The following is a 72089-nucleotide window of genomic DNA, read 5'->3' on the forward strand; positions in this document are numbered from 1 at the left end:
AATTAAGAGACAAATTTTACCATATGGGCCTGCACAAAGTGATTTAATTAAAACTCTCCTTGATAAAAATGCTCTAAATATATCTGTTAGTCACTGTAATCTGATCCTGTGCACGGTGAAACTTTTACCGGACAGCTAAATGTTCACCTATCACTCATTGACAAAAGTTTCATCATTCACATGAAACTAGCTTGTACATTTAATTCAATGCACTGATATTCACTGTCATGATATATTTGTCTTCATTATGGAAGACAAAATAAGTGAAAGAAAAATTGAGGCAAACATCATTTCTAAGTTAATAAGTCTTTCTTTTTCTTTTTTAAGGAAAATTGAGGAATTTGTTGTCTCACATATTACCTGATTTTAGACATTTTTACACATAGATGTCTTATAATGTCCACACTATATATACACTGGACATCTAGCTGTCAAAATGCCAAAATCTGCTGTTTGTGCCTGAGGATAGTCCATCTAGTCTCATTCATAATATCTCGGTTCATAGTATTTTAGGGGTTAAAGTGCATGTTTTCTGTAGATGGTGAAGAATCTTTTTCAAATAGAACCCATACTTGCCAATTAAGTCTCCCTGTTTTGGCGAAAGGCTCAATTCACATATAAACAAAGTTCTCTTTGAAGCTAAATTTTGTATGATTATAATGCATGATTCAATAATCTGGGTTGAAAATAGTGTTGTTTCAGGGGGCGAAGATTAAGAAAAAGAAATGTAGAGGAACTGGACTTGGCCAATTCTTTGCGACCAAGCTACATTATTTATGTAGCCTTTTTTTCCAGAGCATGATATACGATATAACTCGGAGATGCGCTCACTAGTTCATCAATGTCAAGCAAGATTATTGGCTGGATGGGTGTGTGCCTGCATGTAACACGGCAGCTAGTGTAGTGACCTGTGGTATCAAGTAAGGCCAGTAACTGATGGTTAGGGAAGGTGAGTTGGTTTACAGGGAGAATCCATGGGATTCCCCTGGCCAAGTGTCCGGATGAGACTTCTCAGATCGGGGAATAATGTAACAGCCAAGGAATAGTAGACAGAAATACTGCCTTACAGGCAAGTTTAAGTTGTTACAGTGATAATTCACCCAAGAGCATGCTCACTATAGTTCAGCCGAAGTCTCCTCTGGCCCTAGCCTGACACCACACTTAGACATTATAGATGTCTTGAACTCATGATCTGTCAAAATGTGTAAGTCTGGTGTCAGGGCCAGAAGAAACTCAGGCTGACTATAGTTCAAGAATGTTGAGCATAGTCAGTGGAAAATGGCTGGATAGGTTCTACCATGCATGTTACACAGCCGAGTTCGGAGGGTACTGGGTTCGATCTCGGTCTGGCTGTGCATATTTCCTCTCCTGTTACAAGTTTGTTATACACATGTTATTGTACGGATTTTATAAAAAGATGTTCGACCATGGTAAGCAGCTCATGATCCACTTCCACGATATACGAACTTTATCTAGAATGGACATAATAAATCAGCAACATGTATTATTGACTTTCCCACAAATACCGTTATGTTTTTGCATACAAATTGGGTAACGTTTCTAGATGGCATTTACTATACAAAGGGCACAGGATATAACAACTTAATAAGCACCCCGTTCAGACCGAGTTAAACTCTAAAAGGGCGAATAGAATGTAAGATGATGTGCTCATTATCCGAGTAAACTATTATCGATAGATATATGATCTGTTTCTTATTTTCAATAGATTAATTGACCGAATTACAAACACCTGTTTATAACTGGCAATGTGCTAATATAAAATCAAATAAGTGTTTTTGTATATTTGTGTAAATTAAGTCGAATTATAATTATAAAATACTCAATACGTGTGTACATACCTTAACTCCCGTCTTTACTCCCAACCATGTTCTCCTTATTCAACTCAATGTATTCTATACGTAAAACGAAAGTAAACTGTTCCTTCGGAAGCTCTTGGATTTTATATATCAACAATGACAGATACAAAATTCAGAATACACACTTTAAATGGAATGTAACAGCGTTGGTAATTTCAATACTGTTTTAAAATAACTGATAGTATATAACATGTATTTTGTAGATATTTCTACATTTTAAAGAAATTAAAATGATTATATATCGGCATTAAAATGCCTGCTATTGTTAAAAAACAGAACAGAAAATATAATAATGTCTACTGTCGTTGTAAGAGTTACGACCCTTTGGACGAATTTTTATTTCAAGTTATTTTCCTGAAACAAAATTGGGATTTGATTTGTTTTAATGCACAGATTTTCCAAAAAACAAAATCGTATGTGATGTATACCATATTACAGACATATGTACGCTTTTGCATCTGGGTATCAATAGTACGTGCGTACGTGTCTATACACTTCAGTGTATACGTGAGGCAGTATCTTATATATATATACAATTATCGATTTTTTTAGAGCAACCTGCTCCTTTACAATGAATATTACATACATACATGTATATACATATACCCACGTCAATTATACAAGTAAAACACCAGGTGCATTAATGCGCACGATAAACATAAAAATAACAAATAGAAACAATTAACAAAACGCATTGGAAGAAAACATAAGGCACAATCTACAAAAAAAAAAATCAAGAAAATAAAAATAATAATAAAACATATGTATTTTATTATTATTTATTCGTGTAAAACGCAATTTTCATGAAACCCTGAAATGTAAAAAGCCGCCATTTTGACTCCAATGCACAAAGTCTGTGACGTCATGTACTTGTCCTATCCGTGACGTCACAATTGAAACAATTGAATCTTACAACAAAACACAGGGCTGATAGGTCATATTACATAGGTTAATACGCAAAAAATATGACATAGGTATATTCACTGGATAACACAGTACATTATGTGATTAAAACGTTGATTGTATGTTTTCCCAGCAAATCCAGAGTTGATTGATGACCTGACGTGGCTACATGTATCTCGCCCTATGGGCTGACAAGCTGATCTTTTCCGTCTTAAAAGGAAGACACACCTGTGAAGGGTGGAGTAATCTCCCCCCTTACCCTGTTGACCATGTCATATTCACAACGCGATTTTGAAATTACAGGCTCATTGCATTGCTGGCGTTGATTATATATTAATATATATAGTGCATTAAATAAATTGTTGACGAACGTTATTGCAATGTCGACATGTCTGGGGAATCCCCCGTTTCATTGGAAATAGGCTTTTATCTTTGTGTGATATGAAGGTCGAGGTTTTGATTATGCTCATAAAATTAATGTGCCTAATTATTGTTTCGTTGTCACAACCTCTGTTTTCGCTTTAATGACATGAAATTACTAGCATATGAACCTGATTTACATGACGCTCAACCTTCCGGAACACCCGTTCCGGTATTCTCCTGGTAATTTTTGCATGTGTATCCATGTAACTATTTCCTTTGTTCATATTGTCTCTATAATAGTTTTATCGATTTTGAGTTCGAGTTATGGTTTTGTTAACTCTTCGGTATTCCCTTCTTGATGTTTTTTTGTAACTGGTAAATATGCTAAAATGTCCTTGGGTTACTGCTTTTGACTGTCTATTTATTGATATAAGCTATAAAAAGCTAATAGTTTTTGTCACATTGGAACTGTATATTAAAAGTTTTATCGAGAGAAAAAAAGCAAAATAAAATTACAGAAAACAAATATTTTATTGATGCAGATTTCTAATAAACAAATAACAAAAAAAAAAACCGCAATAGTAGCGTATAGGCCCATATTGACGTTAATTGTCATCTGAGTTAAAATGCAACTTTTATTTATAAATATGATGTGACAAAGAATAAAAGTACATTGTACATGTAGCCATCAACGTCGTTTTGAGTGTGGATTAGCGTTTACTAGTGATGTTGGAGAGTTATAGATCTAGTAAATATCAGTAAAATGATAAAATAATACTACAATAAAATAACATTTCCCTCTAAAGGGAGGATAGTTAAACTGAAATAATATGATTAGAATTCTTACCAAGTGTTGATTACTTCCCACTGAAAATTAACAAAACATACAATATTAACCGTCAATAAACATTATCACCTGACCGGAAGGGGGGTAAATGGATTTCCCAATTTTGATAAACCACCTTTAAAGGTAGGGTCAACGCCTTGGGAGATTTAACATTAACGTCGGCCCTCGCTTGGAATTTCAAAACAAGATAATTCATTGACTTACACCTGTGTGGGTGTTAAAGGTGCGGTGATACAATTCCTCCTAGAGCATTTATATGACACAATTACTATAACATTATATCATCATTATGTGTAACCTATTTCAACTGTTATTTTGATACCGAATATAACACTATTTTAAGAAAGTGTCGTTCTTTTTTTCTAATTCTTTAGCAGAAAAATATGTGAAATTTTATTCATAATGAGACGTACTTTACATAGTTCTAAAATGAGTCTATATCTTATACTTGCTGAGAAGTTGGCTACCAATAATATCTTTCAATATCAGGAATTCCCCAAAAAATGACAACCGGTAATTTTGCCATATAATACTTTTGATTGAAAAAAAGAAAAACATAACTTTCTTTCCACTTTTCCTTTAACTTGTTTTTCTTCTTGACCGTAGGTCCCTGGGTCTTGATATTTTGCAAGAAGGTTGTTCATGTTAATTGATTTAAGTTTTGCAAAAGTTGATGAGATGACCATGACCTTCGTTTAAGGTCACAAAAATCAATAAAATAAAAAAATTGTATTGGGATTTTAGAGTTAACGATATAAAATAATATTCCTTCATATTTTGTTTAATGAATGGGCAATAGGTAAAATAAAATAATAACTAGAACTGTAAGCCAAAGGCTAACTTATACCCCCGCTCCTATATAAACCAGAACTGTAAGTCTAACTAAGGCAAAGCATTGCAAATCAATCCATAGTCTCCAACTAGTAATTATTTAAGTGTATAGGTCACTGACAGACTTCCTGTACTACCCCTCCCCCCATTTTAAAACATTGCATACCAAATCTTGTTAGCCCAGATTAACCAGTTTTGCTGAAATCGTCCTAGTAGTTAAGGAAGAGTTGTCCAGACAAAGTTTTTTAAACATAATTCCATAACTAAAAATCTAAACCTTAAGTAATTCTCCAGAGGAAAGATTACTTTGTCAGAATAAATATTCATGAGTTATTACTGCTGCACATAACTTAAAGACATGCGTAGCATAATAAAGTGTTTTGGTATGATGCACAAAAACAGAAAATGTATCGGCATTTACCATAATATACATTGATAATCAAATCTTCCTGATTATGTAAAATTGGGCATTGATCATATTTGGCATGCTAATAAAGTATTTTACCGGTTTTGATATTACATAAAAATGATTATGCAGACAGAATATATATTTGGAAAGTTTTTAAAGAAATTTTAAATATAGACTACCAGTGTAACTATATAGGCAAGTTGACAATGTTGGTTATATTTTAAATTTTGTGAAAATTTGCATGTTTTTCTAATTAAAAGTATCACTACGCTTGCTTCATGCATACCAATATGACATATTAAGTATCAAAATAACAGTAATTATATACACTATACACCATCATAGCTCATTTTCAAAATAACATTCGCCTGTGACATTTATCTGTCATTTTCAACCTGGTGTTGTGCAAGGAGGTCCACTATGGTTATTAGTAGTAATTATGAATAATCATTTATGCAGTTATTGATCATTCTATATATGGCAAAAGAATAAAAGAAATCGAAGTGGGGGCCAAATGTTGACCCCATCCTTGGGCCTTTCCATCTAAAAAAAAGAATATGATTCTAGCATATCTGGGTATGAGGAAGAAGATTATTAAGTTGTGAAATTTTAACCAATCTGAATCTCATCACTTATGGCTCCGTCACTCAGGCCCCTGGCGAGTCAGACTTCCTCATCACTGGTTGATGATTACCCACAAATTAAAGCGCGCCCAGCAGTGTGATGTAGACAAATAGAAGTCAGTATTTTGAAGGTTTTTACCCACTTATCTCCCCGTCCCTCAACCCCATCTCGATTATAGATTCTGATCCGTACCTCAGGCTAATAAGTACCACCAAGAATCATCAAAATATCACCGAGGTTGTTGCAAAGAGAAGTCGAAAATGTGATTGTTAACGCACGACGACGGGCGAAAGGCGATCGCAATGTCACCCGAGTGACCTAACAATAAAACAAAACACAAAGGAAACCATATCTGCTGAACTTTAATGAAAACAAAGTATGAAAAAAACACCACAAAAAACCAACCAATGTTTTTATAAAAAAAAACGCGGCATTAATTTGGATTCGAACAATAGACTCCTTATCACTATATAGGTCGCTTTAACTATATAGGGTACATGATCAGCGATAGTTCCATGTATGGAAAACTAATGTAAAATTATAAAGTTTTTTGCAAGCAGTAAGATAGAAATCCTTAGCTGACTGGTAAAATGTAGAAGATCACAACAGAGACTAATAGAATCTATTACCCAGTGTGATGTAGATTAATATAATCTATTACTCCAGTGTGATGTAGACTTATATGATCTATTACTCCAGTGTGATGTAGACTTATATGATCTATTACTCCAGTGTAATGTGGACCAATATAATCTATTACTCCAGTGTGACGTAAACTTATATGATCTATTACTCCAGTGTGATGTAGACTAATATAATCTATTACACAAGGGTGATGTGGACCAATATAATCTATTACTCCAGTGTGAAGTGGACCAATATAATCTATTACTCCTGTGTGATGTAGACTTATATAATCTATTACTACTGTGTGATGTAGACTAGTATAATCTATTACTCCAGTGTGATGTAGACTAGTATAATCTATTATTCCAGTGTGACATAGACTTATATGATCTATTACTCCAGTGTGACGTAGACTTATATGATCTATTACTCCTGTGTGATGTGGACTAATAGAATCTATTACTCCAGTGTGACATAGACTTATATGATCTATTACTCCAGTGTGATGTAGACTAAGAGAATCTATTACTCCAGTGTGATGTAGACTAGTATAATCTATTACTCCAGTGTGACGTAGACTTATCTGATCTATTACTCCAGTGTGATGTAGACTAATATAATCTATTACTCCAGTGTGACGTAGACTTATCTGATCTATTACTCCAGTGTGATGTAGACTAATATAATCTATTACTCCTGTGTGATGTAGATTAATAGAATCTATTACTCCTGTGTGATGTAGACTAATATAATCTTCTACTCCTGTGTGATGTAGACTAATATCATCTATTACTCATGTGTGATGTGGACTTATATAATCTATTACTCCTGTGTGATGTAGACTAATATAATCTATTACTCCTGTGTGATGTGGACTAATAGAATCTATTACTCCAGTGTGACGTAGACTTATATGATCTATTACTCCAGTGTGATGTGGACTAGTATAATCTATTACACCAGTGTGACATAGACTTATATGATCTATTACTCCAGTGTGATGTAGACTAATATAATCTTCTACTCCTGTGTGATGTAGACTAATATAATCTTTTACTCCTGTGTGATGTAGATTAATAGAATCTATTACTCCTGTGTGATGTAGACTAATATAATCTTTTACTCCTGTGTGATGTAGACTAATATCATCTATTACTCATGTGTGATGTGGACTTATATAATCTATTACTCCTGTGTGATGTAGACTAACATAATCTTTTACTCCTGTGTGATGTAGATTAATAGAATCTATTACTCCTGTGTGATGTAGACTAATATAATCTATTACTCCAGTGTGATGTAGACTATTATAATCTATAACTCCTTTGTGATGTAGACTAATATAACCTATTACTCCAGTGTGATGTAGACTAATATAATCTATTACTCTTGTGTGATGTAGACTAATATAATCTATTACTCAAGTGTGATGTAGACTAATCTTTTACTTCAGTGTGATGTAGACTTATATAATATATTACTCCTGTGTTATGTAGACTAATATAACCTTTTACTCCTGTGTGATGTAGACTAATATAATCTATTACTCCAGTGTGATGTAGATTAATAGAATCTATTACTCCTGTGTGATGTAGACTAATAGAATCTTTTACTCCAGTGTGATGTGGACTAATAAAAGCTATTACTCATGTGTGATGTAGACTTGTATAATCTATAACTCAAGTGTAAAGTAGACTTATAGAATATATTACTCCAGTGTGATGTAGACTTATATAATCTATTTCTCCAGTGTGATGTGGACTAATATAATCTTTTACTCCAGTGTGATGTAGACTAATATAATCTATTACTCCTGTGTGATGTAGATTAATAGAATGTATTACTCCTGTGTGATGTAGACTAATAGAATCTATTACTCCAGTGTGATGTAGACTATTATAATCTATAACCCCTTTGTGATGTAGACTAATATAATCTATTACTCCTGTGTGATGTGGACTTATATGATCTATTACTCAAGTGTGATGTAGACTTATATAATCTATTACTCCAGTGTGACGTAGGCTTATATGATCTATTACTCCAGTGTGACGTAGACTAATATAATCAATTTCTCCTGTGTGATGTAGACTAGTCTATTACTCCTGTGTGATGTAGACTTATATAATCAATTACTCCTGTGTGATGTGGACCAATATAATCTATTACTCCTGTGTGATGTAGACCAATATAATCTATTACTCCTGTGTGATGTAGACTTATATAATCAATTACTCTTGTGTGATGTAGACTAATCTATTACTCCTTTGTGATGTAGACTAATAAAATCTATTACTCCTGTGTGATGTAGACCAATATAATCTATTACTCCTGTGTGATGTAGACTTATATAATCAATTACTCCTGTGTGATGTGGACTAATATAACCTATTACTCCAGTGTGATGTAGACTTATATAATCTATTACTCCAGTGTGATGTAGACTATTATAATCTATATCTCATTTGTGATGTAGACTAATATAACCTATTAATCCAGTGTGATGTAGACTAATATAATCTATTACTCCAGTGTGATGCAGACTTATATAATCTATAACTCCTGTGTGCTGTAGACTAATGGAATCTACTACTCAAGGGTGATGTGGACCAATATAATCTATTACTCCAGTGTGATGTGGACCAATATAATCTATTACTCCTGTGTGATGTAGACTTATATAATCTATTACTACTGTGTGATGTAGGCTAGTATAATATATTACTCCAGTGTGATGTAGACTAGTATAATCTATTACTCCAGTGTGACGTAGACTTATATGATCTATTACTCCAGTGTGATGTGGACTAATGTAATCTATCACTCCAGTGTGATGTAGAATAATATAATCTATTACTCATGTGTGATGTTGACTAATCTATTACTCCAGTGTGATGTAGACTTATATAATCTATTACTCATGTGTGATGTAGACTAATATAATCAATTACTCCTGTGTGATGTGGACTAATTAAATCTATAACTCCAGTGTGGTGTAGATTAATCTATTACTCATGTGTGATGTGGACTTATATAATCTATTACTCATGTGTGATGTAGACTAATATAACCTTTTACTCCTGTGTGATGTGGATTAATCTATTACTAATGTGTGATGTGGACTTATATAATCTATTACTCCTGTGTGATGTGGACTAATATAATCTATTACTTTAGTGTGATGTAGATTAATCTATTACTCATATGTGATGTGGACTAATATAATCTATTACTCATGTGTGATGTAGACTAATAAAATCTATTACTCCAGTGTGATGTAGATTAATCTATTACTCATGTGTGATGTGGACCAATATAATCTATTACTCCAGTGTGATGTAGATCAATCTATTACTTATGTGTGATGTAGACTAATATAATCTATAACTCATGTGTGATGTAGACTAATAAAATCTATTACTCCAGTGTGATGTAGGTTAATCTATTACTCATGTGTGATGTAGACTAATATAATCTATTACTCATATGTGATGTGGACTAATATAATCTATAACTCATGTGTGATGTAGACTAATACAATCTATTACTCCAGTGTGATGTAGATTAATCTATTACTTATGTGTGATGTGGACCAATATAATCTATTACTCCAGTGTGATGTAGACAGACAAATTCCAAGCCAAAGGTAACATTTTTGAGTCTTTTCCCCGATTGCTGAAATTTAAAAACATACAGTGTTCGAAACGTCAATAATGATACATCACAAAATATCACGTTTCTTATAGCTCTTGTGAATAAATATTTTGTTCTTCCGAGTTCGAATGAAATAATTAAATAAAAGAAATGTAAAAGGATAAATCCTATTTAGCAATGAGTTATCCTGTTAAATGTATATCAATCATTCGAATACAAAATCGAGCCTGATATACGTTGTCAAATTTTATATTTTGGGCAACTGTCAGTGTCCTCCTCCAGTCACCAACCTTTCCTGCAACAAAACAAAATGTATGAAGGATATAAATGACACAAATTATGATAATCAGAATTGATAATTACTGCCGAACACTCAAGGATAGAAGTATGCAAAACAGTTTTAGTTTCAAGCGAGCTGGAGAATATGTTACGGAACTGTATTTCATACGATCGTAAATGTTTCGAGTAGTGAGAAGGTTCATAATACACAAACTTTATTTAACATTTAATTTGAATTTATCAGAACTCTTATTTTTGAAAATCGTAAAATCAAGGTGTTTTACGCTCCTCCGCTTCTGTCTCAACAGTAGTTAAGGTCTTTTAGGATTTTCAACTTTGTGCAAACAAGCATGACGTATAAATCATAGATGGACGACACAGTTGTATGATTTGAGTGCAATTCATTTTTGGTATACTGTTTCTATTACCAACATTTCAAACTCCTCTGTTGTATAGTGAGTATGCGCATGTCGTAATTAGCTGCCCGTTTTCTGGTGTGTAGTAAATGTATCATACACAAATCCAATGAAACCAGACTTTATAAAGTGATATGACGTAAGTCTTTCACAACTGCGTTTTAAATTCTTAGAAACAAGCTGGTTAAATATCTCCATCAGAAGTGTTAGTGATTTTCTAGATGTGTGACGAAATTCATCAATATAAAACCCAATTGGACCCTAACGTTACACGTAAGACTTATGGCACGTCACTGCATATCAATATTATTCACAGGACTATGTCTTAGCGTAAAGTGCAATTTACCTTTTCGATAAATTGGTAATATGCCGTCACTGGTCCAATCCTTCCACGTATCTTTGGCCCCTCTGCCTGTAGCATGACTCGTCTTGAGGTTATCGAACGACACAGCCTCCACCACTTGTCTCAGAAAGGCATCATCGTGTTCTACTTTTAGGAATCTAGCTAAGTCAACGACATTGGAGTATAAATTCTGAAGCATAAATAAAAATAAGATGCATCGTGCAATACTTCGTGAAGCAGGAAAAGTGTAGAGAACTGTAAAAATAAAACATGACATGTACCCTCAGTAAAATGTTTGTTATTTCCTGGTTAGTGCATATCTGTTAAGCAATAATGTCTTTCTTATCTGTAGAGTTATTTAGTCATTAAGTGGATCAAGGTCATAAATTGGAACGCCATCCGCGCAAGCTATTAGCCAGATACTGTATGATCACCCTGGATCCTTTGGGTATTGAGAAGAAGTGGTTTAATTATTTTAACATGTATGATCCATGCGACCTTGAAAGCCAAATGTCATCACCCGTGTTTTTTTTGTTATTCAAAAGTTATTTGAAAATTTGAACACATTTGACATCTTTGACATAAAGGTCGTTTACGGTCATGCATTTGGAAAAAACACACCATTGGAAGCTCTTCATCTGATCATGCTATTTGCCAAATATCTTCACACGAACCTTTTGGTTATACAGTAGAAGTTGTTTGAATATTTATTATTGCGCATCAGTGACCTGGAAAGTGAGTCAAGGTCATTTAATTGAACAGACATTTAGTCCTTCATCCAAGTATTCTACTGAATATAAATACCTTTTGATAATTGAGAAGTTCTTAAAAGATTTCAACACCTTTGAATGCTACGACCTTGAAATTGGGTCTATAAACTTGGTAACCCTTCATACCAGCATCAGACTGGCAAACTATCATAATCCTTAGTCTTTTCCTTGTTCAGAAGATGTTGTTTGAAGATTTGCTTAAACAGTTGACCCACGTGAGCTTGACAGTGTGTCAAGATCATTCATTTACGCAGACATTGTAACCCTTCATCCCAGCTTGATATTGAACAATACCATCACCCTGGGACCTTAGGGCAATATAGGCTAAATTCTAGTCTCTACAGTGTTAACAGATTTCAATGTGACAGCTGGCGGCCAGAGAGAATAACAGGATATTTGGTTTTATATGGTTTTGATGTAATTAACGTCTTTTTAACAGCTTACGTACCCCTATGTGTGTAATGTACATGTATGCGTGCATGGGTGTATGGATGGCCAGTATTCATGAAACCGTTCTCATACTCCAGCCTGGATTCTGTGCTCAAACCAACTTCCTTGTTATTCACTAAAATCCTATGACACGGTCAAAAAAAGTCAAGTATAAACATTTAAAGTGGTATTAAGCTTGTCGTATGCCTAAAATTCTTCCAAATCATTGACAAAATGTTTTTAATAGATATTTCAGAAAAAAACACATATATGAGTTTGAGCATGAACACGGTTTCATGAATACGGGCCCTGGATGCAGGGTATGTGGTATAATCGACTCTAGTGCTGCCTCACTTGAATACCAAGCCGAATTCAATCCGTTCCCATTTTATTGACAACGGAAAATTCAGTTGTTGCGATAATTTGTTTTTGTTTATGTATTGTGTTACAACCCATCGACAATGTGTGTCATTTAGGGCCAACGACAATGTAAAGATAGACATTCACACGAACTAATATTTTAAACAAAAAACAGTTAGTCTAAAATAGTTAAAAATATACTTAATAGCGAACGAATTGGTTGTAAAAAACCTGAAATCTTGTTATTAAGAACGATCGAGTGCAAAAAATCATGTATCAATTGCACAGAGACTATCAAAACATCTGTCCATAGACGGTACATTAATTGTACATCGTAGAATCTGTCGCGGATTTGTTTGACATTAGCGCACAAGTGTGCAAATAACGTTGGTCTAGGGATGTTGGTAAAACTGCTCCATTGCGATAGCATGCATGTGATGCTTCGTTTGTTGGTTTGTTTGTATTGGATAAAATGTCATCACAGCATCTAGGGCCATATGGATACATGTACCTAGAAGGGACACTGCAAAAGGAAAAGGATAGTGAAAACAGAAAAGATACATATCACCAGAATTGCAATTGGGGGCTACAGATACATTTTGGTTTCTTCTTCGCCTCCTTAGTAAAATACTATGAAGAAAACATCATATTTCTTCTTGGGGCCTAACTTTGTTCGTCTATTACTACACGATACAGCTGGTCTATTTTTATCCGAACCTGGCCCTTTCGGCTTCGACTTGCTACCTCAATGATATACAATACTGAATGCATCTTGCACAGTGTTCCATCTGGTTCCATTATAATGACAACCAGGTAGTTGTGTTTATACTAAATCCCAAACGTTTCAGCAGTGAATGGCAACTACCAGTTTTAAAGAATTTCCTATATATGCCATTATGCACCTGTCATGTGCCTAATTGGCGAAAGAGGAAAAATCCTGGTGTGAAAGGTACTGATGGATTGCTCTTCGTCTGCCCCTCCCCCTCAACTAGTCTAATATGGTTGTATATAATCAACTAATCCCCAAATTTCATGTAACCGATTTCAACGATTGAACGATGTAGATTACAGGTAACGTCGTAAGAATTGTACCTGCTGCCCCCATTGCATGATCGTAAGAGGCGACTAACTTTTGGATCTTATCTTTTCTCTTCTTTCTAAACAACGTTTTCCTTCCTAATGTCTCCCTTGACAATACCTCACTTTTGGCCTTTAGTTGAGCGTTCGCCCATGTGAGGAAGGCTTTGGGTTCTGTCCCCTGGCGGAGACATACCGCAGTCTTTAAAAATGGTAGTGTCTACTCCTGCTTAACGCTCAGCAATTAAGGAATGGGACGACTGGTTCGCCCGTTGACAGTTTAATGTGACCGGGTGGGTGTCCTGCTGGGTGTTTTCGGCAGTATGTTTCAGTGAGGTAGCACTATAAAATCGGCATCAGTTCCGCGCTATCACAGGGAGACAGACACGAACATATCGCAGCCTCCCACAACACACACGCATGCATCTTGCACACAGGGGAGGTCGTCCTTAAATGACCGTAGCTGTTGGTAGGACATTAAACAAATACTAAACCAAACTAAACCAAACGTAGATTTACCTGAACCAGGTCTTCATATTGCAGTGTAAGGATGTCCAGGTCCCGGTTCGTCCTCTTAGCATTAGCCCATTCTTTCACGTATGTGAACCAAGTACCTCCACAGTGACGAACTATTTATCAAACAGAAATATTTACAGATGGGTTCATGCTGGTAAACATCATAGTTGTCTTGCTGTGAAATGGATTAGTTTTTTTAAACGTTCTCTTAACAGATTTGGTAATGAAATGGGGGAAATAAAATTCTAAAAATAATAGATGGAGTAAAATGGTGTTTCAAACGTCTCTACGGTCGATTATTTTCAAACTTAATATGTGTTACCGAGTAATGTTGTAACGTTTTTATACGCTTGCAAATCTCATTTTGATTGACTGTAAGCTGTTACAGGGCCATGAGATTTCTTTTCGTTGATACAGCATCCTTCTTCACAATAACTAAATTAGAACTTATCTGCGCATACGCCTGCGAATCATACACATATTAATAACAATTTTAAAGTTAAACTAATTGTAATTATAATAAGGGTGGTCTGGTGGTGCACTGGTTAGCGTAGTAGGGGTCACCTGCCCGACCACGTGGGCCTTTCCCGGGTGCTTCGGTTCTCTACCGCGTGCTAACATCCGGGCCAATAAGAGTGAATAATACAAGTTGAAATATTTAATTTTATTGATCGCATATGACAGATGAATGTTATTGACCAAATCTGTAAAACTATTTGTTCAAGCTAGCTGAAATTCTGCATTTTATAATTTAGGCATGTATCTTTGGAGATAGATATCTCAAGTGCTACTGATTTCAAAGTCAAAGTGTCCGTGCTATTATTTTTATAAAATTGCTTTCTTTCACTCTTAAATGAAAATAGTCCCGAAGACAACCGGGAACTTGCTTATTTTCGGAAAGTTGGCATAAAAACATCACTAAAAAGCTGTAATTATAACGGGGTCGTCAAAGTCTTAAATTAACCCCGCAGTCGTTAATAACTTTTTTTGAAGTAACTTTACTTTTCGTAATACCTACGCCATGCACGCATACACTACACACATAGAGGCACGTCCTTAAATGATCTTAGCTGTTGATAGAAAATGAAACAAAATAGAACCAAGCCATTCCAAATTGAAGGGACTAGAGCACTATGAACGTTTTGGCAAGAAGTAAACTTTATATCAAACACTTTTAATATATTTGTTATTAGATCACCTAATCAACAGTGAATGTGTTGATGTAGGAGACATTCTATAAACCTCAGCGAAGTGAGTTGGAAAATGACTATAAACATGTTACAATATACAAGCTATGCTTTTCACAGATGGAAGTGCTCAAATGTCTTCACGTGGGAGGTAACATAATGCTTTTTTTGTTAAATGTGGATATCAAATTCCGACTGTCTTTATGAAAGACGATATTCATCTATCGATCACAATCCACGTTTTAATACAAATCCGTATAGTTATTAATACCCGTTTTCTTTTTTATTTACGGAAACAAAAACACAACGTTACTATCACAGGGAGCAATTTCATAACCAGGTAAAACTTACAGTCATCCGATAGGAAGAAATTAACAAATCCATCAAATGTTCCTTTATACAGCTTGTTGTTGAGCCGCCTCAGGGATTAAAGGATAAGTCATGTGGCTGTGGTATGTTCTGGGAGAGTCCTTCAGATCCATATCGGCCAAATCTTCATATTCAAGCGTGTCTGGTGATCCGCGGTATTCAATGCTGTTAGACCGTAGCATCTTGATGATATTAAACACCCAATGAGTACCTATATTAGGGTCAAAGAGAAAAACCCAAATAAAATTCAACGTTTCATAAAGATTAAGGATAATCAATTGTGTATGAATAGCATATACTTGCATAAACATATTATGTACCGCAAGATGCAGTCTTTTTTCTGCTTACTTGGCATATGTTTTTATTTAATATTATTATTTTATGTTTAACATGCACACCTTTAAACATAAGTATTCACTGGTTCATTTTTTTGTTGAAATATCTGGTATAATAGCAATTTCGATTGATGATTGTCTCAATCCGAATTTCCAGTAGTATTTGAAATGGTATGCCAAAAAATGGTATTGATTGCTTATTTTGTTCGAAAAGGTGTGTATAAGTTGGATAAATACTGACTTTAAAGATATTTACTATTTGATTGTAACTGGTTAACGAACGGGAGAAATACTTTTGTTATTCTTTCGTTTGATGATGCATGGTTTATTTGCTTCAAAACATTCACAAAATGTAGCACCGGTCATATATTATATTATGAAAATATGATTTCTTGAGTACATACCTGATTTTGGATACGTACAAAGGAGCACATCATCCGGACGACTTTTAAAGGAAATTATATTTTCCACTCGTTGTGAGGGCTTTCCGACCATACCCGGGTGAAATTTTCTCCCCTGGTACAGTTTAAACTGTATTACATTTCCTTTGTCGTCTGATAGACTTGATTCATCCATTGTGTATGTCCAGTAGCTGTCTCCGAATAATAACAAAAAATAGCAGATACAATTTTAGGATAACATTATATAATGAATACTGGAACAGTTTCGTCTAATCAAATATTTCCTTTCACCGGTAAAACCCATATTCACCCAGTGCAATTTCGCTGCCCTGCAGGTAGGGCGTAAGAATTGTACCTGCTGCCCCCAATTGCATGATCGTAAGAGGCTACTAAATTTGGGACCTTATCTCTTCTCTCCTTTCTAAATAACTTTCTTCTTCCTAATGTCTCCCTTGACAATGCCTCACTTTTGGCCATTTGTTGAGCGTTCGCCCATGTGAGGAAGGCTTTGGGTTCTGTCCCCTGGCCGAGGCATACCAAAGTCTTTAAAAATGGTAGTTTCTACTCCTGCTTAACGTTCAGCAAATTAGGAGGGGGACGACTGGTTCACCCGTTGTCAGTATAATGTGACCGGGTGGGGCGTCCTGCTGTGTGTCTTCGGCAGTATGTTTCAGTGAGGTAGCACTATAAAGTCGGCATCAGTTCCGCGCTATCACAAGGAGACAAACACGAACATATCGCAGCCTCCCAAAATACACACACATACACTACACGCATGCATCTTGCACACAGGGGAGGCCGTCCTTAAATGACCTTAGCTGTTAATAGGACGTTAAACAAAATCAAACAAACAAACAAACAGTGCAATTTCGCCTTTCCCATGTACATGCTTGGTAAATTCACCTCACTGCGTATGGCGAAAAAGGCGCAAGGTAAATTGCGATTTCCCTTAGTATGTATATACACAATATATAAAAGTATTAAGACAAAGTATAATACCGACACTTCTTCAAATTAGAAGAACGTAAAAATTCACCTATGTTGAGAACTAGATTAGATTTGTACTCTATAGTGGAAGAATCTCAAAAAAGGCATTTCTCGCCATTTGTTCTTTTTTCGAATTTTTCATTTTCTTATATCTATAACCTCGTAAGCTGCACAAGGTGTATATAATATTGTTTCATATAGAATGTACTAAATGTGCGCTCACCCGAAAACAATGTACATTACCGTCCAGTCGTCGATACTCGTATAAGTTTACATTTCTGGTATGACTCCTACTCTTTACAACACGATCCACTTGTTGAGACACGTATAAGTTACCTTACTTGTTAGATTAAAAGAACCGTACAACACAAGATTGCTTGAGCTGTCAGATTTAAAGAACTATACAACGCCACTGGTCGTTTGTACGCGTATAACTTACATAGCTGTCATACGCAACTCCACAACACCACCCAATAGTTGATACGTCAGTTGACTCTTTATTGATATTTGAAGAGTGATTCATTCTGCATTTACAACGGCGTCTAACAATTGACAGTTGAGCAAGTGATATATCATATATATTGAAATAATGTTTTAAAATAACGGATACCCTTTTTTTACACTTCATATTTCCATCACTTTCAAACGCACATTAAAAAAGTATTCCAAAGTTCCAGATTGAGTAAATTGAGTTCAATGTTAAATTCTTGGTTGATTAACGGCGGCCCATCAACGGTAAAATCAACAACAAAGTACAGTTAACAAAAGGAGTTAAAAAGTTAAGAACAACATACACATATATTTTATACAGTGATATTCTTTTATTGAGTTACAATATTCACAGTATTTCAACAAATTAGTTGTATGGAATATTTTATGAAGTTAAATAAAAGCTAGAAATACGAAGTTGATTCATAAAGCCAAAATAGCTTAAATTGATTGCACCGTATGGCCACTTGCTTTTTAACCACTTTTCAGTGTTGTACCTCAGGTAAATTTGTGTCCGATACTGCGATTTTGGTTTTCATCTTATTGAACGTCCTATAAACAGTTAACGTCATTTGTCCTGCATTTCGGGGATCGAGAAAAGTATGAAAAGGTGAAATAGTATAGTAGATATGCACTGGACAAACTTTTTGGACAGAAGGACAGACGGAGTGCAAACCTATAGTCCCTCTCGGGAACTGGTTGGAGACTTAATAGCTCGAATCGAATGCCGACGTTTTAGTGTTACCTCGCTGAATTACACTGTCGGTGGCACCAAGGAAAGTGTTCCACCAGACAGTGAAAGGTTACAATTTTGTTCCTAACCATTTTTCTCAGGTTGGTAATTAGGAATAGTAGAAAGAAAAGTAGAAATGTTATTTATAAATCAGCAGGTGTTAATGTGTGCTATTTCGACGACTGGTACAACACGTTGCAACAGTGTGGTTGTAACAAACAATATCTACCCAATTCAGTTGTTGCTTATTATGTGATTCAACAAATATATGTTCGTTTGCCAGAAAAAATCGATCTTGGATTTCGAGTAAAAGTTTCGAGCATGATATTGCAGTGAAGTCGCGCTCATTTAGGTCGGCATTAGATTCGCGCTACCACAAGGGGCCAACTCACCAACAATCACACTCAAACACACAATCATACATGGTGGCCGAGCTGAGTGGTTTGGATGTCTGACCGCCTATGATTACTGACCCTCCACCACCGGGTTGTTGGTTTGAAGCCTACATAGGGCAGTTGCCAGTTTCTGGCTGCAGGTCGGTGGCTTTTTCCGGCCTGCACTCCTCGTCCACCAAAACCTGGTAACGTCCTTAAATTACTAGCTTTTAATAGGACGATAAACCAAATATTTTTGAAGTATTGATAGTTTTTGTATAGCTATTCGAAGTAATGAATTCAGATATATACATGTACACAAAGCTATTTTTTGTGCTTTTTTCAAACAGGTTTCAGTTTTATCTGTAACTTTATAATACTTAGTATTTCCCACTGCAACCCGTTTGAAAATATACATTTTTAGTGATACTAGGATGCTATAATCTGTCAATACAAATCATTTTAATGGTTGTTGTATAGAGAATCCTATATAACTATGGGTTAACAGCTTGAGTGTTATTACTTTGTTGTGACATCCAGATGTTACCAACTGTCAAATTACGGTTGTCTCAGTATTTTTGTATCATAAAAAAGCAAGGTTTTATCTGTGGTCGTTAGAGTTTGTTTTGCATACCAATTTATCAGAAAGTCCTTTTTCTGCATAGGTGAAAGTGTACGTCTGCGAAAAAAGAAATCCGATGAAGACACGTAATATTGTTTTCAATAATACACGTACCTGCAATTGCTTAAAAATGTACATTTACAGTCGAACCCACTTAATTTTAACTCGGATATACTGAAATACCGGTTAATTTGAAATAAAAAAGAATCCCCGTCCACATGCCTTCTTTGTCAAATCGGTTGATTTGAAATACAGCTTTAATTGAAAGGTAAATTCTGGCTCTCGGCAATGCTAAGTTATTGTTTTCACATCGCATATATTAAAAGCCGCCAAAGCCAGCCGTCACGCTATAGTGCGTCCGATGTTTCACCAGGTAAAAATGGATTTCTAATACAATACCAATAAATTGTGAGTTTTAATCAGTCAGCGGTGTTTGTTATTGAACATGTATCTTTTGGTTGTGTACAAGTGTGTTTAGAAAACGACAGTTGTATGAAATGGCTTCCACCAACAAAAAGCGGAAACAACTCACAATAGACGAAAAATATAACTTTGACAGACGATGACATTATCAGCAATATTAGAGCCGATAATAACGCCTCGACATTGACGATGATTCACAACAGTTGTTTGTAAAACCATCAATAAACGATGCACGGGAGGGCGTACAAACTACTCTCACCTACCTCCAGAGTACCTCGGATGTTCCAGATTTAATATTTGAGTAGCTATTAACATTGTAATGCAAAAACTGGAATCATCCCATGTTGTCGGAAAGTCTAATTTGATTTAGGACGGAAGAAGTCAATAACACGCGTTTGTTTTCGTTGCTTCATTTGAAATTGCGACATAAGCGTGTCGAGCTCGCGCACGCATGTGCATAATGAGTCTCCATGTACACACGACAAAAGAATTAGGTGTTTTCTCTGTGTGTTACTCATAAGATAGAGTCAGCAGACGACAGACGTGCAATCCAATTAAGTTGCGTTAAAATTCGGGCCAATCAGTTTGCAAGAAAGACTTAGATAGGTTCAGAGTACACATTTTTCTTCATGCGACCGATTTTTTTTCGTATTTCTTGCGAATTGTTGTATTTGATGGTCACCAGTGTAAACAACATGGCGATGAGCACGTTTGACATAAACGTTGAGGCTGCATTAGATGATGAAGGAGGGGCTAAAACCCCAAATGACGGCAATGATTTTGGCAGATCCGACCTTGATTTGGTTTAGTTTGGTTTAGTTTAACGTCCTACATTTAAAGTTCGGTTTTATTTTGTTTAACGTCCTATTAACATCTAAGGTCATTTTAGAACCCTAATTTCCGTCTATTTCTACCCCACATAACCATTCACACTTTCCCCCCTATACTACTTCATACCATTCTTCCATTTATCTTGATACCTTATTTCCAATCTTTTCTCTAGGCCCCAAACCCAAATTGAATTCCCGCCATCTCTCACACCCAATCTAATGAACTTCCAGGTTTTATATCAACAAACCCGAAGCTTCCGCTCCATCTCCTCCTGCCTATAAGATTTCTAGTAAAGGTAAGACACATACACTGTGATACACAACACACAATGAAGTTCACATCATTTATTTTGGCCATAGCCCTGCTAGCCTTCTGGACAACAAACAAAATAGACATCGACCATTCATTAGGCCTATCTACACTCGCCGTCACACCGACACACACACAACCACATTACCTGGCACTATACCCATCTCTCTGACAAGACTAAAACATAAGACAACCAAACCCAGCTGCACATACCTTTTCATCCTCCTACTTTCCATATCATCAGATACAGAATTAAACCCCGATGAAAGAGCCCCTAGATACCCCTGCGGTACCTGTGGCAAAGCAATTACATGGAAATCCATTGCCATATGCTGCGATACGTGTGACACCTGGTTACATGTCGACTGTCAGGGAATGAATCAATCATCCCTCAAATACTACGACCATAGCGGGGTATCTTGGACTGTCTAAACTGCGAGCTTCCAAACGTTTCCACAACCCTATTTGACAACACAAGCATTGACACATCAAACATATTTTCACGACTTTACAACTCTAGCATACACTCAAGCTTATATGAGGACCGAACCAGCCCATGCCCACCCACAGCATCCTCCTCGCCTATAAAACAAAACAACAAGACTGCCACTAGCTACAACAAATTTACAAAACCAATACACATAGCCACCATTAACTTCAAATCCATTTCCAACAAAAAACCTGACCTCGACCAAATAATACACTCGCTCAAACCAGACATCATAATAGGAACAGAAACATGGCTCAACAACACAATCTCCTCGTATGAATACTTCCCAGTCACCAAATACACTGTCTACCGAAAAGACCGCAACCCAAATAAACATGGCCAAAGCCACGGACGTGTCCTCCTTGCAATTACAAACAGATACCACACAGAACAGATTAAAGAATAAGAAACAGACAAAGAATCAATTTGGGTAAACATCTCCATGACAAATTCACACAACCTCAGCATAGGAGCATATTAAAGACCGCCATCAGACAAAGGACACAACTAGAAACCTCTATGAACAGACTAGGTCAAAACTACAACACAATAACATACGTAAGTGCAGATTTCAACTTACCACACATAGCTTTGCAAAACAACACAACCATACCAGGCAAACACGAACAAAAACTTCACCAGCACCTTCTGGACATTATAGACAACAACTCCCTCACAAAAATAACGACAAAGCCCACCAGAGGAAACCATATACTCGACCCGATACTTCCAAACAGACCATCAATCATTAACCACACCACATATAGGTAAATCTGACCATGACATAGCCTACACTGAAATTGACGTTCGACTGAAAAGAATAAGAAGAGAACCTAGAAACATATACCTCTACAACAAAGCTGGCTGGAACAACATAAGAAATTACTTCTAAACACAAAACTTAACGAACAACCTAACCAAACCGCAGACAATCTTTGGAACATGTTCTAAACAACACTTGCTAATTCAGTCACAAAAAATATCCCTCAAAAATGCATCACATACAAATCCAAACTCCCTTGGATAACACATTCTCTCCTTCGACTCGTGAGAAAATGTAAACAGTTACACACGAAAAGCAAAACAAAACATGAACATATATAGAAATACAAATCAGCAAAATCAGAACTACAAAAACAAACACGCAACGCATATCTTAACTACATGGAAAAAGTGATAGAAAACCTACCAATAGACGAACCCAGCACACCCTCGCCTAGTAAAATAATGCAATTGCAAAAAACTATTATCCTGCATAAAAACCACAAGAAAAGAAAACACTGACATAACCGCATTACGTAAAGATGGACAACTAAAAACTGACACTACATGCAAGGCAAACATCCTAAACGAACAATTTGAACCTGCCTTCACCACAGAACAGGACTGCCCCATACCAGACAAAAGACCTTCTACACACTCTCTCATGCCAGAAATACACATCACAGAACAAGACATCTATAAACTACTCAACAACATCAACCCACATAAAGCAACAGGACCTGACAATATAAACGGCAGAATACTTAAAGAATTAAGTGACATCCATCCCAGGCCCCATTCTCACAAAAATCTTCACCCGCTCACTCACTACAGGAACACTACCATCAGATTGGAAACACGCAAACGTACACCCAATATAGTAAAAAGGAGACAAGTACAAACCAGCAATTAAGGACCAATTTCGCTAACCTGCATCACAATTAAACTTATGGAACACATCATAACAAGCGCCACAAAGACACATCTGGAGAACAACAACATATTATGACCTTCAGCATGGCTTTAGATCCTCCAGATCCTGTGAAACACAGCTCACCTCATTCATACATGATCTACACTAGCTAGATATAAACAACAACATCAACAAACAGACAGACATCATCATTATGGACTTTGCCAAAGCTTTCGACAAAGTCCCACACAAACGACTAAAATACAAACTCAAATATTACGGGGTAACAGGGAACACACACGCATGGATTACAGACTTTCTCTCATTCCGTACCCAAACAGAAGTACTCGAGGGCAAACAATCAGACAAAATACAAGTAACCTCTGGGTCCCTCAAGGAACCTGTTTGGGCCCCATCCTCTTCCTCATCTACATCAATGACTTCCACGAATACATGAAATACAGTACACATAGACTGTTTGCAGACGACAGCATCATATACAAGACGATAAATCTAAGAAAGTGGTCTTTTGGTATGACTTTATCAAGATCAACAATGAACACAGTCTGAAAATACTTAAATGACAAATACTCAGATATTTACCAAATGACGTGTTATTCCGATGATAAACATAATTAACATTGGAAACGAGACAAAAGAATAATTGACACAGTACATTATTGAACAATAAGTAAATGTAGTCACTTTAGTAACATAATAACTTAGTATCAATGATCACTTACATATAATATGCTTTAAATAGGCTAGTGTTAGTGTTTCCTCAAACGTCGACTTTGCATCAAAGGGGAGTAACTCTTAAATGCCTCGACTATAAAGGGAAGTAACTATGTAATTACCATTGTCAATAAACAATAATCATGTATCCCCCTTCGAGTCTTTTGTGATATAGAGAAATGATAAGATCCCTAATGTAGTCGCCTCTTACGATCATGCAATGGGGGCAGCAGGTACACCTCTTACGCCCTACATGCAGGGACAGCTTGCGGGGGCGTTGGTGAGAAAGATAATGGGCAGGGGGCTAAAACATAGAAGGGCCAACAGGTTCAGGGGCTATTGCGGAGCTGTAAGAACAGGAATGTGGTTATTAGGCAAGGGGGCTAATAGTTACAGGGGTCAACAAGTACAGGGGATTTCAGGTAGGGGCTACAACTAAAAGGGGGCATTAAGTAGGGGATTATTAGGTAGGGGGCTAATGGATGGGGGCAACAATGGCTTATAGCTAAGAGGAAAAACAACTAGGGAGTTAGGGGGCTCATTGGTATGAGTCAGTGTTAACATGTAGGGGGTAATTATTAAAAGGCCTATGGTAAGGGGGCTAGAAGTAGAAGGACCAATATTAAAGGGGTTTCAGTTAGGGGTTAAAAGTAGGAGTAAGCATATAGAGGCTAACAAGTACATTTGTAGGAAGCCCATCGTTAAAATCAAATGTTTAGGTGTAGGGGATGAAAGGTTGAAAGGCCTATGGGTAGGTAGATAAGGAGTATTTGTTTGTTTATGGTTTAATGACCTTGCAACAGGGAGACACAGCCACAACGAGATAGTATAGGGTGCAGGGTGCCCTATATAAGTCACCGTTTACGATACATATGAAGTGGGATACTGCAGGTACACCTGTATAATTTAAAATATTCTTGTTTTCGTTAACTTACCCTTAACATGTACAGAGGGTGGGGGACATGCAGGGGGTATATTGGTATAGATTGTTAATGCTGGGGGGCGGAGGGGTTAAAATTTTAACAGTAAGAACAATACTGAGTAATTAAAGGGACTAAAAGGAGGAAGGATAATGGGTACAAGGGTTCATATATAAGGTGGCGGCTATTGGGAATGTTGCTTTTAGGTAGAGGAATTCATGTTTAGGAGGCAATTTGATACAAATAAACAGATAAGGCCTACATGTAAAGAGCTAATAGGCTAGCTGATGGGAATGGGGCTGACTGGTAGGAGGAAAACTAAAGTGAATTGCTTAATGTGTAGAAGCGAGGAGGGTGAATGGGTCGTATTGTCCGTTTACTTTCTGATGAACCTAAAACCCTTGCGCTTGCCATGAAGAAAGTTTCAATCTTGTCAGATGATTGAGTGCACTCTCTTCTTTAGGAGAAATTGTAATTAATTTTATCATACATAAGATATTTAACGGACTTGACTGGGTAGATCAACAGCAACCAGGGCACAACAATAGTCACGTGGCATCAAAATCTAAATATAGCATGGTAATCATTTCAAAGTAATATGCATACAAGACAAAATGTTCGAAGGTTAATTATACCTATCCACTGTATTTGCCAATTTGACATACCTGTAACAACATGTGAGAGTATGTCATTCCTGTAAAATGACTTGTTTGTTAAAAGAACATCCTGCATATACCATCCACGAGGTCGAGCAGACATTTTGAAGTGCCCCTTATGGCCATGCAAATCATACTCTCAACAATGAAAACAGTTTATTATATTCATACGTAACGTCTGCTGGCTTTGTCCTGTTACACAGGCATACATAAATTGAAAAGATGTGTTTAAGTTGATGTATGATCAGGTAAGATTATCATATGAGTAATAAATATAATGTTTTTTTGTAGGGACTAGAGCTATAGTCTGTTTCCTATTTACACTCCCTTGTACATTTTGTAAGAGTTATCTTTCTTTGTGCCTGAACAGTTCATAACAGCAGTGCAACCAGAATAGAGAGGTCCTGGGATGAAGCCATCAGGAGGATTACAGAACATCCTCCTGGTCAGTTGTTTGCTGATGATGCATAGGACGTTGCAGCAACAACAGAGGCAGCAGCATCCTCTGCATCATCACAAGGACAAAAAAGGTAAATAAATCTAGCTGCTAGAATATAATGCATCTGTTGTACATTTATACACATACATGATTGTATATATTGTATATAACTCGTAAGTGCAATCTTTTGTGTACAAACTTTGATTAGTATATTACATGGATCATTTTTCTTAAGCATTGTCTTGACTGACTTGTTCCTTATTTGCAATTTTACTTATTGTATATAACTTTGATGCGAAATTGGGCATGCAGTATATATATTTGTCAATCAGTATTCTGACCTTATATATGAAATTTGGCCAATATAACGATACATATGAAATAAAATATTTCTCCTGAAATTCTACCTTGATTGGTTAAGTGATATGTGAAATGTTAGAATGCCACGGACAAAAACATTAAATCATTATCATGCATTTGCATATATTTACATGTAGGTATTTACCTTTATATTCTATAGGTTACCTGTACATTTAAAGATTATTATTAAAATGTAACTGCATCTTTTTGATCACTTTCAACATTTGAGGATTAAACTTTAAATGGTGTGTATCTTAAATTGTGTTATTCTATTTTATGTAAGTAATTTTACCTAAGAATTTGGCATTAGCATAAGTGTGTGTTAAATTCAGTTTTACATTCCATTCATCGCAGATGCCGAACAAAAGAGGTGCAGGCCACAGACAGGCAGAAGAGGAAGAAAACTGCTGAAGATGTATATACAATTCAGCATGCCTACTTTGAGAGGGAGATGGTTAAGACCGATCTACAGATCATCCTTTTAAAGAAAATTCTTCAAAATTTTGAAGGTCAGCAAGACACTGTCAGCCTTCTAGCTGCTTCGTCTCATTAGCTGAATATTGCTTACATGCTAATGATACAAAACAGACAGAATGCTGTCAATCTTGTCTGATCATTGTAGTTATCCCTTGCTCAGCATTAGTTAAAATTATCAACATTAATAGTTCTATATGTAAATAATTGATGTACGTCTTATAGTGAAATATTGCAAAAGGTCAATGTAGACTTACTGATATTTTTCAATGTAATATTGATGTCTTGTAGATCTGATATTTGGCTGATAGGTTCCTAGGATGAAGACTGACAAAGTATGTGAAAAGAAATGACCTTGACCCATATTCTAGGTCATAGGGTTAAATTTGTAAAAACCTTTAAACAACTTCTTCTGCATGCCCAAGAGGCCTAGGATAATGATATTTGGCCAATAGCATGCTAAGATAAAGGGCTACCAAGTTTATTCAAACAAATGACCTTCGCCCATGTTCAAGGTCACAAGGGACAAATATGTTTAAATCTTTAAATTACTTGTTCTGAATATTCAAAAGGTCCAGGGTAATGATATTTGGCCAGAAGCATGCTGGGTCGGAAGGCTATAAACTCTGTTCAACTTAATGTCAAGGTCACATGCGTCATATGTTTAAATAATTAAACAAGTTCTAATGTATCGAACACAGATATTTTGTAACTGTAGCTGTATATTAGTCCACTTTTAAGATTACAAGTGTGAGAATAATACCAGGTGAGCGATTCAGGCCCATTGGACCTCTTGTAATATTAAAAGTATGTATAATATCATGATTTATCTGATGAGCGAGGGGTATCTATGACAAAATTTTCTTTTAGCCATTTCCCTTTCAAAGTAGGTAGAAATATGCCTCAATTTTGTCTCCTATCATTAGTTTTCAAATAAAATTTCAAATAATTCAAAATTTTACATATCTTTATGGTATATCTATTTACTACATATCCGTATCTGACATTATACAAATTTTAACCATATGACCATTTTCATATCCTACTCGACCCATATCAGCCCACGAACTACTTGCCCATTGGGCTGATATTGGAGTCTCTGGCTGGTACACAGTAGGATATGAAAATGATCATATGATAACCTCTAAATAATCTTCTATACCTTTCCACCTGTAGTTTGTCAGGGGCATATCTTCTATACTATTTCATCTTCTAATAACTAGATTTCAGAAAATTCAGAAAACTAAGAGATCAGCAAAGGTTTGTTGTACTACCAATGGATACCTTATTGAGGCTAATATTTATAACTATTTAATTGACTTAATTCATGTATATAAATTTGTTGAAAATTGTATTGTAAAAGATTATTTGAATGTAAATTATGTTTTTACTTATTAGCCCACCATCATTAAAGTATGGGCAGTTCAAATCTCATTTTGTTTATGGTATGGCTGTACATCCTGAAATTTTTTCAATCAGTTTAAAGTTTTTGGCCAAGTTTTCTCCAGACAGTAAAAAAATGTTTATTATAAGGTTGAAGTATTCTTATGGAGTGAACGCAAACCATGTTTTTATATTTAAGGGGCAATTTTTTCACAATTTAGGGGCCAAAACTGGTTAATTGGACTTGGTTAAAGTTTTTGGGCAAGTTTTAGGTTAAAGTTGGATCACCACCATCAATAGGCTGTTGACTATTTTACAATGTCTGATCATATCTTTTCTTTAGAAATGTACAACATGATGAGGTACAGCAAAACCTCCTTATATTGCCCCATTTTGATCAAAGAAATGTTGGCATTATAAAGGGATATGGCAATAAATTGAGGGACACATTAAGGAATTCTTTGGAAATACAGAGTACCTTGAAACATGTTTTGGGTGAGCAAGGTTGCAAATGAATTAATTGATACTTGGCTGCTATCTTATAACACTATCTAATACATATAGGCAAGTTATGCTGTTCTCCAACAGTTTTGTTTGAAAAGTGATCTGCTTTCACAAACTAAAATGTAATACTGTGAATATAAAACAAAAACAACATAACATCTGATACAAGTGCATTTATTAATGAAATTTTAATTCAAATTTGCGGGCAACTTTTATATTTCATCTTCATGGAGCAGGGGCACTCCACGCGCTCCCCAACTAAATTTCAACTACGAGGAGTAGGGGCACTCCAAACTCCTAGCGCCCCTTAACTAAATTTCAACTACATAGAGCAGGGGCACTCCACGCGCCCCTCAACTAAATTTCAACTTCATGGAGTAGGGGCACTCAACGCGCCCCCAAACTAAATTTCAACTAGATGGAGTAGGGGCACTCCTAGCGCTACCCCCCCCCCCCCCCCCAACGAAATTTCAACTACATGGAGTAGGGATACTCCACATGCATAACAAGAATTTTAAAAAAAGTCCTAAATATGTGGTCCCTAACAGTACGGCCATCCTGGGGTCCTTCATAAACATCGTCAGCAGCTTGTATAGGGTTGTTATCCTCTTCAATTACAGGCTCCTGTAATGTGATTGCAATGTTGTGGAGGACCGCACAGGCAACGATTACTTTTGCAACCCTCTCATGTTTTATGCGATTCTGTATCAAAAGGAAATCATTCTTATGGTAATTCTGAATAAGCAGTGATGATATCGAGCAAACATGTACTGAGGTGAAAGGCTACCAAGTTTGTTATACTGTATATGATCTTCACCAATTTTCAAGGTCACAGGGATCAAATGTATAAAAAATCTTTTTAATATTACATCACAATGCAAAGATGGTGATTCCTTAATTAATGTCGCCCATTTTAATATATTTGCCCTTGGTCCACTTTGATGGATACTGGTGTGAAATTGAGCAATTCATGCCCATTGAGACAATACCCAACACTACTGCACATCATGTGGACATTTCTCAAGTTTATGGTATTCATTTTCATTTAATCAAGATAATGTCCTTATTAGTAGTGTCATAGGTTTATCAATATAAAACTGCTCATAACAAGAAAAAAAAGTAATCATAGAAGATTAGCTCACCTCTAAGTGAAGGACATGGAGGCGTCTTTTCCATCTCCCAAACGTCCTCTCAATGGTGCTCCTTGTTCTTGCGTGAGCCACGTTGTAACGCTGTTGTTGAGCATTCTGAGTTAAGGTACGGGGTTAGGAGGAAAGGTCGGCAGGGATAGCCTGAATCTCCTAAAAGGACCCAATTCTCCCAATTTTGGTGCTGCTCAAGTTGCAGGCAAACCTGAAGAAATAAAATATAAATTCAGAATCTTTATTTAAAATAAAATTGCAAACTTTATCGGTCGAATAAATACTTTGGTATACCACTAGTGGTATATGACTTTGTGGAGTTTTGATTGGCTGAACTTTGACCAGAATTATGTCACTTCTACATGTTTATTTACGAAAAACTGGATGTCAAATTTAAAACATGTTCAACTAGGGTACTTCACATTTGTTATGTGACTGTTCATAAATGAATTATTTAAATCTGCTGAGATTCTCTGGTGTTATTCATAATCTAATTTCTATCAGTATTCCTCTTCCCTGATGTCACTCAGTGTCTAGCTTAAAGTAACCATTAAAGTCATCATTTTCTTGATATTTTCTTTCCGATTTGAGTAAAATAAGTGAACATTATTAATTTTCAAGGTCACAATGGTAAAACATGTGCAAATACTTAAACAACCTCTCCTAAATAAGGAAGAGGTCTAGGTCCAAGATGTTTGACAATAAGCATGGCTGAAATGAAGGGTTTAAATATAATTTAAATGAATGACCTTGACATAGATCGAATGTGATTTGAACTGTAACTTCCAAAATCCATCTTCATATTTTGACAATGATGGCATTGTATCAGTACTTTCAGTACTTTGATTTATATCAAAATAAAAACAAAGCATACTTTAATTGAAGTACTGTAGATTATCCTCTGTTCTCCATAGAGGATAGTCAAATTGTTGATCAATAATTTGTAGTTAGTTCACCTGCAGCATCCGTCCGGCATCGACTGTTGACTTTAAACAACTTCTTGTCAGTAACCAAAAGGCCTATATCTATATGATGATGATATTTTGCCATTTACATGATGGGAAGAAGGGCTACCAAGTTTGTTAAATCTAAAGTCCTTATTTAACTTTCAAGGTCACAAGTGTCACATGTTTAAATCGTTTAATAGATTCTTTGGAATCAAACACTGATATTTTGCCTATAGTTATATTTTAGTCCACTTTTAAGATTACAAGTGTGAGATTTATGCAAGGTGATCCCACTGAAAATTCCCAGTGGGATTACACTACACTGTATACAGATAATAGGATCCGTCCTTGCCCCAGGGACTGGAGGGGTGGGGCCAAAAAAGGGTAAAATGGCTGATATTTAAAAACCCTCTGTACTCAGATGGTACAAAAATTGGCTAAATAACAATAGAAATTATATTTCGATATGACAAAATAATTTATTGGAATATTTTTGTAAGTTCTAATCCTGTGGTTACATGACGAGTATTGTATTTCACTTGGTTTACAAGTTGATTTCCACATCACATCTCAATAATGAAATTAAGCTACCAGTACCTATAATATAACTCGGGTGACTGCTTAAAGGCACTTGGGCCTATTGTCTTTGGGGAAGCTGCTCATTTTTAATATGCTGTAAATAATGTTATTGATATTACTGTTAAATAAAGATGTAAAATGTTTTCTCTGTTTGTGTTGATTGTTATTAAATTATATCCTTTGGCTGAGGTCGATACCTGGATTTATCAACCCGATAAAAGATATATTGAGTTTATATTAAAGGGAAATAAATATATTTTCAACTATTTTTCTTTTATATCAATTTGTATTACATAAGAAACTCCCATACCTGAGAGTTTCTGAAAACATGGGCATCATGCGAACAGCCAGGCCATGCAGCATTGATGTTGAGGAAATTGCCTATTAAAGAAGAAATATTGAAGAGGATTAAAATGCTACGAATGCTATTTGGTAGTAACTGTATTCATTGCATGAACTATTTATCAGTGAAGTCATGGACAGAATTTAATCATTGCTATGATGAAAGGAAAGTATATTTGTTTCACTGGATCCACATCACTTTTGCATCACACAAAACATTAAAATTTCATCAAATATATAGTGCCAGAATAAAACAATGTTCATAAAAGGATGCTTGTAGGACTTTACATGTGAATTATGTAGTCACAGATTTTAAAACACCCCCATTATAAAAAATGTGCAGGAATAGGTTAATTAAAAATGTTTTTTTTTTAATTATTTCATTATACATCAGAGTGTTCCTGTAATTGAATGTGATTTGATAAATGCAGCTTTATATTAGCATCATTGCATGGAGGACTGCATGGATATTCTGAATCAGATGTCACAGGTAACTCATTTTGATTTTAACGCTCTGTACCTGTTACAACTATTTGATCTCTTTCAACGCGTTTAAGCTGTTTTGAATCAATAATATCAGTTGTTAATGTGTGTGACACTTTCTGAATAAATTAATCATTCAAGATATAACAGTTCAACAGTTTTAATATTGAAACCTATGATTTATGTGTCCCATTTAAAAATTAACAGAAGTTATTCCACAGTGAATAGGTTTTTGGTAAAATGTCATTTGTTTCTTGAAATGTGAAATCATGATTTTCTTAAACCCAAATGCTATATATATATATTGCTTTAGGGCCTAGCTGAAAAATAAAATATCCCATTTGTATTTTATTTTTGTAATTGAATAATTTTTAATATGAACTAATTAAGCTGTACAATTTCCAATACTAATGCAACTATAGACTACTTAATTTTGTTATTTTCATAAACAAAAACTATGTTTGGACAACAGTACTGTGTCTGTGAGATGAGTTATGGACTTTTTGAAACAGACTTTAGATTATATAGGTCATTTTTTTATCAATGTTCTAAGCGACATAAACAAAGTTTAGGAACGCTGAGTCCAACATGATAACTTCCCATTAGCATCACATACAGCTTGCACATTTATGCTGTGATATCTCTTCCTGTTGACATATGATGGCTCATCTTCGTGTGGTGCCTGCACTTTGATGTGGGTGCCATCCACTGCCCCAATGACCGAGGGAAAGGCGGATATGGTGAAGAATTTTGTTTTCCCTCGCTGTCTCTCTTCCAGGGAAGGCCACTTCAGTGCCTGGTCTTGGAATTGGCACAGGGCTGCACAAACATCCCTAACACATCTAGATACTGTGCTTTTGTCCAATCCTTTCAATGTAGTAAGTTGTTTACAGTAAAAAATGTGAGACTTTCATAGATTTTATTACATGAGATTTGTTTCTGGCCTTAGCAAAGAAAGTATAGTGAATAATGTTACACTTAAAGTGACTTGCCACTTCCTTTTAAAACAAAGGAGTGTAACCTCAAGTTCATTGAGTCAGTCAAAGGTGCTTGATTATTGTAAATTGGTTATTGCAATTTGTTTACAGTAAATTGGTTGTTGCAGTTTGTTTACAAAGACAATTTTTGACAGCACTGTTGGCAAGAAGTTTTGTAACACTTGAATACATACAGTTTCATTCTTATTACTTTTTCAACATTCAGTATAGAGTAATAACAGATGAGACCACTGCTGTATTGATGAAAAATAAAAGCCATTTAAAAATAAGAGAAATTAAAGTGTACAAATATATATATACAATATTAGTACTTTAAGTACTTTTAAGTTTTAGATCCAAGTTTTAATGTTTATATAATTAAATACCTGTAGTGTCTCCAACAACTTGCAGGAAGCTGCCACTCGCAAGAAATCTCAGGCTGCAGGCTACCTGCTGCTCAACGGATAGAGCATGATTTCTCTTTGAATTTCTCGTCAAAACTTGTCTTAAGAGACCGGACACAAATAAAATGGACTTCCGTCCAAAGCGATACCGCTGCCTCAACTCTTGATCTGTAAAGGTCCCATCCAGGATCTTCTGGTGCCTATAAATTCTTTCTTTTCTATGAGGAGGCACAATTACCAAGGCTAAAGGCCACATTTGACGAGTCGTTAATAATCATGGGTAAGAGAATGATTAAAGTAAGCGACTATTTAACGAGTCGTTAAATCTTAACTGCCCCAATGACCGAGGGAAAGGCAGATATGGTGAAGAATTTTGTTTTCCCTCGTAGTTTTTCTTCCAGGGAAGGCCACTTCAGTGCCTGGTCTTTGAATTGGCACAAGGCTGCACACAAACATCCCTAACACATCTAGATACTGTGCTTTTGTCCGGGGGGGGGGGGGGGGGGGGGGGGGGGGGAGAGAGAGAGAGAGACTTGTAAAGAGGAGGAAGGAATGAATGTAGCAGAAGTGGACTGGCCGGTCAATCGTCAGTGACCAGGTAACTCAATTACTAGAACTTCTGTCTCAGTTCGGAGGGTCCCAGGTTCGAATCCGGTGTGGTCGTGCAGTTGTCTTCTCATATAACAGATCTGTCACCAGTATATTTGTGTCAAATCACAAATACAAAATGTTGTATATACACATACTTGCCAACTTTTTGAAATTTCCAGGGGCGAGGGGGTGAAAGTCTGGAGTCTCCCTCCAAAAAGGGGAAAGTTTGCAAGTATGTATACATCCTTTAATTGTACTATTGGGAATCCGTTTTCCCCACATACAAACATGGACATAGTGTACTAGCCACATCTAGAATAGACTACTATCTGTACGTTTACCCAAGTAAACGTGTTTTGTTAACAACGCAATACTTGATATACATAATACAGCTCGTATGTTACGAATTCAGTCAGATGTCAGTTAGTTTACTGCTAAAGAGTTACCAAATAGCATCATAAGGTGTCCGACAATAATTCCCAACCGTGTATTCTAACCACTGAATTATTTCAAGAGATTCTTCTCATTCCAGCAAAGCGAAAGTAATGCGCTACCATGTTGTATATTATTTGGCTTGCGATCTGAACCGGTCACGTCATGCACGGAGTATGATAAATATATCCAATATAAGCTATAAAAAGCTAGTAGTTTTTGTCACATTTGAACTGTCAATTGAACAGTTTTATCGAGAGAAAAAAGCAAAATAAAAATATAGAAAACAAATATTATATTGATGCAGATTTTACATAAACAAATAACAAACAAGAACGGTGGAAAAGCAACAGTAGCATAAAGGCCCATATTGGCGTTAACTGTCATCTGAGCTTAAGTACAACCTTTACTTATAACTGTGATGTGACAAAGAATAAAAGGACGTTGTACATATAACCATCAACGTCTTTTTGATTGTGGATTTACGTTTAGTAATGATTTTGGAGAGTTATAGATCTAGTAAATATCAGTAAAATGATGAAATACATTACATTAAAGTAACATTTCCCTCTAAAGGGATTACAGTTAAATTGAATTAATATGATTAGAATTCTAACTAAGTTTGGGTTACTTCCCACGGAAAATCAACAAAACATACAATGTTAACCGTTAATAAACATTATCACCTCACCGGAAGGGAGTTAAATGAAATTCACAATCTTGATAAAACACCTTTAAATTTGGGCCTGTCCATCTATAAAGAGGATATAATTCTAGCATACCTGGGTATGAAAAAGATTGTTAGATTGTGAAATTTTAACCATTCTGAATATTACCACTTATGAAACTTATGGCTCTGTCACTCGGCCCCTTTTGCACTCTATGGCCACTTATCTTCACGTCCCTCAACCCTATCTCGATTATAGATTCTGATCCGTACCTCAGATTATGATTACCATCAAGAATCATTAAAATATCACTGAGGTTCTAAAGAGAATTCGGTGTGTTTATTCACGCACGACGAACGATGGACGACGACGGGCGAAAGGCGATCGCAATGTCACCCGAGTGACCTAACAATAAAACAAAACACAAGGAAACCATATTTTACCGAACTTTAATGAAAAAAAATATATGAAAAAAACCCAAAAAATCCACCACCGCCACAATGTGCAAGATGGCCTCCCCAATGTACAAGATGCATGCGTGTAGTGTATGCGTGAGTATTTTGAGAGGTTGCGATATGTTCGTGTCTGTCTCCTTGTGATATCGCGGAACTGATGCCTAATTTATAGTGCAATCTCACTGAAATTAACTACCGAAGACGCCCGGCAGGACACCCCACCCGGTCACATTATACTGAGAACGGGCGAACCAGTCGTCCAACTCCTAAATTGCTGAGCGTTAAGCATGAGTAGAAACTACCATGTTTACCGACTCAGGTATGTATCGGCCAGGGGACAGAACCCAAGCCTTCCTCACAGGGGCGAATGCTCAACTAAAGGCCAAAATTGAGGCATTGTCAGGGGGAGACATCAGGAAAAATAGAGTTGTATGGAAAGGAGAGAAAAGATAAGATCCACAATTTAGTTGCCTCATACAATCATTCAATGGGGGCAGCAGGAACAATTCTTACGCCCTACATGTAGCGACTTGATGTAGACTTATATAATATATTACTCCTGTTTGATGTAGACTAATCTATTACTCCAGTGAGATGTAGACTTATATAATCTATTAGTCTACATCACACTCGAGTACTAGATTATATCAGTCTACATCACACTGGAGTAAGAGATTAGTCTACATCAATCAGGAGTAATATATTATATAAGTCTACATCACACTGGAGCAATAGATTATATTAGGCTACATCACACATGAGCAATAGATCATATTAGTCTACATCACACTCGAGTACTAGATTATATCAGTCTACATCACACTGGAGTAATCTATTCTATTAGTCTATATCACACATGAGCAATAGATGATATTAGTCTACATCACACATGAGCAATAGATTATATTACTCCAGTGTGATGTAGACTAATATAATCTATTGCTCATGTGTGATGTAGACTAATATAATCTATTGCTCATGTGTGATATAGACTAATAGAATATATTACTCCAGTGTGATGTAGACTTATATAATCTATTACTCCAGTATGATGTAGACTTATATAATCTATTACTCCAGTATGATGTAGACTTATATAATCTATTACTCCAGCGTGATGTAGACTAATATAATCTATTACTCCAGTGTGATGTTGACTAATATAATCTATTGCTCATGTGTGATATAGACTAATAGAATATATTACTCCAGTGTGATGTAGACTTATATAATCTATTAGTCCATTGTGATGTAGACTAACATAATATATTACTCCTGTTTGATGTAGACTAATCTATTACTCCAGTGTGATGTAGACTTATATAATCTATTAGTCCATTGTGATGTAGACTAACATAATATATTACTCCTGTTTGATGTAGACTAATCTATTACTCCTGTTTGATGTAGACTAATCTATTACTCCAGTGTGATGTAGACTGATATAATCTAGTACTCGAGTGTGATGTAGACTAATATAATCTATTACTCCAGTGTGATGTAGACTAATATAATCTATTGCTCATGTGTGATATAGACTAATATAATATATTACTCTTGTGTGATGTAAACTAATCTATTACGCCAGTGTGATTGATGTAGACTAGTTAATAACCTATTACCCCAATTGCGGGTGGATTGGTCGAGTGGTTAACACTTCGGCCTTCCACGCTGACGGCCCGGGTTCGTCGTACGCATGGAATATCAGAGAAAGTGTTTTTCTCCTGCCCAGACAACTCCAACAACCCAGGTGGAGTATAACATGGTCTGGGTGGATGTTGCGGTATCTGTGCTGTAGCATTCAAGTGAGGTGGCACTATAAAAGATGCCGTTGGAAGCACGGTCTCATTACAAAACAGACCACATTACATCTCCAGCATACACGCAGGCATACACACATAGGGAGATATTAGCCAGGTGGCACAGGACTAGTAGTTAGCCCCTCAAAATTAAATTAGTTAATGTATATGATAATTGGATTAATTGTATATTTATGCACTTTAAAGCGCTTTAGAGTGGATTATTATAGCTAGATAGGGCGCTATATCAAATGTTTTATATTATTATTTTTATTATCATTATTAATGTCGACTAATAGAATATATTTCTCAGGTGTGATATATCCTCATATAATCTATTACTCCGGTGTGATATAGACAAATATAACCTATTACTCTTGAGTGATGTAAACTAAACTATTACTATAATATATATCAATCATTCGAATACAAAATCGATATCAGTATTCATTGCAGCCATTTTTTCCTGATATACGTTGTCAAATTTTGTGTTTTGTGCCGCCGTCAATATCCGCTTCCAGTCACCAACCTTTCCTGCAACAAAAAGAATCATATGAAGTATTTAAATGAGACAAATTATGATATACGGAATTGATAATTACTGCCGAACACTCAATGATAGAAATGCATTCTTTTAAATATATGATGGTATGCAAAACAGTCTTAGTTTCGAACGGTTGCGCAAGCTGGAGAATATGTCACGGAACTGTATTTCCTTATTCATCATTTAGTTTGATGTAGTAAATGTATTACACACAAATCCAATGAAACCAGACTTTATAAAGTGATATGATGTAAGTATTTCACATTAATATTAATCACAGGACTATGTCTTAGCGTAAAGTGAAAATTACCTTTTCGATAAATTGGTAATCTGCCATCACTGATCCAGTCCTTAAACGCATCTTTGGCCCCTCTGCCTGTAGCATGACTTTTCTTGAGGTTCTCAAACGACACAGCCTCCACCACTTGTCTCAGAAAGGCATCATCGTGTTCCACTTTTAGGAATCTAGCTAAGTCCACGACATTGGAATATAAATTCTGAAATAAAAATGAACAAAATGCATCGTGCAATACTTTGAGCAGCAGAAAAAGAAAGTATAGAGAACTGTAAAAATAAAAGATGACATTTACCCTTAGTAAAACGTTTGTCAATTCTCGGTTAGTGCATATCTGTTCAGCAATAATGTCTTTCTTTCTGTAGAGTAATTTAGTCATTAAGTGGGTCAAGGTCATCCATTGGAACAACATCCGAGCAAGCTACTGGCTAGATATGATCACCCTGGATCCTTTTGGTATTCACATATATGACCCATGCGACCTTGAAAGTGAATGACTCTTGCCATATGTCATCATTCGTGGTTTTTTGGTTATTTAAAAGTTATTTGAAAATTTGAACACATTTGACATCTGTGACATAAAAGTCGGTTACGGTCATGTATTTGAAAGAAACCATTGGTAGCTCTTCATCCTATCCTACTATTTGCCAAATATCTTCACACGGATCTTTTGGTTATACAGTAAAAGTTGAAAATTTGTTCAATACAGTGACCTGGAAAGTGAGTCAAGGTCATTCAATTGAGCAAACATTTAAGCCTTTCATCCCAGTATCTTACTGGATATATATGTCCTTTGATAATTGAGAAATTGGTTAAAGATTTCAACACCTGTGACAGTTATGACCTTGAAATTAGGTCAATGTGATTTATTTTTAAACATGGTAGCCCTTTATACCAGCATGACACTGGCAAAATATCATTAGTCTTCTGCTTATTCAGAACATGTTGTTTGAAAATTTGCTTAAACAGTTGACCAACGTGACCTTGAAAGTGTGTCAAGGTCATTCATTTAAGCAAACTTTGTGACCCCCTATCCCAGCTTGCTATTTTATAAATACCGTCACCCTTGGCCCTTAAGGTAAGATAGGCTAAATTCTAGTCTCTACCGGGTGTTTACAGATTTCAATGTGACAGCTGGCTGCCAGAGAGAGAAAAGACAGGATATTTGGTTTCATAAGGTTTTGATGTGTTTAACGTCTTTTTAACAGCTTACGTACCCCTATGTTTGTAATGTACATGTATGTGTGCATGAGTGTATGGATGTATAGGACCCGTAAATGTGTTAAATAGATATTGCAGAAACAAAACCAAAAATCTGGCTTAAGCACAGTACATGAGTTTGAGCATGTTCACGGTTTCATGAATACGGGTCCTGGTTGCAGGGTATGTGGTATAATCGACTCTAGTGCTGCCTCACTTGAATACCAAGCCGAATTCAATCCGTTCCCATTTTATTGACAACGGGAAAATCAGTTGTTTCGATAATTTGTTTTTGTTTATGTATGTGTTGTTTTACAACCCATCAATTTTGTGTGTCATTTTGGGCTAACGACAATGTAAAGATAGACATTCACACAAACTAATATATTAAATAAAAAACAGTAAGTCTAAAAGAGTTAAAAAAATACTTAATAGCGAACGAATTGGTTGTAAAAAACCTGAAATCTTGTTGATTGTAAAGATCTGTTTGCCGGTTTCATAGTGCTGCCTCACTGGAATATGAAGCCAAAGTCAACCAGCAGAGTATTCAATCCGTTCCCATTTTATTGACAAGGAAAATTCAGTTGTTGCGATTTTTTTTTGTATCGTGTTCCATCCCAAGTCTAAAAGAGTTTAAACAAAATACTTGATAGCGAACGAATTGGTTGTAAAAAAAACATAAAAAATCTTATTGTAAAAATTGATCGAGTGCAAATAATCTTTCCATAGACGGTACATTGTACATTGTAGAATCTGTCACGGATTTGTTTGAAATAAGCGCATAAGCGTAACAATAGCGTTGGTCAAGGGATGCTGGTAAAATTGCCCTTTTGCGATAGCATGCATGTTATGCTTCGTTTGTTGGTTTGTTTGTATTAGATAAAATGTCATCACAGCATCCAGGGCCATATGGATACATGTACCTAGGAGGGACACTGGCAAAGGAAAAGGGTAGCGAAAACAGAAAAGATACAGATCACCAGAATTGCAATTGGGGACTACAGATACATTTTGGTTTCGTCTGCGTCCCCTTAGTAATATACTATGAAGAAAACTTTGTTCGTCTATTACCACATGCAGTTGGATACCTGTACAACGGGTCTATTTTTACCCGAACCTGTCTATTTCGGCTCCGGAATTGCTACCTCACTGTTATACAATACAATGCATCTTGCACAGTATTCCATATTGTCCAATTATAATGACAACAGGTAGTTGTGTTTATACTAAATCCCGAACGTTTGAGCAGTGAGTGACAACTACCGGTCTTAACGACTTTCCTATATATGCCATTATTTACCTGTCATGTGCCTAATTGGCGAAAGAGGGAAAATCCTGGTATGAAAGGTATTAATCGTCTGCCCCTCCCCCTCAACTAGTCTAGTATGGTTGTATATAATCAACTAATCCCTCAGTTTCATATAACCGATTTCAACGATTAAACGATGTAGATTTACCTGAACCAGGTCTTCATAATGCAAGGTAATGATGTCCAGGTCCCGGTTCGTCCTCCTAGCATCAGCCCATTCTTTCACGTATGTGAACCAAGTACCTCCACAGTGTGGAACTATTTATCAAACAGAAATATTTACAGAACGTTAGCGATGGGTTCATGCTGGTAAACATCATAGTTGTCTAATTGTGAAATGGATTAGTTTTTTTAAACGTTCTCTCAACAGACAAGGTAATGAAATGGGAAAAATAAAATTATAAAAATAATAAATGGAGTAAGATGGTGTCACAAACGTCTCTACGCTCGACTATTTTCAAACTTAATTTGTGTTGCCAAGTAATGTTGTAACGTTTTTATACGCTTGCAAATCTCATTTTGATTTGCTGTAAGCTGTTACAGGGTCATGAGATTTCTTTTCGTTGATACAGCATCCTTCTTAACAATAGCTAAAATATAACTTATCTGCGCAACCGCTTGCGAATTATACACAAATTAATAACAATGTTAAAGTTAAACTAATTGTAATTACAAGAGGCCCAGGGGGCCTGTATCGCTCACCTGGAAGCAATCATGGCAAACTATTCTCCAAATGAGATCCAAGGGAATATGCCAGAATCCAAGGCCAATCCTTGTAGCATATCTGTATTTGATTTTTTATGCCCAGCAATTTTATGTATGGTTGTGGGTTGGGGATCTCAACTGTTTCCAAGCTGTGACTCAGAAACTAGGTCCCTAGGGTTGTGGTCAGACCCCAGGATCAATTATAATATCATGGCTGCATTTGTCTCTTTTTGCCCAGCATTTGTATATGTAGTTTTGGGTTGGGGATCTCAATCGTTTCAAAGTTATAACCCAGGGGTTATGTCTGCAAGGATGGGGCAGACCCTGGGATCAATTCTAATATCATGACTGCATTCGTCTCTTTATGCCCAACAATTGTATATATAGTTTTGGGGTGGGGATCTTAACCGTTTCAAAGTTATGACCCAGGGGCTAAGTCTACAAGGGTGGCGCCAGACCTTAGGGCCATCCTGGAAGCAAATGTGCATGCTTCTCTTTATACTCAGCAATTGTATATATGGTTATATGGTGGGGATCCCAACCATTTCCAAGTTATAATATGTTTGGCCCCACCCCTTATCCCGGGGGGTCGGCCCCACCATTTGTACAATTTTGAATCCCTGCCTCCCATGAATGCTTTCGACCAAATATGATCAATATCCATGGTATAGTTCTACGGAGAGTACGGTATAGTTCTTCCAGAGAAGAAACGAAGTCGCTTAAATTAATATAGCTAAATAACCCTTTTTGGCCCCGCCCCTCAGCCGCCACGGGGGTCAGCCACACCATTTGTACAATTTTGAATCCCTGCCTCCTAATCGATAGTTCTAAAGAAGCCCCTGGGGGTCAGCCCAACCATTTGTGCAATTTTGAATCCACACCACCTAGGGATGCTTCCAATCAAATATGGTTGATATCCATCTCTTAGTTCCAGAGAAGAAGTCTCTTAAAGCAATATAGCAAAATTGCCCCCTTTTTGCCCGCCCCTCAGCCCCCTTAGGGGTCAGCCCCACCATTTGTACAATTTTGAATCCCCGCCACCTAGGGATGCTTCCAGTCAAATCTAGTTAAATTCCAATCAGTGGTTAAGAAGAAGTCGTTTAAAGAAATTGTTGACGGACGGACGGACGCCATGGTATGGCATAAGCTCACCTTGGTCCTTCGGACCCGGTGAGCTAATAATTAGGGTGGTTGGGTGGTGCAGTGAATAGCGCAGTAGGTGGTCACCTGCTCGACCACGTGTTTTTTTTATGGTGCTTCAGAGGTGCTTCCGTTGCCGCCCACATTAAGACCTACTTCGTGCTAACTTCCAGGCCAATAAGAGTGAATAATACAAGTTGAAATTTTAAATTTTATTGATCGCATATGACAGATGAAGGTTATTTACCAAATCTGTAAAACTGTATGCTCAAGCTAACTGAAATTCTTCATTTTATAATTTAGGCATGCATCTTTGGAGTGCTACTGATATCAAAGTTTAAGTGCTCTCGCTACTATTTTAATAAATTTGTTTTCTTTCACTCAGAAATGAAAATAGTCCCAAAGACAACCTGGAACTTGCTCATTTTCGAAAAGTTGGCATAAATACACCACCGAAAAGCTGTAATTACAAACATGGAGGCACGTCCTGATATTACCTTAGCTGTTGATAGAAAATGAAACAAAATAAAACCAAACCATTCCAAATTGACGGGACTGAAGTATTAGGAACATTTTGGCAAGAAGAAAACTTGATATCAAACAGTTTTAATATATTTGTTATTATATGACCTAATCAACAGTGAATGTGTTGATGTAGTGGACATTCTATAAACCTCACCGAAGTGAGTTGGAAAATGACTATAAACATGTTACAATATATAAATCCATATACTTTCTTTACCGGTTTTCTTTTTTTATTGATGGATTAAACGTCCTACTTACAGCTATCAACAACTATGGTCATTTAAGGACGGCCTCCCCAGTGTGCAAGATGAATGCGTGAAGTGTATGCATGTGTGTTTTTATTTACGGAAACAAAGACACAACGTTGCTATCACAGGGAGCAATTTCATAACCAGGTAAAACTTACAGTCATCCGATAGGAAGAAATTAACAAATCCATCAAATGTTCCTTTATACAGCTTGTTGTTGAGCTGTTTCTGGTATTTGTAGAATGAGCACACCACATCTTTTGGGTTCCTCAACACATGCACTATTTTGATTCTCCCATCTTTTGCCGCCCCAGGGATTAAAGGATAAGTCATGTGACTGTGGTAGGTTCTGGGAGAGTCCTTCAGATCAATTTCGGCCAAATCTGCATATTCAAGCATGTCTGGTGATCCGCTGTATTCAGTGCTGTTAGACCGTAGCATCTTGATGATATTAAACACCCAATGAGTACCTATATTACGGTCAAAGAGAAAAAAACCCATAAAATTCAACGTTTCATAAAGTTTAAGGATAATCAATTTTGTTTGAATATTATATACTTTAACAAACATATTATCATGTACCGCAAGACGGAGGCCTGTTTCTTCTCACTTGCCATATGCTTTTATTTGATATTATTATTTTATGTTTAACATGTCCACCATTTAACATATTCCCTCGTTCATTTTGTTTGGTTTTCGTTCAATAAATTTCATTTTCTGTCGTTCATTCATCCTGATTCTAATTGGTTTGTTTAATTATTATTAAATCGGATATCTAATTGGATCAGCGAACAATTATAGTGTATATTGTATTTATTACACAATGGTAGTATGCTCTACCATCATTACAAAGCTGTGACAAACACAACGGTTCATCATTGTTAATATTCCTTTTCTAAATAGCGGTCTACCACCTTCCTAATTTACAAGTTACAGTTACATTTGATTCGCTGTTCCCTAGTCTATCCTAAATAAAAAATCTTTTAAAATAAAATGCGTGCTATTTTCTAATAATTTAAAATATTTTAAATAACCACCTCATTTTAGGTTGTCAGATTTAAGGGTCTTCCACGAGCAAGTAAAATAGAATAGGAATGAAAAAAAAGATACATGTATCACTCCGTGTACAAAAAAAAAGATAAAAGCCAAACTTAAAATACGAGGGCACAAAATGATCACCGAAAAGCGAATCCAAAGTTGTCTTTTTATACGGCACAGTTTTTTCATGATATTCTTTTTATTCAAAGCTCGGACGATAGAGGCATTATCGTGGAAACGACAGGAAGAAGACATGTCGCCGGCAACACATGCTGGTGCATGTTTCTCGTCGACCTTTTGAGATGTCGGTAAATAAGGTTGTTTGTAGGGGAAATAGCGAGATGTACACAATCCTCTGAAGAAGAGCTCGTGCATTGAACTGGAAAAGTGCGAGATTTGTCCTAATTGTGTATTTCTAAATTAATTTCTGGCAGCCGTATAGTCCATGTTGAAATATCCGGTATAATAGCAAGTTCGATTGATGATCGTCTCAATCCGAATTTCCAGTAGTTTTTGAAATTGTATGCCAAAAGATCGGATAAATTGCTCATTTCGTTCGCAAAGTCGTGTATAAGTTGGATAAATACTGACTTAAACGCTATTTTTTATTTGATTTAACTGGTAGCGAACGGTAGAAATACTTTTATTCTTCTTTCATTTGATAATGATTTATCATCTTCAAAGCATTCACAAAACGCAGCACCGGTCATCAATAATATCATGAAAATATGTAATTTCTTGCGTACATACCTGATTTCGGATACGTACAAAGGAGCACATCATCCGGACGACTTTTAAGGGAAATTATGTGTTCCACTCGTTGTGATGCCTTTCCGACCATACCCGGGTGAAATTTTCTCCCTTGGTACAGTTTAAACTGTATTACGTTTCCTTTGACGTCTGATAGACTTGATTCGTCCATTGTATATTCAGTAGCTGTCTCCGAATAATTACAAAAAATAGCAAATACAATTTAAGTATAACATTATAAAATGTTCACTTCAAAACTTTAGTCTAACCAAATATGTCCCCTTCACCGGTAAAACCCATATTCACCCAGTGCAATTGCGCCCTTCACATGTACATGATTGGTTGTGTAATTATAGTCGCCGCTATGATTAAATCACCTCACTGCGTATGGCGAAAAAGGAGCAAGTTAAAGTGCAAGTTCCAGTCGCACTGTCTAAACACGACATATAAAAGTATTAAGACAAAGTATAATAACGACATATACCGACACTTCATCAAATTAATTTGGTTTCTATGATTTTTATATAAAACGTAAGAACGTAAAAATTCACCTATTTTAAGAACTAGATTAGATTTGTACTCTATGGTGGAAGAATCTCGCCAAGAATTTGTTCTCTTTTCGAACTATACATTTTTGTATGTCTATGACCTCGTAAGCTGCACAAGGTGTATATAATATTGTTTCATATGATAAATGTGCGCTCACCCGAAAACACTACATTACCGTCCAGTCGTCGACACTCGCATACGCGTATATTTCTAGTATGACTCCTACTCTTTACAACACGATCCACTTGTTGAGACATATATATATTACCTTACTTGTTAGATTAAAAGAACTGTACAACACAAGATTGCTTGAGCTGTCAGATTTAAAGAACTATACAACGCCATTAGTCGTTGGTACGCGTATAACGTACTTAGCTTTCAGACGCAACTCCACAACACCATCCAATAGTTGATACTTCAGTTGACTCTTACTGATATTTGAAGAGTGATTCATCATGCATCGTCTAACAATTGACAGATATGCAAGCGATATATCATATACATTGAAATAACTGATACCGAATTTACGTCAATAAATAATTCTTTTGTTTTTACACTTTATGTTTCCATCACGTTCAAAATCGTGAACACGAAGTATTCCAAAGTTCCAGAGTTCCAGATTGAGTAAATCGAGTTCAATTTTAAATTTCTTAGTTGATTAACGGCCGCCCATCAACGGTAAAATCAACAACAAAGAACAGTTAACAAAAGATGTTAAAAGGTTAAGAACTACATATATTTTATACAGTGCTATTCTTTTATTGAATTACAAGTCAGCCTTCAAAGTAGTACAACAAATTAGTTGTATGGAATATTTTATGAAATAAAATAAAATCTAGAATTACGAAGTTGATTCATAAAGCCAAACTAGCTTAAATTGACTGCATCTTAATATGGCCACTTGCTTTTTAAGCACATTTCAGTGTGGTACTTCAGGTAAATTTGTGTCCGATACTGCGATTTTAGTTTCATCTTATTGAACGTCCTATCAACAGTAATTTGCCCTGCAGGTCGGGGATCGAGAAAAGAATACACCTGCTGTTTTCCACAGCATGTATCGTAATTAAGAGGCAACGGATGTTTAAATCCCGTACAAAATCTGGATTTACTTTTGTGCTTTATTTGGGTATACAAAATCTGCTGCAAATCTTGCAATATTGTAATTTCGGGGGTTTGTAGGATTCCTTGCCGACGTGGAGATTCTCATATACAATCAAGCCAGGATTTTAGGTTCAACGTTTTTATTCATCCAGGAGTTTCATCCCTGTAAGTCATTAAAATATACATATAAGACACATACATTTCGTATCGAACGCACCTGACTAAAATAACGCAATACACAATACACACGTACGTTGATTATAACATTCCACACCACACGTTTTCCAAACGACCAGACTATAACTGGACAATACATAACTGACGAGATAATTTACACAATGGCGTACGCAAATATATATAAATGTGGTTTACACTATAATGGTACGTTTTCCATTTATAAATATATAAACTAGCATTCTAGCGAGAATAAATACAGACGCTCTACTAAATGACAAAATTATTGACCACGCCCGTCGGCGAAAATATAAAGGTAAATTAGAAATAGTCAGAAAATAATAATTTCAAGAATAAATAATACTTTACTTCTAATTCTATACTAGTTCTATAAAAAGTATTATTCTAGCCTATAAAATAAACAGAACAGTGACCTACCTAGTATGTGGTACCAGGGATAGAATCCGTTCATGATGCTCATAGGGCAGATTGAGATGATCGATGTGTTCAATATGGAAGGTATCGATGAAATGGACAGATAGAAAGTTCAGAGGTAGCGAAGAAAACTTTAGGGCGGGAAAAATGCACGCAATGCACGAGATGTCATGGATCATTGGTCAAGTTGTCAAACTAGTTTACAAAAGACATACACAACATACACAATACGTCACATAGACCACACACGTATACACATCTAAAAACGAAAGTAGCGATGACGTGATACGGCGACTTCGGTAGTGAAAACGCGGCACGGATAACGGAATGAAAGAACAAAATACGGATTAGAATATAGATAATGAAATCGTAAATTATATTGTTACTAAAGAACTCATATTCAGTATGTTCCCACTGAGTATGTACTTATTCAAATAATTATGAATATCAAAATAACAAGGGTGCTACATACACCCCCCTGTTGAGAGAAATGTTGCCCCCAACATATGTATTATGAGGACAAGGTTATCTATATATGAAAAATGAAACAATGTAAAACATAATATGATAAATTCAAAAACTACTAAAAAAAATGTCAAGATAGGACACTGGCGGTTTCAGTACTGGATTACTCGACCACCAATTTGATGATAGCCGCTAACAGTCTTTCTGCACCCGGCACGAAAAGTCCTTCCGGGGCAAGTGACCTCAGATACTCCGCCTTACTCTTCGAATTCCATTGAACGGTTCCCTCCGTCACCATTACGAAGTCGTCGAACCGTGATGGTTGTCGCCGCTCCCTTCCAGATCTCCGTAAAACCGGTGATCCCACAATTGGCTCAACATCTACGGCCCCATCTTCGTCAGCCTCCTCCCCACTGGCCTCAGATTCCTCTATCTCGGACTCGTTGTCCTCAGATTCGGATCCGGCAGTGGATCCAACCACGGTCGACTCATGGTCAGCATCCTCAGGTTCACCTCCATCAACACTCTCCGGAGCATTGTGTAAATCCTGTATTATTTGAGGCACCGGCATCCATTGTTCCCCTTCTCCATCGCTATCGCTGTCCTCGCTTTCTGTCCTTTCATCCACAGATGGGGTCTGTGGGGGCAGAGGGTGGGACCTGAGTCGGGGTCTTGGTGTCGGTCGAGGTTTCGGGTTGGGTGGTATCAACTCGTCTGGTATGATAGTAGGGTCTAAGTACCCTATTGTTAACAGTAGATTACGATGCATTGTTCGCTTCCTACCATCTCCACTCTCCTTCCTTACTACAAACACTGGCATGTCTGGATTGGGCTTTTCCAACACAACGTACACATCCTTTTCCCATTTGTCGGAGAGCTTGTATTTGCCATCAAAAGCGACAATCAACACACTGTCCCCGGTGGAAACACAGGCACCACGTATACGCTTGTCGTAGCCATCCTTCTGTTTCTGCTGGGAATGTGATGCTTTCGAAGTAGCTATATCATACGACTCTTGAAGACGCGTCCTCAGCTCCCATACATACTTCGTAGACGACACCGTCTCCTTGCTTTCTCTACTGATGTCGAAGGCCAAGTCTATCGGCAAACGAGGTTCTCGTCCGTACATCAAATAAAAGGGTGAGAAGCCGGTAGTGTCGTTTCTTGTAGCGTTGTAGGCATGTACGAGAGTGGCGACGTACGCTTTCCAATCTTTCTTTTGCTCGTGTTCCAGTGTCCCTAACATGCTCAATAGGGTCCTATTAAACCTCTCGCATTGTCCGTATCCTTGTGGGTGATACGGTGTTGTCCTTGACTGGTCAATCCCTGCGAGTTTGTAGAGGTCTTTCATAAGATTACTCTGAAAGTTTGCGCCTTGATCAGAGTGTATCCTTTTCGGCATCTCGTAATGGACAACAAATTGATTGAAAAATGCGTCCGCTGTTGTTTTGGAGGTCTGGTTCTTGGTAGGTATTGCCACAGCATATCTAGTGAAATGATCTGTGATGACGAGAATGTGCTGAAAGTTCCCTTTTGACGGTTCCAATGTCAAACAAGAGGCCCATGGGCCTTAACGGTCACCTGATATATTTATACAGAGAGTTGATTTCGTTTTTAACATGAACAGAAATATTATTCAAAGTGACAAAAAACAATAAAACCACCTTATTCAATATCAAGCATACAGATTTCAGACTAAAAAGGATTTGAAACTAGCACCTCTGATTCTAAACAAGGAAAATGAAGAAATTTTAGCACACTGACTCCCTTGAGCCCCACCCTACAGCCCTTGGGGGTAGGGCTGGCTCAAAATTTTCAAAGTATCANCATTCCTGCGGTATAACTAGCTGTAAAATCACCTTTTCATCCACTTGAGCTTCTCTGTACAGTATTCCTCGTATAACTTTGAGGGAGTCGAATTGACGATACAAGCTGGGACTCCAGGAAGCGGAATACATGTCAGCTTTCACCGGTTTGCAGCCACTTGAGACAAAATCGAGGCATGGGCCAAGGACGAGGTCCCTCATTTGTGACTTCCTCAAGTCGCGATGATCCATGTCGAAGTTGCCCTCGTCATCATCAGCTGATGATAACGGTAGGGTGGTCGCGTTCCAATGTAGGCTGTCCATGTGTGGCTGTGCATGGCACATCTGGCAGACCGCTGCCAACGAGTCACGTCCGATTGTCAAATCCTAAAATTCGCATTTGTCTGGTATCCGTGACAATACGTCGGCATCAACGTTCGATTTCCCGGGTCGATACTTGATGTTGAAGTTGTAAGCTGACAGGGCGGCTAACCACCGATGTCCTGTCGCGTCCAACTTGGCGCCGGTCAATACGTATGTCAACGGGTTATTGTCCGTGAGCACTGTGAACTGATGCTGGTACAAATAATCGCTGAACTTCTCCGTAACTGCCCACTTCAAGGCCAAAAATTCAAGTTTATGCGCCGGGTAGTTTCGCTCTGAGCGGGAGAGTCCACGACTAGCATAGGCGATCACTTTCATGCCCTCCTCATGCTGTTGATACAACACGGCGCCTAAACCCTGATGACTGGCATCTGTGTGTAGTTCAAATGGCTTCTCATAGTCTGGGTAAGCCAAGATTGGGGATGAAGACAGTGCGTCCTTGAGTGTCGCGAATGCCGTCTCTTGCTCCTTTCCCCATATCCACTCTTTCTTCCCAGATCCCTTGGTCTTTCCTTTTTTTGGTGTAGGCATAAGGTCAGTAAGCGGTCGTGCTATCTTCGAGAAGTTGCGAATAAACTTTCGATAGTATCAGGCGAAACCTAGGAACCGTCGTACATCTTCAGGGCTAGTAGGTATCCTCCAGGTTCTAATTTTCTCGACCTTCTCCGGATCAGCCTCGATTCCATCCTCACTCACGACAAAGCCCAGATACTGGACCCTTGGCTGAAAGAAGTTACATTTCTTGGGCGACAATTTTATTCCATGCTGCCTGAGTCTGTCCAGCACTCGGTCGAGTTTCTCCAGATGCTCCTCAAACGTATTGGAGAATATCATTACGTCATCCAAGTAAATGAAGCAGTCCACCATATGGAGCTCACCGAGGCACTGTTCCATAAGGCGCTGGTAAGTAGCAGGGGCATTTGCAAGACCGAAAGGCAATCGGTTTTACTCGTAGAACCCGAGGGGGCCAACTGTAAAAGCTGTTCTCTCTTTGTGTTGTTCCTCGACATCAACTTGATGGTATCCGCGCTTCATGTCAAGTACAGAGAAGAACTTGGCTCCAGAGAGTCTAAAATTTCCTCAATCCTGGGAAGAGCGTATGAGTCCTTGATCGTCCTCTGATTTAGCTGTCGATAATCGATGCACATCCTTAATTTACCATCTTTCTTCCTGGCTAATACCACCCCGGATGCTCAAGGAGAGTATGATTTCCGTATAACTCCACATGCCAAAAGCTGTTGCAGGTGGTCGCGGACTTCCTGTACCATTCCTGGGGCACTCGGCGATGGCGTTGTTTGAAAGGACGGTCATTATCAAGTTCTATTCGGTGTTTGATGTCCCGATTGTGTCCTAAGTCAAGTTCTCCCTTGGAAAATACATCCAGGTATCTCCCTAATACCTCTGTTCCTCTAAATAGGTATATGTCATCCAAGACTGGCGAAAATGTCGCTTGATCAAATACGTTTGGCTCAATTGAATTGTCTATGTCCATTTCCTTAAGATTAAGGTTGTTCGCAACAGTGACTGGTTGTATCTCACAAACCAATCCGCGTGGCGGTACGACAACAGTTCGAGTAGTGACGTTCGCTACGTTGACGTTGACCATCCCGTTATGTTGATACTTGTACGTAAATAGGGCCGGTGAAATGTCCAAGTCCTCCGTTAAGACTGAACCGGGCGTAGCATGAATAAGAGCGCATACATCGGGGAAAGGCAGTTCCTTATAAACCTTGCAGCAAATACTGACTTGTCGATTAGGCGGTATTGTGATATTCCCACGTTCCGAACTACGTAGTAACGCTAGACATTTGCTGTTGTGTTGAAGCTGTTTTTCCTGTAGCGAGATAGAGCGGAAAGACATGTACCACGGTGTAGTTAAGGGTGCCTCCTGCAGATATCTTGGACCAAACAACTCTTAACATTGCAGCATGAAGTGGGCAAGTATGTTGGTTCCTAGAAGTACAGGTACTCGTCGATTAAAATTATAATCTGGTATGACGAGTAGTAGACAGTTTCCATCGTCTCCTTCCCTCTTTATCCTGACCACTTGGATATTAACCTCTATATATCCAAAGTAGGGTAGCAGATCTCCACCAGCAACTTCAATCTTAAGTGCTTCATCCTTAAGTGGGTGTAGTGGTATATGATCGAGGTGTGTAAGGTAGAAGGTTTCTCCAACGCTTGATACCGTAGCCCCAGTATCCAACAATGCCTTAGCCTGGAGTCCCTCAATAAAAATATCCGCAATGTTGCACTCCCCTGACAGACCAGGTGATCCCTCACCTGTCTCCAATAATTCCATCCCAATATTACGAGGTTGCTGTTGGTCACGACCTGTGGGTAACCTCTGTCCACAGGTCTTGTTCAGTTTAAATGCCCCCTAAGATGGTCGATCCGTACACGGCATCCCAGTTGTAAATGACCGTACTGTCCACATCGATAACATTGCGGTTCATCCTGGTAATTCTGTTGTGTCGGATCCCTGTATTGTTGACTGTTGTAGGGTTGTTGTTGTTGGGGGTTCCTATATGACTGTCCATTCCCCGATCGGTTATTTCCCCGATATTCCCCGTTTCCATCATTACCATATGTTCCACCATTGTTTCTATTGTTTCCACCATTTGCTCCACCATGTGCTCCACCATTGTTCCCATTTCCACCATTGTTTCTATTGTTTCCACCATTTCCACCATTTCTCCGTCCATTTTTATGGTTGCCACCTTTATTCTTATCTTCCTCCAGTTTATCAAATCTAGTGGACTTTTGCTTCATCATCTGCTTGAGTTCCTCAACATCTGAACTTCCACTAGCTTCTGACATCATCTTTACATGGGCGGTCTCCCTTTTTGTAGATTCCTTAGGTTCCAATCCACGACTGAATTCAATTCGTCTTACTGCCTGTCTTAGTTGGTCAAAATCCTTAATGGAGTCAAACTTATGGCCGCTGACGTCCTTAAGTGCTGGCAATAATCCTTCATAAAATACCGATCGTAGCATTGCATCCGCTTTGATAGGTGTGCAACCTCCTCTCTCTGTCGCCTTAGACAAGATATCCTCCAAGCGCAATCCCCACGATGTAACGGACTCGCACTCCTGTTTTGCACCGTAGAACGCGCCAAGTAGCTTCTCGTCCGATTCATTACGGTCATATACCGACTCCATTTTCTCCAGTATACTGTGTAGTTCGGCATGGGGTCCGAGTCGCATGAGGACGCTTTTCGGCTCTCCTTTCAATGAAGTCCGTACTGCCTCGCAAATACTTTGCTTTGAATGGGTTTCCTCCATCATGTGGCATTTGACCTCGTATTTCCACTGGTCATATGTAACGTCACCCTTCGAAGTGGGTAGATCGCCAGAAAATGTAGACAGTCTAGGCCGGGTCGAGCTCTGTTTCATGTGTGTCGCTAAGAAACCTAAGGCCTTTGCAGTACTGGTGTCTAGCTTTTCCTCCAGTTTCTCCTCGCCGGTATCCTGTTGGGACGCGTAGGTCAAAACCCACTGTTTCAATTCGGTGGCATCCTCCCATTTCCTTAAAGGCTTCGAGTAGGGCTTCAGCCTCCCCCGCTTCATCACACGTAAGTGGCATGGTGCACGATGAATAACGAAATCAATAAATCGAGGTAAAAAAATAATACAAGATCCAATGGATAAAATATGTAACTAAGTTATTAAACTAATTTTTACCAATACATTCTGGCGTTGTGGCAAAAATCCTCAAGTTGGGTTGTCGTCGGTTTCCAAATAACGAAACAAAATGTCAGAAGTATCGAGATCCAAAATTAATTAAACTAAAGTTTCTAAAGTGTCGCGTTAAAAATAAATCCAATCCAAATCCGAAGACGTTATCCAAAATCCAGCGTAAATCCAGGCGAGTCGTATTCGAAAATAAAAACTTAATTAACCCACTTACCAAAATTCAAAAGTCGGTCAGCTTCCAAGATCCAGGTATATTAATTAATTATTAAGTCTAAAATCTAATTAGAATAAATTTAAGTAAACAGTAAACAAGACAACAACATCGTAACTAAATTTTCATGTAAACAATCCGAAAATGACTATCCACGGGAAAAAAAAATATCGGCGTACCGCGACAAAATATTGTTCGCGACAAAATATCGGCTTTTTCGACAAAATATCGTTCACAAAAAAATATCGATGCAAATAAATATTTACAAAGTATACGGTAAGTGATGTGGAGTTATAAATTCAGCTTATCACACCCGGATAACAAAGTAACGCAACGTTTATCGCGTACGAGTAAATATACAAAATTCGCAAAGTAAATATGTATACGCAGCAGTTTTTGTACGGCTGAAAACACAAGTACATATATATCAAACACAAAACATAAATTCACACAAAGTCAAACAAACACAAATGTCACATGTCAGGTCAAATGCTTGGGCCGATGCGCAGTAGACAGTAAAGTAATTTAGAATAGAAAAGCAATTGAGATGTATCGAGTACTCGCAGGTTTTAATTTGGTCACGTTCTTCTGTCTCCTCTCCAACAGTCCTCATTATCCTTCATATTCATTTCTTAGCTTGTGTCCGTATTACATGGCATAACGTACACTTGTGCGTTTCTTATTATTTTAGTAATCCTCTGTAATGTTTAAATTTCTTTAAGTGCACGAGAGCGTGAATGCAAGAAGTGTGCGTGTGCTTGAATGTATGTAATATAGGCATGTGATGGGCCATTCAGTTACAGCCAGTGCGGTAGAAACGAATTTTCGAGAAAGGATGGAATGAAAAGGAGAAGGCCACAAAGCACGGGACGAACTGTTGAATAGTTGAAAGTATGGAATAGTGCCAGGATATTACTGAGCTGACTGTGCTGGATGGTTCCATTTTCATGACCAAATTTCAAAATCTCTCTCTCTCTCTCTCTCTCTCTCTCTCTCTCTCTCTCAATACAAAATAAATCCTAGCAGTGTAAACTATTCAATGGCAAGTACCAAATCACAATTCTAATCACAAAAATCTAACAATCACCCCCGGAAGTATAAATTGACAATACCAAGGTCAATACAGAATACAAAAAATCAATTCCTAAAAATTACAGTGAACATACATTTCAATAGCACATTCAGATGATTCCGATCAAATTTTGTCCAGTAGTACAAATGATAAAGTTAAATGTTCAATTTTGTAGAAATGACAACCGAAAGTTAATGTCACTTCGTAGTTCTAACAACATACCGTTCTTCTGCAGCATTCCATCCAGAATATGTCCATGTCCAGAGAAACGAATTCACAAACACAAACAGTCACAAAAACACGTGTTGACGGACATCTGACTCCGCGGGGGCTCACAACGATACGTCTAGAGGGTATCCCGGGGGCGGCGCGTTCAATTAGAACCGATGTTCCCTGTTCCCGTCATCCAAATATCCCAGTATGGCTAATGTAGTCTCATTCTCCGTTGTTTTTCCGCCTGACAATCACGTTAGGCGCCGTTGTAATTTCGGGGGTTTGTAGGATTCCTTGCCGACGTGGAGATTCACATATACAATCAAGCCAGGATTTTTGGTTCAACGTTTTTATTCATCCAGGAGTTTCATCCCTGTAAGTCATTAAAATATACATATAAGACACATACATTTCGTATCGAACGCACCTGACTAAAATAACGCAATACACAATACACACGTACATTGATTATAACATTCCACACTACACTTTTTCCAAACGACCAGACTATAACTGGACAATACATAACTGACGAGATAATTTACACAATGGCGCACGCAATAATATATAAATGTGGTTTACACTATAATGGTACGTTTTCCATTTATAAATATATAAGCTAGCATTCTAGCGAGAATAAATACAGACGCTCTACTAAATGACAAAATTATTGACCACGCCCGTCGGCGAAAATATAAAGGTAAATCAGAAATAGTCAGAAAATAATAATTTCAAGAATAAATAATACTTTACTTCTAATTCTATACTAGTTCCGAATATATAAAAAGTATTATTCTAGCCTATAAAATAAACAGAACAGTGACCTACCTAGTATGTGGTACCAGGGATAGAATCCGTTCATGATGCTCATAGGGCAGATTGAGATGATCGATGTGTTCAATATGGAAGGTATCGATGAAATGGACAGATAGAAAGTTCAGAGGTAGCGAAGAAAATTTTAGGGCGGGAAAAAATCACGCAATGCACGAGATGTCATGGGTCATTGGTCAAGTTGTCAAACTAGTTTACAAAAGACATACACAACATACACAATACGTCACATAGACCACACACGTATACACATCTTAAAACGAAAGTAGCGATGACGTGATACGGCGACTTCGGTAGTGAAAACGCGGCACGGATAACGGAATGAAAGAACAAAATACGGATTAGAATATAAATAATGAAATCGTAAATTATATTGTTACTAAAGAACTCATATTCAGTATGTTCCCACTGAGTATGTACTTAAACAAGGGTGCTACAATAGTTTGGATCTTTATATTTCTCTCTACTTCTAACTACCTTTATTTCTTAGCGCCTTGCTTGGCAACACCTTAATTTTGGCCTTAATGTTGAGCGTTCGCCCAGGTGAGGAAGACAATGGGTTCTGTCCCCAGGCCGGGACATACCCAAGTCCTTAAACATAGAATTTGTTATTCCCTGCTTAACGTTCAGCATTTATGGGAATGGCAACAACTGGTGCACCCGTTTTCAGTGTAATATGACCGGAAGGAGTGCTATACTGTGTGCCTTCGGCATGGTATTTCAGTGAGATACCCTTACACGTTCGCTGTTCCAACTTGGTGCTACGGAAATGCAACGCAAGTGCTGCGCTAACGGTACGCAAGTGCTACGGATTGACGCTTACAGACGGTCGATCACAATAACGGATTTATATAAAAGTGGAAGCATAAAATAACATATAAAACGAATCGAATATACCCACAATGCATTGGTAGAAATCGAAAGTGGAGGCCCAGCATACGAATGTTTTCATTTTGCAGTTTTCATTTGAATAATGGTATGATTGTGAAACAAACAAAAATGTCCAATAAATTACTAAGATAGATCAAATACAGGTTATATTGTCAATCTGTCCGTCATAAATCCCTGACGTACGCTGACAGATATCAATGCAAGGCTACACAGGTTATAGGTTATGGTCAGAAGTGTATCAACCTGCTTTATTATTAATGAATGATTGACTAATTAATATGGACAGTAAGTATCCCAATGTAGCATAAATCAAGCAGATCGACCGTCCACCCAGACCTGGTGTCACCATGAAATTATGGGCTTGTTCTCAGTTCCCCCGCTTTTTAAAAATAACATGGGGGGAAGAATATTGTTAGAAGGATTATAGTCTGTTTCTACGTACATGTAGTATTGGCAGTATTTACCTGTGCTTTTACCTGTGTTTTTACCTGTGGTTAACCCTTCTATCTAAGGTGGAGTTTTATCATATTTAATTTAATAAAACATTAAGTTTTTTCAGATTTGTAATGATATATGTAAAAATTTAAATTATTTAAATATTGATCCTATATATAAATATATATATTCAGTATTAAATATATCCATTTTGTAGTCCATGATCTGCTGATATGATAAGATGAAATGTGTTATTTCATTTTCTAGTACTTTAAAAATATAAATATAAATATAAATAGTTATTAAATAATCTTTATTATTGTTACGTTTAATAAGATGCCTACATTACCTTGTACAAAATGTAAGAATGTAATGTGTGACTAAGAGTGTGGTGTTTAACAGTTAATTAATCAGTTAATTAATCAAAATTCCTAGATTTTAAAGTATCTTATAACTATCATAAAAATCATTTAACGGATTCTGGACCAAGACGACTGCCGGGGAATAGTTCCTGCTTTTCAATGATGGAGATGACTCGCGCATCATCAGCTTCGCTACTACGGACAACCTCTTCGATCTTGCCAATGCTGACAGCCTCTACTGTGATGGAACTTTCTTCACATGCCCCAAGCTGTTCTATTAGATATACACCATCCACGGACTGATTGGCGGAAAGATGTACCCACTCATCTACTCACTACTACAGTACCAGGCAAGACCCAGCAATTTTACACCCGTTTCCTGACACTACTGAAAGCAACCATGACCGACCTCAACCTACCTCTCAACACAACAACAGTGTTCGTTGACTTCGAGACTGCAACACACAACGACAAGTGTTCCCCGGAGTGACCATCAAGGGCTGTGTTTTCCACCTCACGCAATACATATGGAGAAAGGCCCAGCAGACCGGACTTCAACAACTTTACAGAGAGAACGACATCAATCGACTTGTGCGCTTGGCCGCAGCGTTACCCCTGGTGCCCCTGGAGAGTGTGGACGATGTGTGGTCCAACGATTTAGGTGAACTTGAGGATGCTGACCTACCCGTGAACACAACACCTTTCACAGACTACAGTACGTCGTAACCCAGTGGATCGAGGGATATCGTCATATCTGGAACCATTACAACACTAAAGGACCCCGCGCCACCTATCACCTAGAGACCTGGCACGGGAAGTTGAAGAAGGTTCACCATGCATGCACACCCAAACATCTTCGCCATCATCAGCTGCAGTGTTCCATGAGATTCAGGCAGCCAAACATAACGAGATCAACAGGATACAAAGAGGTGCAGGAGGAGTCAACAGACCAAGCGAGAAACGATACCGAAACATCAGCAGCCGACTGACCCAGCTGAAGGAGCGCCCTGAGAACCAGACGATGGGTCTGATGGAGTACGCCAATGCGGCATCACATCTCTTACATTTGGGATAGATAACAACAAAAATGTGTGCATTTTGGCTGTTGGACTTGAACTTTAAATTGAAGATATGATATACATTTGAGGGGGTCAATTTCGATTGCTATTACTAAACTTTATTATTCTTAATATGTGAATATTGTTAATGCATTTGTATTGTGTGATAAGTAAATGTAATGTACAGTTTATATTGATGGATTTAACTTCTTAACATGTTTTGAAATGTAATGTTAAAGTTAACTTGTCTTGTATTTGGTGGCCTAAACAGTGTAATATAAATTAATATAATTAATATGCATTGACGGTTGTATGCTTAAAAATTGTAATATAATTGAAATGTAATCATTATGTATAAGTAGGTATAGTGAAATACTCGATTGTGAACTCTTATGTAGTGCTGTTATATTCTATATTATCTGTTTAAAAGTGTAATGTAAATATTTGACTGTAAACTCTACATATGTATAAGTATGAAAATATATCGATTATATATAAAGATATTTGAACCCCAAAAAAGTATTAAAACCTTATCAAAACCCAACATATACAACAAAACTACAGGTCACACAGGTAACTTTCACACAAGTTAGTTACTTGTGGGGAAGAAAGAAACAGACTATAATTGGTTTGCCATTGTCTTCCTAAATCAACACTTTCCTTTGTTATATAAAAAGATAGTTGACCTTTTATCCCACTGCAAAAAAATAGACCATGCTTCAAACCTGTTTCTGTGTCACTGTACTGACACATTTCTCTTCGAAGATCAGACGGGTAACATCGATCGGTAAGTATGATACATGAATTTTAATTTCCTAAACATGAAACAATCTACCATACCTCTATTTAACTTCGTATGAATGAACAGCTTGTGTAGAAAAAACTTTAAATACCAATTATAGATTTAATAAAATTCAAAATATTTACACACACACACACACGGGTAAGTGTATTTAATCAAACATACAGTCGTCTAAATTATAAAGAAATTTCATGGTTAGTACTCGTATATCTATACATATTGTGTCATTAAATTTACATCTGGTCTTTTGATCAAGTGCAAATCCCCTTATATCCCTTAAATACATCTTAAATACACCCATATACATAAATGTATTACCTTGTTGTGATAAATTGTTAAACTATTACAACAGATGGATTAACAGAAAAGTTTTTCAATCATTTGATTTGCTCAATTGTTTTTGACGTTGAGCTTATAAAATGTCTACAACAATGGCCTTACAGGAAACATTCTTGAAGTGATTAAATTATAATTTGCATGCATTTAAAAGATTGCATTAACCCTGAATAATGTGCATGGAATTGGCAAGGACCCATCTGTTTTTACAATTAAGTATTATTTTCTTTTGCAACCCAATTAAGTTGCTAAAATTGTTATCAAAACACATAGCACTATCTTTGTCATTCAATTACACTATTGATTTGAAATAATTGTAAATCTTGATCATTAAATTGAAAGGAAGGCCTGTGTAAAATGGAATCCTTAACATGTTGGTACCTGGTTTGGAACGAAATGAGAGAAATCTGAACCCCTTTAAAATGTTACCTTTACAGTCCTGAAGATTCTATTCATAAAAAAAAAACAGTCACCAAACCTGGTTTCAGGAATAAACTCATTCACAAATACTTTAATATGTTTTATTATTATATGCCAAAATGAGCAATAATGCAAATGGAAAATAGTTGTTTTTCCCACAGACACAAGATATCTAATCTAATTCCATGCTTTTCCCAAAATCTCTTGAAATTTTAGTAACTTCAAAAATGAGTAATTTCAAAATTATTACTTTATATCTTTTATCAGAATGTATACAATGACATATAACATCTAACTTATAAATTAAATTATTCTTTAGAAAAAGAATGTCTTATATTTTTTTTAAATGTTTGAAAAAATCTGACAATAACAATATAACATCTTACTTATAAATTAAATTATTCATTAGAAAAAGGATGTCTAATAATGTTTTTAAAATATTTGGTAAAGAAGTTATCTACAAGAGTCGAAGAAAAGTGGTTTTGAATATGAATAAAGAGAAAACAAATTAATAACTTTACAAACCAAAGTTGGTACAATTGTACTCTTTGCACAGATAGCAAAATGATTTAGAACAATTAACAGGGACCTTTTAACCCAAATAAAGTAGTTTTGAGCTGTCAGTTAATATAGATTTATCTGGATTATCTGCCCCTGCCGGGTGAGCGAACACTTTCGATCAGCTCGGATTTTTTTTAATGTAAAAGGTAATTTTGCGAGGTTCCTGAGGTCCATTTTTGAAATGACAGGTTGTTAGATGACTTCCTATTATATACAACGACAAATTGCTATTCAGAAACATGGTGGCCATCATTATTCATAGACTGGGTTAACAGCACAGTTTATCAACTTTTCATCGAATCGTACTTTGTGTAGTTTGAAATTTTAAAATTGTGTTGGTCCCCCTCTGTTGAGCACAACACGTGGTATCACCCTGTGGATATGGTCGATAAACCGCCAGAATTTACTGGTGTCCGGTCATTCCAAAATTGGACAATGCCTTTGATCAGTTATTTGTTTTCTTTGGCTTCACTTGTCGCTGTATGAAATCCTTCATGGTCGACCAAACATTTTCAAGAGGATGCTGGCACAGACATAACACTGATCAAGATTCCCTTCTTTCTCATCCAGTCTTGTGTAAATCTGCTAGTATGTTTTCTTTCATTGTCCTGCAAGTTAAAAAAAAAATGAATATTATTATAACTTGAATGGCAAGACACTGTTCGCCTAAATCCTATGATGATGAACCTTTTACCTCAGAACAATAGACATTTTCTTTCAATTTTGATATGGTTAATTCTAGACCGTATTTCTGACAAGGGTCCAAGAAAACAATGAGGTCAAAGGTTCAAGGTCCAACGTCAAAGGTTCAGGCACTGCTAAACTGAAATACACCTGTTTCATATTGTTTGCCATAATGACTTTGGTGTTTTTTTAGCTCTTCTATTCGAAGAATAGGGGGGCTATAGCAGTACACACGGCGTGGGTGATAGCCTCTCACTTGGTTAAAAATGTTGGGCAAGCTGTGTTTTGGTGTTTAACTCAACTGTTAATTAATATTACATTGTAATAGGGTTACAACAATTGCTTTGAGGTTCCTTAGCAAAAACTTGGACCATATTTGCTCATTATTGCTCAAGTTCTACAGGTTAAAGATTTAGGGCTAGTTCTAGTTCTTTGGAACCTACCGGGCATATTTCAACCAAATTTGGCAGGAAGCATCCTTAGGGGAAGGGGATTTAGGATTGTATAAATGAATTCCCTGAACATGGAGGGATGAGGGGTAAAATAACTTTGTCTACAATGTTAAAAGAAGAACTTGACCTTTTAGACATGGTAGATATATGTATGGAAGAGTGTACAACACTTTCAGATTTTTGATATATGACCCTCAGGGGCCTTGCCAGAAGGGGTGGGTTCAAATATTACAAAAACAAGCAAATTCGTAGAATTTATATCCCCTGCTTTCAGGACATGTTGTAGGTAAACATTATTGAGGTTAGTTTTTTTTTATTTAAACATGTGAGTATCGTGTTTTTGAGACATAATGCATATGTATAGCTTGAAACTCGAAGAAAAAAATCCTTATCTAATATTTGCTAGAGTTATTAGGCGGAAACTGCAGATAGTTACTCTGTGAAATGGAGTCCGATTAAAGTGGTTGTCAAACTTGGCCGAGCACTTAATGCGTTGAACCCTGCTACTAAGTTTGAAGACAATCAAATGAACAGAAACGGGACGATAATGGTGTTATTCGTTATTCAAGGTGCCATTACTCCGCCAAATGGGGTCCGCTGAAAGTGGTCATCAAACTTGGTCGAGTCCTTAAGACATTTAACCCTGATACCAAGTTTGAAGAAAATCGGTTAACATTTGTTGCAATTATTGCACGGAAACGAAACGCAGCAGAAAATGACGTGTACTTTGGGGGGATAGCGGGAGTGTGCCATCGACAATGTTGTTCTAGTTTCCTGATCTTTTGTATATATAACTATCTAAGATAGGACATCCTGTAATAGCCCCATTACTATTACTTGTCTATTAGCACTTTTTACAATTTTGTCTTTGATTGCTGTTCGATTCTCCTACAGTTCTTGTTCTATACAGTAGTTACTGGGAAATGTTAATTACCAAGATTAAATCTACTATTATTTCATTACTATATCAATGTTTAAACTTTATTGTAGACACATAGATAATCACTATAAAAAATAACCTAGGTCTACAGGAATCTTATACTTTATAGACAAAGTTATTTCCTATAATGTAAAATTTTAAGTCTATCAATGAAGGGAAAAAAATTCTGAAGTTTTCTCAACTATTATACTTATTTTCTTCATTACATGTTTGTATCAAGCACTAAATATACATTGAAGTAAAACCCTATTTGTCTGGGTCTGATCTATAAAAATTTCAGTTGGTTTGTAAAAGATCTGTATGAAATAAACTTGTTTGTATGGATGTTGGGTCAATGTCATTCAGTTGACATAAATAACTTGGTAGCCCTACCCCAGCATTCTGTTTAAATTCAATTGAGTAAATCAACACCATGAACTTGCATGGTATAGCTTGAAACCATCTCTAAAGTTGGCATCAACAAATCCTAGCAAATTGTCCTGCAGGATTTCCTGGTAAATTATGGAATCCATGATCCCCGACAAGATGCATACATCGGTCCTTCCCCTGTAGGATATTCCTCCCCAAACATGTATCAAAGCCTTGTTATAGCGATAAGATAGATGATAGTTCCTACCACAGTTCATTCCCAACACAACATGATGATTTGTGACCCTAGCTACGTATACATGTACATGTACATATTGATGCAAGTATATTCCACGTAGCATTTATATATAATTACAATTATACAGATATGGAATTTAAACTTTTTTTCTTACCCAGTAATTTGATATATGATGGTTTGTTTTTTGTTTTTGTTTTTGTTTGTTTTCAAACATTTTACTTCCCCAGCACATTTAGGGCATCTTCACAATCATGTATCCTCAAACAAGAGGGCTATCATACTTTGTTTCATACTTACTAGTAATTATATTATCATTTCTTTATTTTCACTGCCTTAATTAACAATTTTATTTACATTCAAACAGAGACGTATATAACACATATGGCTTTATACGTCTCTGATACAAAGTTACCGTACAAATTATCCTTACATACATAGAAGCATACACTCCCTTTGATGCGCCTCCAGGTGGATTACCCTGTACTGGGCCTCACTTCCGGAACAACTCGGCCTTGACCTTGGCTGTGTGTATAAATAGTAGCAAGATGGAAACACGCCGCGCTGTGGTTTGACAATATAAGGCAGTCTAAACGTGCTTGTAAATCATTCGAGTATGCCTAACATGTTTGTTTTTGAATTTTCTATTGTGAAAAGGGTTTTTGGGGTTGATATTGATGAAGCTGTGTTGTAAGATCAGCTTACTTGTTTCTGTGAAGACGCGGAACTCGTTACGCTAAAAAAGAAAGTAGAAATGTGGATCGCTAATTAGATGAGTAAGTATTTTAAGTAATACTAGAAACACTCCGGCCTACAATATTTCGTTATTATTATATTCACTAGTGTATCAGATGCTAGAAGAAAAAAAAGGTTCAGGTCTTTTCTCTGTTGTGTTGATTTCGTTTTCATTAAATAGTTTTCCAGATCTTGTTTCAATATATTTATAACATTTATCGATAAGGTTTTGCATTCACTTATGTGGTATGTTCTGTAAATGGAGTATCCTATTAGTGTATATATAATGTTGAGTGTTTCATATACAGGGACGCTGATGTTGTTTCCCATTACTATCAATTCTAACATTCTGCTTTTGTTTATTTTACATGTTGACATTGCTGAACTGGCCTTTTCCCAGAACGTTTTAAGTAGGAGCATTCTACAAAGTAATGCTTGTAGTCTTCACATTTCCCACAATGTTTACAATTTTGGGTGTTTGAAATTTTCCATTTTTCAAGTTGTTCCTGTGTAGGAACTATTTGATTAATGAGCTTATATTTAAATTGAACAATTCTATTATAGTGTATTTTCTTGAATATGAATTCTGATATTTCAGACCAACCTGATTTTCTTATAGATGTATCAAATGTTTTATTCCACACTTCATATATATATGTTTTGATAAATTTCTGTTTTATCAACATGCCGTAGGAAGTTTTGCTGTTTAGCTGTTCTATAGAGATTGTTTTATTGGTAGTACTGTCTAAAGCTTTCAATTTTGTTTTGTAGTATAATGTTGGGTAGAGTGTAAGTTTGAGTTTATTCATCCATTCCTTCGGTATAGCCTGTTTTAATTGTGTTAGTTCTGACATCCAGTTTCTTTTGTTTTTCAAGTTTGATAAAATCTTTATTTGAGAGATGGAACCACACTAATATAACTACACTTACCAGATAATGGGCTTTACATTTTTTTTCTTATTGTTTTATATATATATATAGAATATATAGAAGGATATATACTAAGGAAGTCATAGACTCATGAGAAGTCCCTGCAGGTTGGGCATCAGAATTGTACCTACTGCCCCCATTGCATTTGGAATATTATCTTTTCTTTCTAAACAACTAATGTCTCCCTTGACAATGCCTCACGTTTAGCCTTTAGTTGAGCGTTCGCCCCTGTGAGGAAGGCTTTGGGTCCTGTCCCCTGGTCGAGAAATACCAGAGTCTGTAAAAATGGTAGTTTCTACTCATGCTTAACGCTCAGCAATTTAGGAGTGGGACTACTGGTTCGCCCGTTGTCAGTATAAAATGTGACTGGGTGGGGTGTCCTGCTGGGTGATTTCGGCAGTATATTTCAGTGAAGTTGGCATCAGTTCTGTGCTATCACCAGGGGACAAACACGAACATATCGCAGCCTCCCAAAACACACACGCATACACTACACGCATGCATTTTGCACACAGGGGAGGCCGTCCTTAAATGACCATAGCTGTTGATAGGGCGTTAAACAATACTTTAAACCAAACCTGACTCATAAGGCGTCTGTCAAATTCAGAGTCACAAAATGTATTCAGTAAAGTTACCCTAGTTTTGTCACACTGATTCTATTATAAGCTATAGCATGTATAATTACTTGGACATGGACTTAATGTGATGTATGAGAGAATATTGTTAAATAAATGAAGTGTTAACAAACTCGGCATCTGTAATAATTGGCTGACTTTTGACTGATCTAAATTCAGACATGGTTTGGCTAAGCTGACATTTGGTAATGAATATGAACTTGTGCATAACATGGAGAGGAGCCTTAATGCAACATTCACTATTTGACTGCACAAAATAGCTGCTGGTTTCCGTTGGTCAAGATTTCCCCTTAAAGTTGGTTTGTAGGTGTAACATGGCATACTTGGCCTATGATTGATTAACACATTCATTGGTATTAGCCAAGGTGATGCTAGCAGTCTTTCTCTTTGTCTGAGCAGTTTTGGGGACTTGTGTAACAGTTTCTGTTACAATTAAAACTTATTATTTAAAATTTCCTCATTCTATGGTAACAGGTCCTACATGTAAAAAAATGTCTGTTTCAATTGTGATGAATAACCGACTAAAATTCGAATATTTTTCATTTCAAAGCCCTATCATCATTTTGCTATAATGTACAACAAATCATTTGGATATTACAGTTATCTGGTACAGTACTCTAAACCTAACCATAGATGTTTGAAATTCTGATTGTAAATTGAGATAAAAATCATTTAAAAAAATAAAGGGTATTACTATTTTATATAGTAATACCCTTATACATTGGGTCCTTTACATGGCTCCTTAATTTACTACATGTAAAATATGTTATCGAAAAAATGAACACATTTTCTGCTCTAAACTATGGCGGAAATGCAAAACATACATAATTTCTGAACAACTGCATGGTATAATGTATTACTAAAGGATACCTACAGTGCAGTCTCCATACTTGCCAACAATCACATTTTGTGGGGAGACAAACAATTTTGGACCCTTGAATTTTAACATTTTTCAACCAGTGAATTTGTTAACTACTTTTAAATACTGAGATCTGATTATTTCATTTGAGAACAACTCAACAACATATATCAGTGCTAGAAGTCTGGATCCAATGCACTGTCATCTTTATCTAAATGAAATAAATATCATCCATTTGGCCATGGAGAGAAACCCTTCGTTCCCAAGTAATCTATCTTCTGAGTAAAATCCAATTAAAGGTGGTAGATGTTGGGATTTTAAACAAATTCTATGAGAGTTTGTTAGTTGTTTTCAATACAACAAACAGGGTGTGTGTGTGTGTGCGTGTGTGTCAAGTGGGCCTCCTGTTACCACAGAAGCAGATCAATAACATGACATCGCTATATAGAGATCAATGTACTTGCCAATACCCTTAATGCACGTCACTGATATAATATAACCCTACACATTTAGTGAAAAATGAATAAAATACAACAGAAAACCAAGACTACTGCATCGCTTCGACTTTACCGCGATAGGAAGTTTAAGTTTTCCCGAGCATGCGCAGAAAAAAATATGGGTCCATAAAATGAGATTTCATAGGTGCAATGTGCCACATTCAAACGTGTAGAAAGGGGAAGCAACTCTGTATACGCACGCATGTGTTACCATTAAAGAGCTTCGCTTGGGCGCCTTTGGCGACCGAGAGCTACGCTCTTATGTAGATATAATTATTTACCAGAAACGTATAATACACGTAACAAACGTTTCTGTATTAACCGACTCAATGCGGTCAGTTGTTTGTCAAACTGTTTGTGCTAACCTATTCTGATCCAATGTTTCGCCATTGCTCAGCCTCTTCCGATAAATATTAACAGTCTTCCTTGTTGTCAGGATGCCGTACTTTTCCTTCAGGATTTTTGTTGTCTGGACACCAGTTTTGCTTCTCATCAACATAATCTTTAACTTCACTGCCACTGACAAACGTATACATCGACGGTAGTCCATTTTGAATTAACGTGATGGAGAGGAAATGTAAGATTTTCACAATCTCACATTTTTAACCTGACATTTTTGTTTTGTTCTTCAGACTTCATGAGTATTGTCATTCTTTACACATAATGCAGTTATTATTAATTTATAATCAATTCGTTTCGACAAATAAATATTCCGTAAAATTTTCAACCGAACGTTTCACAAACGCTTATTGAATGACGCAAGTGCCAGGCTACGAAAACGATACGGAAGTGCTACGGAAACGCTACACAAGTTTTACGGAAATGGTACGGAATGCTACGCAAATGGTAGCCTACTCAACATATGGAGAAATGAGGGCCACTTTTTCTCATGAATATTAACAGAGACGTATAATACGTATTATACGTCTCTGATATTAATGAAGGGCAGAGCATATTGGATCACGTGATCATCAAAGTTTTTCCGCGCCACCATGGCAACCAACAGAAAAATAATTGTTCCAAGGCTCATTTTAGCTACGATTTTGGCGTATTTTTAGACAACTTTTTAGAATAAAACTAACCAACTGACCATATTGAACAGACGGACGGACAGACAGACAGACATTCTTTATTTCCTCCTGTAGGAGATTTCATATGTCAAAACAGTTTTACAAAATGTGTCTTAATTTATATATAAATATAAGGGGTTTTAAGAAGTAAATGTATTAAATAATGACGTATTTGACATTCATATAACTGCATTATATAATTCATAATACAAAATATTCACTACAATATCTATTCTTCATTCAACTTTTACATATATACGTATACACTTTTATGGGGCAAAGAAGTAAATCCAACAGTGTGGACAAGTTTAGGTTGTCAAATTTTCGGAGCGATCCGCTCCTTTTTCAAGATACAGTGAAACAAAATAGTTACATGTACATATACATCATATTACAAGAAGATATAACTGATATACTATAATTGAAAATATAGCTATTATATAAAACCAATAGTCCCCTCGGCTAAAGACAGCCGAAGGCAGCAATGAAGCTGAGAGCATCGCGGACAAGGAACGCTGATGTAGAGGACCTATTCTTGCGCAAGATGCACTATCACATAAAGTGAGTCGACGAGAGATATCAAAAACGTGGAACATGTGCATGTGGAAATCTGGCCCGGTAAATGTGAAAAATCTCAATTTGCTATAACTCTCCATCCCACATACCATTCCTTTGATATTTCCAGCCATATTTATCATTAGTGTTTCCCACTCTATATATATCAGTCAAGTATACATGTGAATGATCACCAAGTAAAAAGCAGCACTGGTCTTCAATGCTTAATTCTGAAAACTACATATGACAATATTTCTATAGCATTTACAACACCATCCATCATTTTATCAGGGCTCAAGTATAAACCTGGACATTCTAATATAAAATGCAACACAATATCTTTACTTGTTTTCTCACATATCTTACATATAACCACTTCATTCTCACAAGATATTGAGTATTTAAATAACTCTACTTGATCCCATACATGTTGTTGAGAAATTTGTTTAGTGCTTAGTTGCAATATTGGATTTATTCCCGGATCACTATGGATAGCAGCATATCTATTATGCTCATCTCGTGCATTTAGTGTATCTTTCCACCTTATGTAATAAAAATCATATACAAATGTATTAATGAAACGACTCCAGCATAACATCGGTGGTACGAATATATTTAGAACATAGTCATTGATAAATGACTATGTCAAATTTAACCATTATGTTATATATATCAGGCAGAAATCCTATTTGAGTAGTTGATGAACTACCTTACATAAATTGGCATAGTCCAATAATAAAAAGTGTTTTCCATAAAAACTTAGCACCACCTAAACACAATTTGTTCCAAAATAATAGCTCCCTTCTCTCCACTTCGCTCCACATATCAAATGACCCTAAACACTGAGCAGTCACTGCTGAGGAGGAAGTTTTAGGAAGACCAATACAACGTCTACATACATATATCTCTGTGTACGTTCCAACTCTTCTACAGCTTTCTTAGTATATGAATTCCAAAGCTCACACCCATACAAAATACTTGAATGTACAACACTTTTAATAATATTAAAACTTAATACAGAGTTCAGCCCATTGGGGTGAATACCAATACTTAAAATTGAATTTAGGCTAGTCTTTCCTTTCACACAAGCATCAAAAATACTACTGCTTGATTGTAGATTATGGGTAAATGTCATCACAGCGTACGTTTTCTGTGATGTCATTGGAATTATATCGGAACCAATTTTACATTGTAGAGGCCCACATTCTTCTGACATCGCACGTCGACGTGGAGGTTGAAATATTACTAGAGAGCTCTTTGTGGAGTTATAGTTGAGACACCAACGAGTAGAGTATGTATATACTATATCTAATTCTTTTTGAAGTAGCCCTATAGAGGCTAACAATACTGATGTGTCTTTCGCTTATAACACCCATGGTACGTGTATATCTTCTATCGTAAGTCCAAGACCTCGATTGTCTAACTCACTAGCAAGGTCGTCAATCATAACAAGGAAACACCAAGCAGAAAGAACTCGACCTTTACCTACCCCCTGTCCTATAGTGTACGTCTTACTTCTCATGCCGCCGAAAAGCACTGATGCTTTAACATCAATAAACGAGTTATATAAAATTCTCCACAATTTGCCATTGAATCCCAATGTATACACTTTATACATTAGCCCTTTAATCCATACAGTGTTGAACGCTTTTTGATTGTCAAGAAAAGCTGCATATACTTTTGATATCTTCTCAATATAATAAGAGATAGACTCTTTCACAATGAAAGCAGCCGTAATGCTACCGCATTGTTCTCTAAACCCCTTTTGCAATTTGTGAAGGAAATTATTTTCATTGCATTTCTTTATAACTCTAAAGAACAGAACCTTTTCTAAATTTTTCTGTTATATCCCTGTAATTATCCATTGATAGTCTATCTCGTTTCCCTCCCTTGAATAAAGTTATCACAATACCATATTGGAAATGTTCTGGATAGCTTTCGCTTTCGATAATGTTATTAAACATATGTACAATTATCTCCATCATAGTGTTACTAGCATATTTTATATGTTCTAATACTAATCCATCCTCATGATCACATAGACCATCAGAGTTGTTATAACTTTCTATATGCATGTTACGTGCGGCATTCTCAATATAGATCTTAAAGTTATCATCAAAGTGTGGTTGACTTAGGGGCATGCTAGTCTTCTAAAGTGATCGTACCACGCTTCTCTCAGAATATCCGAATCACGCGTGATTTTCCCGTTTACTAAAAGTTCACATGAATGTGAATTTTTCCTTATTGACCTCTTCCGTCGTACGGCCTGGTAAAACGTACCAATATCTATCTCTGCTAATGACTCATTACGAAATGCGAAAACTTCTCTTAGCAGACTTATAATTCGAATAAGATTCGAACTCGAAACATCCTGGTCGACCTTCACTAATCCACAACAACCTGAGAGTTCGCATCTTAGCAGGCAGTGATTTAACTTGACGAGAATTCAAATACGGTTTTAAGTAATGCTTATATTGTTTTATAGGCAGCGTTAATTTCGCGGCATTATTAAACAAATTCACTATATTTTCGTTCCAGTAGTTGTCATCCTGTATACCCGTCCATTCGCGATCGTTTTGTTGGTATAAGTTTTGTGCGTTTCTTGCGTTGAACACCTTGAAACACGTATTTCGATTGTTCGTCTGGTTCCTTGCGCGTGTTAGTCTTCCTACACTCACGTGGACTCGTCTGGGGGACCGGTCTATTACGACGGGACGTGATACCACCTTTTTC

General features: G+C 36.8%; 3 protein-coding genes and 1 long non-coding RNA gene across 4 annotated transcripts in view; all 4 read right to left on the reverse strand.

Moving 5' to 3' along the window:
• Window positions 1-1929, reverse strand: part of LOC110450861 (glutathione synthetase-like) — an 18201-nt gene extending 16272 nt beyond the window's left edge. Inside the window, exon 1 of the mRNA XM_021498633.1 lies at window positions 1860-1929. The gene's annotated coding sequence lies outside the window, so the exon portion shown is untranslated. The remainder of the gene's footprint in view (window positions 1-1859) is intronic.
• Window positions 1930-10361: 8432 nt separating this feature from the next.
• LOC110450852 lies at window positions 10362-14432 on the reverse strand. Its single transcript, XR_002463010.1, has 3 exons — window positions 14329-14432; window positions 11177-11363; window positions 10362-10430 (listed from the first exon to the last, which is right to left on the reverse strand). It is a non-coding gene; the product is annotated as an uncharacterized LOC110450852 (long non-coding RNA).
• A 1475-nt stretch (window positions 14433-15907) lies between these two features.
• On the reverse strand, window positions 15908-25965 carry LOC110450784 (sulfotransferase 1C2-like). Its single transcript, XM_021498490.1, has 3 exons — window positions 25871-25965; window positions 16621-16812; window positions 15908-16092 (listed from the first exon to the last, which is right to left on the reverse strand). Exons 1-3 carry the CDS (start codon window positions 25962-25964, stop codon window positions 15908-15910), a joined length of 471 nt encoding a protein of 156 aa, XP_021354165.1. The 5' UTR covers window position 25965.
• A 12293-nt stretch (window positions 25966-38258) lies between these two features.
• On the reverse strand, window positions 38259-45685 carry LOC110450785 (sulfotransferase 1A3-like). Its single transcript, XM_021498491.1, has 5 exons — window positions 45595-45685; window positions 43965-44276; window positions 41337-41446; window positions 38695-38881; window positions 38259-38374 (listed from the first exon to the last, which is right to left on the reverse strand). The coding sequence occupies exons 1-5, from the start codon at window positions 45683-45685 to the stop codon at window positions 38259-38261; spliced, it is 816 nt and encodes a 271-aa protein (XP_021354166.1).
• Between the last annotated feature and the right edge of the window lie 26404 nt (window positions 45686-72089).

The sequence above is a fragment of the Mizuhopecten yessoensis genome, unplaced genomic scaffold, assembly GCF_002113885.1.
Source record: "Mizuhopecten yessoensis strain PY_sf001 unplaced genomic scaffold, ASM211388v2 scaffold5519, whole genome shotgun sequence".
Classification (NCBI taxonomy): Eukaryota; Metazoa; Mollusca; class Bivalvia; order Pectinida; family Pectinidae; genus Mizuhopecten; species Mizuhopecten yessoensis.

Excerpts from the sequence above, each read along its gene's own strand:
- LOC110450784 (XM_021498490.1), bottom strand. The coding sequence starts at position 25,964 with ATGTCTGCTCGACCTCGTGGATGGTATATGCAGGATGTTCTTTTAACA. Across the intron at positions 16,813-25,870 it reads ACTCTCACATGTTGTTACAG|ACAGCTACTGGACATACACA; the intron begins GTATGTCAAATT and ends TATTATTCGGAG. Across the intron at positions 16,093-16,620 it reads TTGTACGTATCCAAAATCAG|GTACTCATTGGGTGTTTAAT; the intron begins GTATGTACTCAA and ends ACCCTAATATAG.
- LOC110450785 (XM_021498491.1), bottom strand. The coding sequence starts at position 45,685 with ATGGTCGGAAAGGCATCACAACGAGTGGAACACATAATTTCCCTTAAA. Across the intron at positions 38,882-41,336 it reads ATTATGAAGACCTGGTTCAG|AATTTATATTCCAATGTCGT; the intron begins GTAAATCTACAT and ends TTTTTATTTCAG. Across the intron at positions 38,375-38,694 it reads ATTACCAATTTATCGAAAAG|GAAAGGTTGGTGACTGGAAG; the intron begins GTAATTTTCACT and ends TTTTTGTTGCAG.